Below are 72,089 nucleotides of genomic sequence, written 5' to 3'. Positions count from 1 at the left end.
ATCTACACCACCTCCCATACAAAGCCTCATATGGAGCCATCTAAATACTCGACAGGTAGTTGTTGTTATAAGCAAACTCTGCAAGCGGTAGAAACGCATCCCATGAACCTCCGAAGTCAATGACACAAGCATGCAACATGTCCTCTAATATCTGACTAGTGCGCTCGAACTGCCCATCCGTCTGAGGATGAAAAGTTGTGCTCAACTCCACCTGAGTACCCAACTCTCTCTGCATGGCCCTCCAAAACTGCAAAGTGAACTGAGTACCTCTGTCTGAAATGATGGAAACCAGAACATCATGCAAACGAACAATCTCTCGGATATAGATCCCTGCCAACTGCTCTGAAGAATAGGTAGTACACACAGGAATGAAGTGCGCATACTTGGTCAGCCGATCCACAATCACCCAATTAGCATCGAGCTTCTTCAAAGTCCGTGGAAGTCCAATAACAAAGTCCATAGTGATTCTCTACCACTTCCACTCAGGAATATCCATCTGCTGAAGCAAACCACCCGGTCTCTGATGCTCATATTTCACCTGCTGACAATTGAGACACCGAGCTAAAAATCCCACAATATCTTTCTTCATTCTTCTCCACAAATAGTGCTGCATCAAATCCTGATATATCTTCGTGTCACCCGGATGAATGGAATACTGCGAGCTATGGGCCTCCTCCAGAATCAACTCTCAAAGCCCATCCACATTGGCCATGAAAATTCAGCACTGCATCCTCAACACCCCATCATCATTGATGGTCACATCCCTGGCATCATCATGCTAAACTCTGTCCCTAAGGACAAGCAAATGCGGATCATCATACTGGCACTCTCTTATGCGCTCATATAAGGAAGACCGAGAAACCACACAAGCCAATACCTGACTGGGCTCTGAAATATCCAACTTCACGAACCGATTGGACAAGGCTTGAACATCAACTACAAGAGGTCTCTACCCAACTGGAATATATGCCGAACTCCCCATACTCACTGCCTTTCGGCTCAAAGCATCGGCCACAACATTGACCTTTCCCGGATGATACAATATAGTGATACCATAATCCTTAAGCAGCTCTAACCATCTACACTGTCTCAAATTAAGATTCTTTTGCTTGAACAAATGCTGAAGACTGCGATGATCAGTGAACACCTCACAAGATACGCCATACAAATAATGCCTCCAAATCTTCAATGCGTGAACTATGGCAGCCAACTCCAAATCATGAACGGGGTAGTTCTTCTCATGTGGCTTCAGCTAACGAGAAGCATAAGCAATAACTCTACCCTCCTGCATCAACACACAACTAATCCCAACTCTCGAAGCATCACAATACACGGTATATGAACCTAAAGCTGATGGCAAAACCAACACTGGAGCTGTGGTCAAAGCTGTCTTAAGCTCCTGAAAGCTCTCCTCACACTCGTCCGACCATACAAATGAAGCACCCTTCTAAGTCAACATGGTCAAGGGCGATGCGATAGATGAGAATCCCTGAACAAACCGGCGATAATAGCTTTCCAAACCAAGAAAGCTGCGAATCTCTGTGGCTGAGGACGGTCTGGGCCAACTCTGAACCACCTCTATCTTCTTTGGATCAACCTGAATACCCTCGCTAGACACCACATGCCCCAAGAAAGCCACTGAACTGAGCCAAAACTCACACTTGGAGAATTTTGCATAAAGCTTCTCCTCCCTCAATCTCTGCAACACAACTCTCAAATGCTCTGCGTGCTCCTCCTAACTACGCAAATACACCAGAATATCATCAATGAGTATGACAAACGAATCGAGATAAGGCTAGAACACATTGTTCATCAAATGCATGAACGCTGCTGGGGCATTGGTCAGCCCAAACGACATCACCAAGAACTCAAATGACCATATCGGGTCCTAAAAGCTGTCTTAAGAATATCTGAATCCTTGATCTTCAGCTGGTGATAACCTGAACGGAGATCAATCTTGGAGAATACCATCGCTCCCTGAAGCTGGTCAAATAAATTATCAATGCAAGGCAAAGGATACTTGTTCTTAATTGTTACCTTGTTCAACTGCCTATAATCAATGCACATTCTCATTGTTCCATCCTTCTTCTTCACAAACAAAACCGGCGCATCCCAAGGTGACACACTAGGCCGAATGAACCCTTTATCAAGGAGTTCCTGAAGTTGCTCTTTTAACTCCTTCAACTCCACTGATGCCATATGATACGGCAGAATAGAAATGGGATGAGTGTCCGGCACCAGGTCAATACCAAATTCGATATCCCTATTCGGTGGCATGCCCGGCAGGTCTGCAGGAAACACATCGGGAAAATCCCTCAGTACTGGAATAGAATCAATACTGGGAGTCTCAGCTCCGACATCCCTCACAAATGCTAGATATGAAAGACAACCCTTCCCAACCATGCGCTGGGCCTTCAAGAAAGAGATCGCTCTACTAGGAATATAATCAGTCACAGCTCGCCATTCGATCCGTGGAACACCCGGCATAGCCAATATGATTGTCTTAGCATGACAGTCCAGAATAGCACGACACAGAGATAACCAATCCATGCCCAAAATGACATCAAAATCCACCATGCTCAATAGCAATAGATCCACTCAGGTATCCACACCCCCAATAGTCACCACACACGATCGGTACACACGGTCTACAACAATAGTATCGTCCACCAGGGTAGATACATGAACAGGTAAAGCAAGAAACTCAGGGGGCATACCCAAATAACGTGCAAAACATGATGACACATAAGAAAAGGTGGAACCGGGATCAAATAATACAGAGGAATCTCTGTGGCAAACTAAAACAATACATGTAATGACAGCATCTAAAGCAATAGCATCGGGTCTTCCTGGGAGTACATAGAAACGGGCCTGATCACCCCCTGATCGATCTCCCCCTCTAGGGCAACCCCTAGCTGATTGGCCTCCACCCTTAGCTGGTTGTGCGGGTGGTAGTGAAGTAACTGGAGCTGAAGCCGATGACTGACCCCTCTGCTGAGATGAACTCGCAAGACGACGAGGGCACTGCCTCCACATATAACCCATATCACCACACTCATAACAACTCCCAGGTGCTGGAGAAGGGGATTGAAGGGAACTTCTTGCACTGGAGTGACTAGCAGATGCACTCGGCATAGAAGAGCCCTGAACTAATGGAGCACGAGATGAACTCTGAGCTGGAAGGGCACTAAGTGATGACTGGCCCTGCTGAGTACCGTGATAACCATGACCCGAAGATGCCCCACGATAACTTGGGCGAGCTGGCTGAGCAGACCTGAATTAACGGCCTCTGCCGTGCTGAAACTGGCCCCTCGAAGGAGCACCACTATAACTACCAGATCATCGAGGTCTCTTGGCCTCCCTCTCCTCTCGCTCCTGACGGCGAACCAACTCAATCTCATGGGCAGTATCCACAACCTCCTCTAAGGTAGCACCAGTCACTCTCTCCCTGGTTATGAGAATATGGAGTGATAAGTAAGACCATCAACAAACCTCCTAATCCTATCTCGATCTGTCGGAACCAACTAGATAGCATGACGAGCCAACTCAGAAAACCTTAACTCATACTATGACACAGTCATATCCCCTTGTCGCAACCACTCAAACTGCCTATACAGCTCCTCTCTGCGGGTCTGCGGCACATACTTCTCTAGGAAGAGAACGGAGAACTGCTGCCAGGAAAGGGGTGCTGCACCAACAGGCCTACGCCTCTCAAAATCCTCCCACCAAGTAAAAGCAGCTCCTAAAAACTGATAGGTGGTAAAAGCGACCCTGCTGGTCTCCAGAATACCTACAGTACGAAGCATCCTCTGACACTTATCCAAAAAGCCCTGGGCATCCTCACCCTCTGCGCCACTGAAGGTCGGAGGCTGCAATCTACCAAATCTCTCCAACCTACGCTGCTCATCCTCCAGCATGACAGGAACCACATAGTCCTGAGCAACTGCAACCGACTGGGCTGGATGTGCCCCTGGCATCTGAAGTCCCTGCACGACCTGCTTAGGTGTGCGAGTGGCGGGAGTCTGATTGCCTCCCCCGGCCTGAGAAGTAGCTGTGGTTGTAGTGGCAGAAACCGCCTGAGCTAGGCCAGTACAAACTGATAAGATCTGAGCCAAGGCCTCCTGAAGACCCGGAATCACAATGCGCACAGCTGGTGCCTGAGCTGGTGCTGCTGGAGCATCTATAGCTGGGACCTGGTCCTGAACTGGGGCAGATGGTGGATCTACAGGTGTCGCCCTCGCTGCTCTGCCTCTACCACGACCACGGTCACGTCCTCGACCTCTAGTGGCCACAGCTGGTGGTACTAGGGGTCGTCCGCCCTGTCCGATAGCTTGTGTCCTCAACTTCTGTGAGAGAATAAATTAACAGAAGTTTAGTACTCGGATCAACAAGTTCACACGACAAGAATTTCAGGAATATGAAGTTTTTCATAAAGGTTCTACAGCCTCTCAAGGATAAATACAGATGTCTCTGTACCGATCCGCGAGACTCTACTAAACCTGCTCATGACTCGTGAGACCTATGTAACCTAGGCAATGATATCAACTTGTCACGACCCTAACTCGGACCCGGTCGTGATGGTGCCTCTCGTGAAGACAAGGCCAGTCGACACTTCCCATTTTCCAATTATTAATAGTTAAGCATTCAAGAAATAGTCTAAATATGATAAAATAAATCTGAAAATAACAACGATAACATAAATACGCGGAAGAACACCCATACACAGCCCTAACCGGGGTGTCACAAGTCACGAGCATCTAACAGTACTGAGTCCTCAAATGTAACTACAGAGTTTTAAACACTAAACTAAGAACATAAGGGAAATAGATAGAGGGATCTCCAGGCTGCGAAACGCGAACAGCTACATAAAGACTCCTCGAAGATCCGCCTGAAGCTGGAATGAATTAGCACTAGGGAGCGGGACCATCTATGCCTGAATCTACACACAGGGTGCAGGGAGTAAAGTGAGTACTCCAACTCAGTTTGTAATAAATGTAAATAATGACTGAAGGTAAGAAACACGTAGGGCATAAGGCATTATATAATGAAGCAGTAAAATCATTTAAAACAGTAAACCAGTGAAAATCCAAGTAAAATCCTCTTTCAATAAGTAAACAAGTAATTGACAGGTAATTAATGTAAAGTAAACAAATAGAAGTTCGCCCCTCAAGCACAGTATCAACAAATCTGCCCCTCGGGCAACGTCTCAGAACAATACCAGCACCTCGAGCTTAATCTCACATCACAATGGGTACCCACGCTCACTGGGGGTGTGCAGACTCTTGGAGGAGCCCCTTACGGCCCAAGCACAATAACAAGCCATCTCGTAGCATCAAATCTAGGCCCTTGGCCTCATATTAATCAATCCACCTCGTGGCGTATATATCTCGGGCCCTCGGCCTCAAATCAGTATCAGTGTTTCCTCACAACTAAGCCCTCGGCCTTACTCAGTCAAAAATACTTACAAGCCCCTCGGGCAATAGTAAAACAGTGTCTCTCAGCCCAATCATCATTTAAAATATCATTTAAGTCTTAAAACTGAGTAAACATGGCTGAGTAGTAAAACAGTGGAAATTAATATGACTGAGTTCAAGTAATAAGTCAAAACAATGAGGAAATAGTAATGAAAATCCCCGAAGGGTTCAAATAGTTGGCACGAAGCCCAAATATGACATTCAGCCCAAATAATGGTGATAGCAAATAGTTTTCAGTCAAATACGCGGTAAAATCATTAACCGGGACGGACCAAGTCACAATCCCCAATAGTTCATGACCCCACGCCCGTCATCAAGCGTGTGTCTCACCTCAATATAGCACTACGATGTGCAAATCCGGGGTTTCAAACCCTCATAACATAATTTACAATCATTACTCACCTCGAACCGGCTATTTCTCTAGCTCGCGATGCCTTTGCCCCTCGAATGGGCCTCCACGCGCGTCGAATCTATCCAAAATCAGAACGAGGACGTCAAAATATGCTAAGGGAACAAAGCCCAAGCGAAAACAATCAATAAAGGGTACAAATCCCGAAATTACCAAAATCCGACCCCCGGGCCCATATCTCAAAATTTAGAAATTTTTATACCATTAGATTCCTTATCTTCCCACGAATCTATGCATATCAAGAATACCAAAATCGGAGTCCAAATGGCCCTTCAAATCCTCAATTTAAGGCCTCTTAAACTCAAGCCCTAATCCTCCATTTTTAGCCCTTTAATTCCTTTAACTTTAGCCTTAATCCATGAAATACTACCATAGAAATGTGTTTTAGGTCCAAAATCCTTACCTTAATGAAGTTCCCTTGAAATCCCTCTTCCAAATCGTCCAAAAGCTCTCAAGCTGAAGTCAAAAATGGTGAAATAATCCAAATATTCGCGAAGGTCTCTTTTAATTCATCTGCCTAGTTGTTCCGCATCTGCGGCACCTTTTGCTGCTTATGTGATACCGCATATGCGGTCTATCCACCACTTCTGCAGAAATCACTTAAAGGCCAATTCCGCATCTGCGGTCCACTCTCTACATCTGCGACTACGCAGGTGCGGTCCAAACTACTGCATCTGTGGTTCTAGACTTTCCTCTCGAATTCGCTTCTGTGACCTCTCTCATCACACCTGCGACGTCTCACCTACGATCCCCAAACCGCAGGTGTGAAAACACCAGAAGCAGAAAAATCTCAGCAGCTGAATAACCTTTCAACTTCTCTGATAACCACCCGAAATCATCCCGAGGCCCCCGGGACCTCAACCAAAAGCACACACATAACCCAATACTTTATACAAACTTGTTCCAATCATCACAACACCTCAAACAACAGCAAATCAACCAAAACACCTCGGATTCAAGTCTAAGTTTCTAAAATCTTCTAAATTCCGCTTTTGATCAAAAACCCAACCAAACCACATCCGAATGACCTGAAATTTTACACACACATCCCAAATGACACGACGGAGCTACTGGAACTATCAGAATTCCATTCCAACCCCTATATCAAAATCTCGCATATCAACCGAAAATCGCCAAAATATCAACTTCGCCAATTCAAGCCTAAAACTACTCCAACCCTCCAAAACCCATTCTGATCACACTCCTAAGCCATAAATCACCTCCCGAAGCTAACCGAACCATCGAAACTCGCATCTGATCCCTCTAACATATAAGTCAACATCTGGTTGACTTTTCCAACTTAAACTTCCTTAAAAGAGACTAAGTGTCTCAAACCTTACCAAAATCATTCTGGACTCGATCCGACCAAATCGATACCATAAAACACGGATAACGAAGCATAAAGAAGCAAAAATGGGGGAAACAGAGCGGTAACTCATGAGACGACTGGCCCGATCGTCACAATGGTAAGGTTGTGACTTATGCTTCTAGACAACTAAAAAAGCACGAGAATAACTACCCGACCCACGATTTAGAGTTAGCGGCGGTGATTCATGCACTAAAGATGTGGAGGCACTACTTGTATGGCATTCATGTTGACATCTATATGGATCATAAGAGCCTCCAATACATTTTCAAAAAAAAAAGAATTGAATCTACGTCAAAGGAGATGGTTGGGGCTACTTAAAGACTATGACGTTGATATTTCATACCATCCGAGGAAGGCGAACGTAGTAGTTGATGCCCTCAGCCGTAGATTTATGGGTAGCTTGTCATATTTACATCCAAAAAAGAGGGGAATAGCCCATGAGGTTCATCAGCTAGCTAGTCTTGGAGTTCGGTTACTGGACTCGAGTGACGTTGGGATTACTTTTCAGGATACGACAACATCCTCTTTAGTAACTAAAGTAAAGGAACGCCAGTACGAGGATCTTGTATTAGTTCATTATAGGGATACCACACTTTAGAAGGAGAATATGCCATTTGAAGTTACAGAAGATGGGGTCCTCAGATATCGAGGATGATTATGTGTGCCTAATGTTGCAGGGCTGTTTCGGTAGATTATGGGAGAAACTCACTATTCTCGTTATTCTATCTATCTAGGAGCAACAAAGATGTATCATGATATCAGGGAAGTGTATTGGTGGGATGAAATGAAAAAAGATATAGCAGAGTTTGTTGCTTAGTGTCCTAACTGTCAGCAGGTTAAAATTGAGCATCAGAAACCCGATGGGTTATTGCAAGCTATGGAAATTCCGACTTGGAAATGGGAAGTAATCAATATGGACTTCATCGTAGGTTTACCTCGTACTCAGCGTAAGTTCAATGCGATAGGGATGATTGTTGATAGGCTTACAAAGTCAGCCCATTCTCTGCCCGTTAGAACTACATATTCCTCAGAGGATTATGCGAGGCTTTATATCAAGGAGATAGTACGACTGCATGGTGTCCCTATATCTATTATCTCGGATAGAGGAGCTCAATTTACAGCTAACTTCTGAGGTCCTTCCAAAAAGGATTGGGGACTCAAGTAAGTCTTAGTACATCATTTCATCCCCAGGCAGACGGACAGGTTGAGCGTACTATTCAGACACTAGAGGATATGTTATGAGCTTGTGTAATAGACTTCAAAGGTAGCTGGGATGATCATCTTCCGCTTATTGAGTTCGCATATAATAAGTTGTCATTCCAGTATTCAGATGGCTCCATACGAAGCTCTTTACGGACGGAAGTGTAGGTCGCCTATAGGGTGGTTCGACGTTGGAGAATCTGAATTACGTAGTCCAGGCCTAGTTTAGAAAGTCATAAAAGTAAAGCTTATCTGGGATCGACTATTGACATCTCAGAGTCGTCAGAAGTCATATTCTAAATTGCGGCAATGAGATTTAGAGTTCGAGGTTAATGACTGGTATTCTTAATGGTATCACCTATGAAGGGTGTGATGAGGTTTGGCAAGAAAGGCAAACTTAGCCCACGATATATTGGGCCTTATAGGATCATTCAGAGAGTTGGCCAAGTAGCTTACGAGTTAGAATTACCCTCAAAATTAGGGTCTGTCCATCCAAATTTTCACATATCTATGTTACGGAAGTGCATTGGCGATCCTACCTGAGTGGTGCCCACGAATGATGTACAGATTACAGAAGACTTATCATACGAGTTAGTTCCGGTTGCCATCCTAGACCGACAAATTCGTAAGCTGCGGAATAAGGAGGTAGCCTTCGTGAAAGTAGTTTGGAGAAACAACAATGTGGAAGAAATGACTTGGGAGGCCGAGGAAAACATGAAGTCTAAATATTCCTACTTATTTCCTCCTCCAGAAAAAGGTCCGACTGAGACGTCATAATCATAAGGTACGTGTATAAATTCATGTGTTGGTTATTGTCATTGGTCATGTGAGGCCATTGTCGTTATTCATAATTATGGTCCTGTGTGGCATGGGATTATTAAGCTTCTACGGGAAGAGTTGGTAGTGGTGTTGTTACAGAGGTGACCCTTCCAAAGTTATATAGATCACAGGGAGTTGAACATTCGAGGACGAATGTTTCTAAGGGGGGAAGGATGTTACATCTCGCATTTTCGTACGTTAAAAGTTTCGTCTTCAGCTAATTGACGTAGACTCGGGGACGAGATCATCTTGACGTTAACGTATTTACGCTATTTATAACAAGCGATAAATAAGTGCTATGAAGGATAAAGGGATAAACAAATTAAAGGAAACGAGTTTCGTTGAAAGTGGCCAATTTGGGATAAAATACGGGTCGAGCGATAATACCCGATAATTATAAACTAGTACCATGCAAGGTACCATATGACCATGGTAGTATAATATATAAAGTATATAAAAAATAATAAGTAGAATTTTAAGCAATTTGGGGTAATTTTTAAATTATGCAGATAATTGGTTAATTATCGGGTAACAGGACATTATCCAGTTACCTAATAAATGGGTAAAGATTAATAATCTTCACCCCACTCCCCACGTGGCAGTAGGACACCTTTCAAGCATATGACTCATAGTCATATATGCTTAGTATTCCAAGTAACGTGTAAGTCATTAAATGAATCATAAGAAAGAGTCATTTTTAAAAGGCTTGACTAACTTAAAGATGTTTGGTTCCTTTTGGACAAAAAATTAGTAGTACGTCCAACTCCTGTACATAGGCCATTTTTATTTAAAACAATTGAAGCAGAAGCAAGATTTAGTTTAAAACGAAAGCTTCATAGATCAGAAGCAGTATTTCGTTCAAAAATTCAAAGAAGCAGAAGCTTCATTTCGTGCAAATAATTTAAGGAACAGGTATGTTAAGGCCATCCCTTCTTTCTTTTGGCATGGTCCAAATTATACAGAAGAAACGAGCAAACGCACAGTTTCTATAAATTACTCTATTCATAGAAATAGTAGGGGTGTCAATATTCTCGATTCCCCATGAGAATTATTATTATCTTTTGTTCATGGGTCTCAAAATAATACGCAGTTGAAAAAGTTTATCCGGAAGGAATGTTGAGATTATTACGTATTTTTCATGCATTTTACCCATTTATACATGTGCAATGACCCATGACCAGATGGCGTTATTTACATGTATATATGTAAATATATGTATATGGGATATGGGAAAAGGTTACGGCGTTATATACGCACCACCACCTGATCAACTGATATATGTTGATGATGTTGCCCACAATGGCCGAGACGATATGATGGGATGCCCTTAGTGGCTTAATGATATTATGTACACCCATACCTATACATGACACGACATTTATACGCATGTGCATGACATTATAAATGTTTTAGAATTTACAAAGTTATCCAGATTTAAAGATGTGTTTCTTTATTCCATGTTTCATCTACGTCTTTTACGTACTAATTTTCATGCCTTACATACTCAGTACATTTTTCGTATTGACGCCCTATTTCACGGGACCTGCATTTCATGCCCGCATGTGCAGGTAGGTAAGCTGACGGTCCCCCTTCTTAGGATCCCTGATCAACCAGAGTTGGCGCACTCCAATTGATCCGGAGCTGCTTTTGATTTTGGTATGATACGTTTGTATATATATATATAAATATATGGGTATGATGTGGCTCAGTCCCATCTTTGTACAGTTATGTTTCTATTAGAGGTCTGTAGATAGTATGTCTAGTTGGATAGTATGTGGCTTTGCCAGCTTCCAGTTTTGAAATGTATAGTTGTCTATAGCAGCCTTGTTGGCTCGCCCTATGTATGTTGTATGTATATGTATGTATGCCTTTTTGGGCAGACTTCCTTCATGTACATTATTCTCGTAATTCAGCAGATGTTATTCAGGTTTATATCTTAGATACATGCTTAGGGGTGTTTGAAAGGTAGGACTCGGGCACCCGTCGCGGCCCATCGCTTTAGATCGTGACACCCAGCAATAAGAAAATCTTCATTTTAACATCCAAAACTCATTCGGAACCTTCTAGACACAAACCATATATGCATTTCAATCATAAAACATGCTACGAACTTGCCTGCTTGTGCACTCAAAACACCGAAAAGAGGTTATCTTGATTCGATATTGACCATGGTCAAACTTCAAATTCTTAACTTAACTAGTTTCTCAACCAATGTTCCAAAATACACCCGAGACCCTCGGGATCTCATTCAATCATAAACAAGTAAAAATGCATCATACACACTTATCCAAAGCCTCAAAATACCCACGGGAACATCACAACAAAGAATTGAGGCTCAAACCGAATAGAATTTCTCCTAAGTTATTAAATATTCATTCTTTCAAAAGAGTGTCCGAATCATATTTAAACACTCTGGATTACTTTCAAACTTTGCATACAAGTTCAATTCAACTATAAAGACCTATCCAAAGTCTTGGAACATAAATTGGAGTCCAATAATATCAAAGTCAACTCTTGGCAATTTAAAGAACTCTTAAGTTCTTCAAATTGCCAACTTTCGACAAATAGTGTTGAATTCTTCTACGAACCTCCAAAATCAAATCCGAACATACGTACAAGTCCAAAATCATCATACGAACATTTCAGAACAATCAAACCCTGATTCCGAGTCCGTTTATCCAAAAGTCAAACCTTTGTCAACTCTTCCAACTTAAAGCTTCTAAAACGAGAATCATTCTTCCAAATCTATCTGAACCATTCGAAAATCAAAACCAACCATAGACACAAGTTATAATACATAATATGAAGCTACTCAAAGTCTCAAACCATCATATGGAAGTCTAAAGCTCAAAACGACCGGTCGGGTCGTTACATTCTCCCGCACTTAAACATATGTTCATCCTCGAATGTGCCAAGAGTCGTTCCAAAGCCATCAAATCGTCATCTAACCTCACCATAAACATAACCATGGGTGATCCCACTTCACCTCAATCCAATATAAGCTTGGAAACACCACCTAATAGAGGATCCTTACTTCAATCTTTGTCTATAAACTTTAAAACCAAAATCCCCAACACCCGGAACTTATTATATGACCTTATTCTTGCATCTACGCTCTATATAACTCTGAACAAGATGTATCAATCCATAATCATATCTCATACATAATCACATGATATACCACATAACTTAAATACTCACATCAATAACTTCCGACTGCAATAGTTGCTTGATAACCAATCTGACACCGGTAACAAACCTCATAGCAACTAAAACCTTGTTCTGAACCTTCGTACACGACCAATGACGAAAGAAAAGAAACTCATAACCACCCATCAAATCAAGAAGTCGTGGAGCTTTCTTTCCTGATAAGAACCATAGGCAGAATCTAACACGACTAGTGATACTATTCTTCCAAACATACCTTAATCAAATCTGATGACACTCATTTCAGGCCCAATAACCTCATCTTATCCAGTACAAGCTACTCAACCGGCCTATCACACAAATTCTACTTAGAGCCACATACCATACAATCCATGCACTAACAAACAATAACTCAGATATACCTATAATGGAAAGAGAATTGAAATGAAGAAACTGTCCCGTCTACTCAAAAGATACCACCACGAAGCGCAATGCTATCAATCCACCACACAAGGGGAAGCATAACAGATGAAATAATCATAAAGGATCATATCCTAATATAATGCTGTTGCGATGCATGGCCCAATCCGACACCGATCCACCTGGAATATGTCGATCCATGGTACTCACAATCAACAACCATAAGCATATCAACAACAAACATACGAAGCACGTGACCATAACCATAGAAATATGGATATCACTATATACCATAAACAAGAAGACCATAACCAAGGCACAATCAACCATTAAACACCCCAAGAGCAATCTCGCTCGTATTTTGCTACGAAGCCCAAACATAACCGCATCGTATGTAAATAGTCAACAGTCTCTAAATTGTCGTGGCGTAGAAGAGTAACACAGAGAATACATCAAAATACGAATAAGGTCAACTCTAACCGATGACACCACCTGCTACAATAACTCTGGTGAGTAAACAAGTCTGACCTGTTATAGAATATACATTCTTATTAGGCCTACCAACTACCTCGAAATCAATTCCAATCCTTTCGAAATAGGTGGATAGCCTCCGAAAAGCCCACAATATCATATCTATAGCACATATCATCAGTTGCCAACCTCTTAGCATACCTTTACCGTCCCAACCATGGAATAAGTTGCCTCTGAGAAACTTCTTAGTCTTTTGATCCTTAGAATGCTAGAATCTTCATATCCGATCCTAACTGCACTACTCAAATGACTGGAACCTTCCTCATACACAATAATCCCATGATAAATACTTCCATAATTCCTTTGTGCCATATAGTTAAACATCGGTGGTCAATCAATCAGGCGATTACTGTAATACTAGTAAGGCATCCGCAAGTCAAAGCACAGTGCACCTTCTGGAGTGGGAACCCTTCTCAGGTGGTACTAAATGATGCTAGCATTCTTCTAAACATCTGAAATTGTCCATGTTATCTAAATCTTGTGTCCCCATCTAAGCGAAAATCGTAACACGCAATATGTTCCTTATGTCGGTAGTAAACATTTAGTTCAAGCCTTGTCGACACTATAAAGAGCTCTTCGAGACCCTTCCGCTACCACCAAGCCATCAGAACTGAACTTCCCCAACTCAATCAAGTCACGCAAGCCGTCAAACCCAAGATTACTGCCACGAAAATGACGGTAAGGCATTACCATACCAAAAGAACCAATTACCTTTATTACCACACTAACCCAATGATAAGTGGGGTTTTGGACTGGTTATTTGCTCTCTCTTACTTGCGTTTTAGCTCAAAAATGTTTAAAGGTATTTCCAAGAACTAATGAAATGTGCTTTTGTACAGGAATATTGGGAAACGAGCCAAAGAAGTCAAAAATGAATAAGAATCAAAACAGGGCAAAAAGGCTTACAGTACGGACCAAATTATTATGCGGCCGCAGACAAGGAGATTCATAGAGTTGGGGTTTTGGAAGGCTGAAGGCATGCGGACCGCACCATAATTGTGCGGCCACCGAAGGACAAGTGCGGCCGCACTCAAAATTATACGGTCCGCAGAAGACAAAGATTTGAAATATGGAACTTTAAGTTCAAAGAAGAAATGTGGTTTGCACCATTGTTGTGCGGCCGCATAATTAAGAGCACAGCTGCACTTATTTTTGTGCAGTCTGCAAAAGTCCCACAAAAGCCAGAGCTCAAGTTCAAGGAGTGCGGACAGCACTAAAATTGTGCGGCCGCAGAAGCAAGAGTGTGGCCGCATTCAGAAATGTGCAGTCCACACAACCTCCGCATGGGAATTTTTGTCAGATATTTTCAGCCTAGTATAAAATAGAACTTTTTGTCATTTTTAGGTTAAGTTTTGGGATAGCACCTGAGCCGTTTTCCTTACGGTTTAGAGTAATTTTGTACTAGATTAACTTCTAAACACTAGATTTTCTTTCTCTAATCAATTATTATGCATTCTATCTTAATTTCTTCTTGTATTCTTCATTTTTCATGAGTAGCTAAATTTACAGCTAGGATCGTGGCCCAACCCTAGTGTGGATACTTAATCGGTATTTGATTTAGGGCTTATTTGTTATTGGGTTAGTGATATTTGGCCAAGTTCATGCTTGAATTCAAGGATTAATGGTTCCAAACATTGATTCATGCCTATTTGACTTAGTCTCTAGTTGAGAAAGAGAGACAAAGTCTAGAAAAACTAAGCTAACAAGAAATTGGGATGAACTTAAGTAATTAATAGCCCCAATTAAAGGGTCAAATCTAGAGATAGTAAAACCCAACTTGAGTATATATCACTTGTTTTGTGCAATACCCATTTGGTCTTGAGAAAGCCAAATTGGGCAAAATCACTCAAACTACCAAGAGGTATAAAGTGGGTAATTACGTGTAATTGCTATATTACAACCCCGACTAATCAAACTTGCCCTAGAGTTTACAACCCTTTAGGTAACCACCTAGGTGGTAGTCACGACCCTAGATCTTTTATCATTTGAAAAACAGCCGAAACCCAAATATATTAACTCCTAGTTTCATATTTGAAATCAATATCTTAAAGTAGAAGTAATAACAACAAACAAGAATGTGGAAGTGTAATTTGAGGCACATCATACAATTACACTAAATATATACCTAATCCCAATTCTAACTCCTTGAGGGTTCGACCCCGACTTGTGTTGGGTTTTTATTATTGCTTCGACCGCCTCACTACCTATATTTGTGGTGTGAGTTTGGGCGACATCAATTTTTGGCGTCATTGCCGGGGATTTAAATGAATATAGCTATATAACTAGGTTTTTGTGTGCTTTGTATTTTTTTCCTTCTGAGTCACTAACTTTATTTTTGAATTGCTTTTAGGTATGAAAATGGATCTCACAACGAGCCCATTGGTAATTTGCCAATAGGGGAGGATGTGGATGATGACCAAGTTAAGGAGGTTCCTCTTGAACCTCAAACAAATAGACGAGGCCGCCCGCCTCAAGATAATGTTCCCGTTCCTCCCCCACTTCCACCAAGAGCGGTAGCACACCGACAATTACCAGATGAGGGTTATGCAAGTGTTATAGTCTTGCCCCGCATTAGGGTGGGCAACTTCCAAATCACCAACATGATGCTTACACTACTTGAGCAACGGGGATTCTTCACCAGAGCTCCGAGTCAAAATGCCTACAAAGCATCTCAAAGGGTTCGTCAATACTTGTTGGGGGAGAAAGCAAACCAATGTCTCCGAAGATGCGTTGCAATTGAGGTTATTTCCCTTTTTCTCGATGGGGAAAGGCATTGGACTGGTTAGAGAGATTGCCCAATCATTCCATCCATACATGGGATGAGTTGGCAGAGAAATTCATTGCCAAATTCTTCTCTACGGGGCATATGGCGACAATAGGATATGAGATTCTTGCATTCAAGTAAGAGCCTAATGAGCCATTGCACGAGATTTGGAAAAGATATCGTACCATGGTTAAAGAGTGCCCGAATAATGATATGACCAAGGCCATGATCCAACAAACCTTCTACAAGTGGATCAACATGACAAATCAATACGTGGTAAACCAACTCGCCAGTGGGAACTTCATGAACACGCCATATGCCAAAGCTTGTGAAATTCTTGATGAGATGGCGGATACCTCATCAGCATGGCAAAGTAGAGCCAATGTTCCACAAGGTGTCCCTAATGTCATTCACCTGCATAAGGAACTGCATGATCATGGGCAAGCTATTATCGAGTTGACAACACAATGAACCAATTGGCCAACGCTCAGCTGCAACAACTTCAAGGGTCGAAACAAGTAAATACAATGGAAGGTGTAAATATGATGGTGAATAAAAAGAGTTAATTATCCTAAATACCAACGATATAGCTATAAGATAAACCCATTCAATGTCTAAATCAAACGACTAAATCACTTATAGGATATGGAGCAAAATCACACCGGAGAAGCCATGAACAGCCAAAACAGTAACCCTAGATACAAGTCAGCGTGGCCCAGGGCCCTTGAAAGCCTCAGAGATAATGAGCAAGGAGGCGGCAACAAGGTCAACAAATGCAAAGCCGTCCGAAACAATTCATGCAAGATGATAGTGGTTATGATCAAGGTGATTCGTTCAATGAGCAAGATGAAGAAGTTCAATAAGTCAACAATTATCAAGTCCAAAGAAACAATGCTCAAGAACAAAATCAACAACAATGGCGGTCGCAAGGAAATTGGAACAATCAAGGCCACCAAGGCAATTGAAGTGGTGGTAACAATAATCAAAGCAATTGGAGTAATCAAGGTAATCAGGAAATTGGGGAGGTAATCATCAAGGCAATTAGGGTGGAAACAACCAAAGCAATTGGGGAGGTAATAACCAAGGAGGGTGGAACAACAACAACAACAATAACCGGGGCTCGGGTTTTCAAAGTCCCCCGATGTTCCAACAACCGAGAAATCCACCTCTTTATCCTTCTCAAGGTCTGAGCTCTTCTACAAATGAGATGGGTAGAATTGAGAATATGTTTAAATCGATGATGGAGAAAAATATCGACTCCAATGCTCACCTAACCTCTCACAACACTTCTATTCGCAATTTGGAGGTTCAATTAGGCCAAATCTCGCAAGCTTTGAACACTCGTCCTAAGGGGGCACTACCTAGTGATATAGTGGAGAACTTGAAGGGTGGTAATAATATGAGACATGCTATGGTTGTGACTACTAGAAGTGGCAAAGGTGGAGATGCAACCATGTCAAATCAAAGAAGGATTTTGGATGAAGATGTTATGGTTCAAGAAGATGAAATCCCAAGAAATGTGGTTCAAGCTAATGAAGAAGTGATAATTGATATTGATGAAAGTGTGGAGGAGACACAAGAAGAAGTGAACCCGTCTAGGGAACACATGATTGACATGCCGGAACCGGTAGTGCCAAAGGCTAAGACACCAATGCCAAGGACTCCTCCTCTATACCCTCAAAGGCTTACAAAGAAAAATAGTGAGAACCAATTCAAAAAGTTTATTGACATGATGAAAAGTTTGTCTATCAACGTACCATTGGTTGAGGCTTTAGAGCAAATGTTGGGTTATGCAAAGCTCATGAAGGACTCAGTTACCAAGAAGAGATCGATGAATTGTGAAACGATCAAGATGACACATCAAGTGAGTGCTATTGTGCACTCAATGGCTCCAAAATTGGAAGATACGGGCGCTTTCACAATCCCTTGCATTATTGGGAGCACCGATTTTGCTAAAGCTTTATGTTATCTTGGGGAAATTATCAACTTGATGACCTACTCAGTGTTCAAAACTTTGGGGATTGGGAAACCAAGGCCCACGTCCATGAGGCTGCCAATGGTGGATCGTACTATGAAGAGGCTATTGAGTATTATTGATGATGTGTTAGTTCATGTTAACAAGTTCATCCTCCTGGTGGACTTTGTGATTATTGATTGTGAAGTAGACTATGAGGTCCCTATTATTTTGGGTATACCTTTCCTTGCTACGGGGAAGGCTCTTGTTGATGTGGAAGCCGGTGATCTCACTTTTCGGGTGGGTGATGAAAAGGTGGTCTTCCATGTGTGCAAATCTATGAGGTAACCGAATGGCAATGAAGTTTGTTCGTTCATGGATTTGGTGACGGATGTGATTGTTGATGATGCTAGTGCCACAATGAATGTTGAGGATAATTTGGAAGCCGTTTTGCTCAACCTTGATGATGATGAGGAGAAAGAAGGCTATGTGGAGTGTGTGAATGCATTGCAAGGAATGGGGTCATATACTTATGAACCCCGCAAGCTATCTTTAGATCTTGAAAATCGGAAGACTTCTCCAACAAAGCCCTCAATCGAGGAGTCTCCCACCTTGGAGTTAAATCCATTGCCTCCACATCTCAGTTATGAATTCCTTGGCCCTTCTTCTACATTACCGGTTATTCTTTCTTCGTGTTTGACTAACATGTAGGTAGAGTCCACATTGGAGGTGCTACAACGGAGAAAAAGAGCAATCGGATGGACTTTGGCGGATATCTGGGCATAAGCCTGCCTTTTGTATGTACAAGATTATTTTGTAGGAGGATGCCAAACCCTCCGTTGAACATCAAAGGAGGCTAAGCGAACCAATGCAAGAGGTGGTCAAGAAGGAGATAATAAAGTGGTTGGATGCCAGAGTTGTGTACCTCATTTCCGATAGTTCATGGACTTCACCGATGCAATGTGTCCCAAAGAAAGGGGTCATGATTGTGGTTACCAATGACAAAAATGAGTTGATTCCTACAAGAATGGTGACCGGTTGGAGGGTGTGTATGGACTATCGCAAGCTCAACAAAGTTACAAGAAAATATCATTTCCCACTTCCCTTCCTTGATCAAATGCTTGATAGGTTGGCCCGACGTGCTTTCTATTGTTTTCTCGATGGGTATTCCGGATACAATCAAATTCTCATTGCTCCGGAGGATCAAGAAAAGGCTACCTTCACTTGTCCCTATGGTACTTTTGCATTCTCACGGATGCCATTTGATTTGTGTAATAAACCGGCAACTTTTCAACGTGTATGATAGACATTTTTACCGACATAGTGGAGGATATTCTTGAGGTCTTCATGGATGATTTCTCTGTGGTTGGAAAATCTTTTGATGATTGCTTGAACAATTCGGATAGGGTCTTGGCTAGATGTGAGGAGACTAATTTGATGTTGAATTGGGAGAAGTGTCACTTCATGGTCGAGGGAGGCATTGTCCTCGACCACAAAATTTCTAAGCATGGTATTGAGGTCGACAAGGCCAAAATTGAGGTGATCTCCGAACTCCTTCCCCCTACATCCGTGAAGGGAGTGAGGAGCTTCTTGGATCATGCGGGTTTCTATCGCTGATTCATCAAGGACTTTTCCAAGGTGGTGAACCCTTTGTGTAAGCTTTTGGAGAAGGATGCCAAGTTCCATTTCAATGAAGATTGTATGAAGGCATTCGAATTGCTTAAGTTCAAGTTGACTACTACTCCTATTATTACCGCCCTGGATTGGAGCTTGCCTTTTGAGCTCATGTGTGATGCAAGTAATGTAGCGGTTGGAGCGGTGTTGGGGCAATGTATCAACAAAATCTTCCATCTGGTCAACTATGCAAGCTAGACCATGAATGATGCCCAAGTCAACTACACAGTGCCGAAAAGGAGCTACTTGCTATTGTCTTTGCTATGGAGAAGTTCCGCCCATACTTGATGGGTGCTGATCAGAGCCAACCCTGCACCACTACAAAGTAGCGAGAGTGGTCGAAGCAGCTTTTATCTGAGATGGTCAGGATCGAATCCATAGGGAGCTAGAAGTGGGAATTGGATTCCTATCTAAACTAGAGATGCGTATTGCTCTTAGTTACTCTTCCAATCATCTTTTGGTTGGTTTTTACTTCTAATATTTATGTTAATAGTATGCTAAATTAAACTACGAATGATTGTTTGTAGGGTGTTCTAAATAGTTAAAGAGGCACTAGGGAAGTGACTTTCTCCTAGGTGAATACTTGACGGGTTCTCAAATCTAAGGCAAGGTTGTCATGTTGGGGATTACGATATAACCAATTCACTTTTTCTCACTCTATACATCTCGGTAGTTTGAGTAATTTTACCCTAATTGACTTTTCCAAGACCAATTGGGTATGATAATTTGTGCAAGTAATTTAGGTTCAAGTCAGGTATTACTATCTCTAGGTTTAACCCTTTAATTGGAGCTATCAATCTCTTGAATACGCCCCAATTCCTTGTTGGACTAATTTTTCTAGACTCAAGTTGTCTTTCTCAAGAAGAGCCCAAGTCAAAAAGGCACAAATTAGTGTTTGCAACCACTAATTCAACATGGAAAATACAAATTAGTCCAAATATCAAACACCCATAGATATTCAAGCCTTAAAACTCAAGACCCATCAAATACTCACACTAGGATTGAGCCACAACCCTAGTTAATGGGACTAGCTACTCATAATAATGGAGGAAAACAAAGAAATAGATGAAGAAAACCCCATAAGATTTATTTAATAACTAATAATTGAAGATTCAATGATAAAACCACTATAAAATTACTCAAAATGGTTAAGAACAGTCGTTCATGTGCTCAGCCCAAAGTCAGATTACAACTGATGACCTAAAAAATGGGAAAAAATGTATTTATACTAGGCCAAATTTTATGGACAAAAATACCCTTGCAGGGATAGCGCGGTCTGCCTAAAATCGAGTGCAGCCGCGATGAGGCTTCTTGGCTTTAGATCTCTGCTCTTTGAACTTGGCCACCGCGGGCCGCACTAAATGCACCGCGGCCGCGGTGACTTCTTCTGTGGTCCACACAAAAAGGACCGCGGACAACATTGGTGATGTCCTCAAAACTCCCAACTCTCTGAACCCCATCATTACGGACTGCACAATCTCGATTGCGGTCGCGGTGAGGCCAGTGCGGTCCATACAATATGCTTTGTGGCCGCATTGCTTGAGTTTCCAAAATAAGGACCTCTCTGAATCTCTTCACTGCGGACCGTACTAAATGGAATGCGGCTGCAGTGGATCTGTTGCACTGTGCTTGGACTTGTTATTGGTACTTGTGCATGTTTCACTCCTTCTTGAGCTGGTTTTGACTAATTGTCACCTTTTTGACCAAACCCTGCAAACAAATACAACATGTAAGCCTTTGGGACTATTTTGTATGCATTTTTAATCAAAACTCAAGTAAGAAGGAGTGTAAAATGAACCATAATCCCTAGTTATCAGGTACAAAGGTAATTGTTCACACCTACCATGCGGCACTTCGGTATTTGATGAGCAAGAAAGATTCTAAGGCAAGGTTAATGCGTTGGGCACTTCTATTGCAAGAGTTTGATCTAGAGATTCAAGACTGAAAGGGTAGTGAAAATTAAGTGGCGAACCACTTATCCCAATTAGAGGAGGAGGGGAGGCCACATGATGGCCTTGAGATCAATGATTCATTTCCTGACGAGCAACTCTTAGTCGTTTCAATGACGGGGATGCCATGGTTTGCCGATTTAGCTAATTATCTTGTGAGTGGCATTGTATCAAATTAGTTATCTTCACACCAAAGGAAGAAGCTCAAACGGGATTGCTTGGACTATTATTGGGATGAGCCGTATCTTTTCCGGATATGTACCGATGGTGTGATCCGGCGATGTGTGCCGGAAGAAGAACAAATGGGAATTCTTGAGGCTTGACACTCTTCACCATATAGTGGTCACCATGGTGTAGCTAGAACGGCTACAAAAGTGTTGAGTTGTGGATTTTATTGGCCTACTCTCTACAAGGACGCTAGTGATCTTGTCAAGAATTGTGATGAATGCTAAAGGGCCGATGGGATTTCTAAGAAGAATGAGATTCCCCTTACCACCATCTTGGAAATTGATATCTTTGATGTTTGGGGTATTGATTTCATAGGACTGTTCGTGAGCTCTTGTGGAAACACTTACATTTTGGTAGTTGTGGACTATGTGTCAAAATGGGTTGAAGCCGTGGATTTACCCAACAACGAAGCTAGAAGTGTGGTAGCTTTTTTGAAGAAAAACATCTTTACAAGGTTTGGTACTCCAGGGCCATTATTAGTGATGGGGGTTTGCATTTTTGCAACCGAGCTTTTGATACCTTACTCACCATGTACGGTGTCACTCATAAAGTCTCGACCCCCTACCATCCTCAAGCAAGCGGACAAGTTGAAGTTTCCAACCGGGATATCAAAAGTATTCTGTCAAAGACTGTGAATGCCAACCGTACGGATTGGTCAAGAAAACTTGATGATGCTCTTTGGGCTTATAGGATGGCCTACAAGACACCGATTGGGATGTCTCCATATCAATTGGTGTTTGGTAAGGCATGTCATCTTCCGATAGAACTTGAGCATAAGGCCTGGGCTTTGAAAAAGTTGAACCTTGAGTGAGATGTCACCGCAAACCTTAGAGTGGTCCATTTGAATGAGCTTGATGAATTCTGGTATCATGCCGACACAAGTTCGTTCGTTTGCAAGGAGAAGATCAAGTACCTCCAAGACAAGTACATCCACAACAAGGAGTTTAAAGAAGGTGATCTTGTGCTATTGTTCAATTCCTGGTTACGGATGTTTTCGGACAAGTTGAAGTCAAAATGAAGTGGCCCTTTGAAGTGGTGAATGTAACCCCCTTTAGTGCGCTAGATTTGGAAAATAAGAAAGATGAGGTTTTTAGAGTCAATGGGCACCGGGTTAAGCATTCTCTTGGCAAGGTTGATGATGGCCACATTGTGGCAGTTCTTCATTTCAAGTAATTGGTAATCTGCATCGTGTTGCGGCATTAAATCAGGAACTTATTAGGAGGCAACCCATGTGTCTTTTTCTTTTTCTTGGTTTTCTTTTTTAGATAAAATAGGCTTTGTTTTGTGCTAACTAGTTTTGATGTATATGCAGGAATGGGTGTGCATTGTAGGGACTATGCATGAAAATTTTGGCTAAGTATCACAAAAAGTGCAGACCCCGCTAGAGTTATGCGGACCACACAATCACTTTGCATCCGCACAATTCTTTTTGCGGTCGTACAACTAGAAGATCAAAAATGCATGCTCCTTGAAGTTTGGCCTATCAAAATTCCTTAGCAAATTTCTCCGCACAAATTCTGCGGTCGCACTCATTTTTTATGTGGTCCGCAGAACGTCTTCAGAGAGGATCAGGTAACGAGTGCAGACCACACTCAAATTGTGCGGCCGCACTCACGTAGGTCTGGAACCGACGGGTCAACCTATAAATAGGGCTTTTCTTAACTTTTTACATTTTACATTCTCTGAACCTTCTAGCCATAAGCAAACACAGTGCATCCCCCACTAATTCTCAAAATTCAAGCATTTCATCTCAATAGATTCTCACCTACATCCTTCATTACTGGTATGTTCATTACATCGTTAGATTTTTCATCTTTTCTTAGTTTTGTTCTTTTGCCTAGGGTTAATTTCATGCCTAAAAAAGTTAATAGTTTGTCATTTTTGCTTAGAATCATGTAGGTAGCATCTTAAATGTTAATTGAGGCCTGGGTAAGTAGCTAATCATGCTTAATTGCTAGATCCATGCCTAATTTTTGAAAAACCTGTCTGAATCGTAAGGCAGTGCCCGTAAAATTCAAATTGTGCAGCCGCACTCACTTTTGTGCGGTTCGCACTTTGAGCTCTATTGGCGCAAACACTTTTGTACGGTCCGCAGCTCTCTAACTTAGTCCATGTGTGTGCATGAATTATGTGGCCGCACTCAAAATTGTGCGATCCGCAGTGGACTTGTGCAGACCGTACAAGCACTCACTTTTGTGCGGTCTGCACTAACGAAACATTAGAGACCCTAACAGTATGAACCTGGGGCATCTGGCCACACTCACTTTTGTGTAGTCCGCACTTGGTATTCTACGACCGCGCTCATTTTTGTGTAGTCTGCACTGCCTCTTCTGAGTCTGCTTTATTGCAACTATCAAGCATGCATCTGAGCTTCAATTCTAACTACTTTTTATTACTTATGTGTTGCAGACAATGGTTAGATCACGGGGTAGAGGAGACACATCTAAAAGGAGGGCAGAACCCTCCCTAGGTCGAGGTCGAGGCAAGAGTAACCTGCCATTTGCCATCTGAAGAGCAATAAGCAAGAAAGCTACAGCCAACAGAGCTCCTGAACCCTTCGAGACCAGTGAGTATCTCCCATCTGGGGAGGCTTCTGAGTGCAACTCCGTGCAAGCACAGCCGGAAGCCCAATCACAATAAGTCCCGGGTAGATTCCACTTGGTAGATGAATCATCGTTTTTTGCTAGTTCTTCTGAAGGTTCGTAAGAGGGTAGTCAAGCTTCTGAGCCCTCTTCCTCACATGCTCCAGCTGTTCCAATTAATTTGGACGATAATGATGATGTCCTAGACGATGGGAGAGGGGGTGATACTATAGTGGGAGGTTTAGAGATGTCAAGGAGGCCAGAGCTATGGGAAGACGGATTTGTCAGTGTCAGTGCCTTTGCAAAATTTAGAGAATGGTGGCCGCAAAGGTCGCTCACTCTTGAGCGACAATTCTTGATGAAGGATTTGAACAAGCATAGCCCCAATGTCCTTAAACAATTCCAGGAGTGAAAAGGATGGAAATGGTTCACCCACAGAGTCCTAGATGCAAATAAGCACCTGGTCAAGGAATTCTATGCAAATGTAGCTCACATCAAAAAGGGTACCAAGGTGACAAAAGTGCGAAATCCAAAAATCCGCTTTGACTCTTGTGCACTAAACTTATATGTGGGGTTTGAAGAAGTAGAAGCAGTGCAATACTTGGAAAAGCTAGCTAGGTGTGATGCAGCTCATCCGTGGCTAGCTAATATTCTGGCAATCCAAGGGTCAACACATCTGTGGCTCACAGTAGGGATTCCAATAGTCCGGGACACCCTAAATTTTGAAGCAAAAGGGTGGAAAACATTCGTGTGTAGCCGCATTGATCCATGGCTCAATGAAAACAACCTCCCACTTCCCCGTGCAGTCTTGGTGGCTTCGATTATGGCTGGGTATCCGATTAATGTTCCACCAACATCACTTTAGCTATCCAGAAGGGTGAAAGATCCTATCCATACCCGAACTTCCTCACAGAATACTTCAAGGATCAAAGGGTGTAGCCGAGGCATTATGATACTGAAGTAAAGGCAAAGAAGCCTTTCTTATGGTACCACCTTTAGGGAGCTGACAACCCGAAATTCAAGGGTAAGGCTACTACCTCCACTGGCTAGTCTGAGGAGCCAGCGGTAGTGGTTACTGATTCGGTTGCTAAGCCTTCATCATCTGCATTACCTCCCACAGCAGCCGGCCCTTCCACCGGGACAGCGGACATGCCACTATCTTCCTCTGCCAGACTATCAGTGCCAGCCTCATCTATATATCCTTAGATTGCGCTGTGAGTCTCCTAGACATTGGTGAGTCTCAACAACTGGATACAGGCAGCTACTACAAAGTTGGCTGACATATCTAATGTTGTTGCAGCACAGTACTCCGCCCCAACATCCCCAGCAGAGCCACAGGTACCTCCGTCAGTGGAGGAAACATTGAAAAAGATTCTGGACAACTAGAAAACCATTATGGAGACTCTAGTGACGCATGGGAAGGTCATTAAGGATTTGGGAAAACATGTCAAGAAGATGCTGAGGTCTCAAGCATCAAAGAAGTCGGTGGAGAAGCTGAGCAAAGAGATTGAAAAGATTACATCTGCTGGAGATCTACCACTGGACTTACTTATGGAGGGATCACCTTTAGCCCCAGGAGCATAGGTAGCACCAAAGGTACCAGAGGCATCACATATAGCAATCGGCTAGTCTGAGGAGCCGGTTGCGACTTCCTTACCGCTGAGGAGATGATCCAGATGCTCAGCAACCCTGTTGTCTATCAGCCAGGTGATGATGAGATACTGCTAGAGGAGCCCGATGGTGCTGTGGATTCCATGGAGACTGAGACCACATAGGGAGTTTTCTTCACTCTTTACCCTTCCCTGTTTTTATTTTTGTTAAGCATTAGGGACAATGCTTATTTTCATTTGGGGGTGGTCTATTTTGATTGATTGACATTGACATTTGGCATGTAATAACTATTACACTATTTTTCCTTTATCTTTATTTTCTCTTTGGTATGTATATATTCTCCCCAGTTGATGTATATATTCATTTCCCTTATGTATATATTCACTTTACTTCATTTTGTATATTCATTTTACTTTTGGTAGTTTACTTCATAACTTTTTTAGTTTGTTTTTCCTTAGTAGTATAACTTCTTATTTACTTTATTAGCTTCTTTTTACGTTTTGTGTGAACAATAAGCCTTTTGTTTTCTTAATGCCACGATTCTTTCCAAAGGTAGATTTTGTATGAACTGGATGGCTCTTCCCAACGATGGATAGCGTGACAACCTTCTTAAAGGATTGAGTCCGTTTTCTTTTATGTTTAAGCAAATATAGTAGTAATGAATAAAAGGGTCTCAAGCATGCTTCACTTGGTACCAACACATTTGCCTATGATCATATGGTTAAAAACAAGTTGTTGGCAGAAAATAGCTCTAGTTGTGACCTTTTGACTCTTGTGTTGACTTAAGCAGTCATCAAGTGGTTCAGTCGAGCCATTTGTGATTCTCAATCTTAACTAGGGTTGTTGTGGGCCTTCAACTCCATTCTCTTTAGCAATCCAACAGCGTGAGTGGTAAGGTATTGAATTGCAAGTCCAAGTACCCATGCTTATAATCTAGAACTTGCCCTGAATGTTTTTCTAGGCGAAATTCTAAGTGTAGCTTGGCTTGAGAAATGAATGTAGGCTCTCTTTGATACGATTTGATGTTTGAAATCATCCATAGCCTACCAATGTGATATCCCTAGTCAACCCATTAGAGCATAAGCTCTTTTTCTTTCAATAACCACGTTACAAGCCTTTATCCATTTTGTAATGACCCTCTCTTGGCACCCAATCTTTCCTTAGCATTCTTGAGAAACAATTGACAAAAACTTAAGTTTGGTGGAGAGAAGAGGAGTTTGAAAAGTGATAAAAGTTACAAAGAAGATAAAGAAATTAAGGAAAGGGAAGGCAAAGAAAAGAAAGAAAGAACAAAAAGAAAAAAATGCCAAAAAGAAAGTGAATAAGGTAGAAAGTTAAAGGGATTCAAAGAAAACAATGATGAAAGACACAGAGTAAAGAGAAAGGGAGAAAAATGAATGTATGACCAAGAAAAAATGACGTTACGTCTCTCTAGTTCCCCCTAGGAAAAAGAAATTAATTCAAAGAGTCATCAAAATATGAGCCAAAATGAGAAAATAAAGTGTTTAAGGAAAGATGAGCCCATTCTATTTCATCAAGACCTACCTTAATCTAAAAAGACTTCATTACATCCCGAAAAAGCCTTACATGATTTCAAGTTGAGTGAGCTTATATTAGTGGTGATTTACATAAGGGGCAAGCTTATGGTACTTAGAGCCGGACTTGTGACATTCTTGTGAGAGAGATGAGCGAACTTTTTACAATCTTTGATTCGGGTGTTGCATTCTAAAGTGAGATTTGCTAATGGAGAGTAGAGGAGGAGGAGAAATTTGGGATCCACAATGACCTGGAAAAGAGCGAGCTTCCTTAATGAATAGAGTCAACTCTTGATGTTATAGTGTCACATCAGAACTATTGTACTCAGATAGTCAAATCATTGTGTTGTTGATAATTTATATGTGTTGTGGGTAATTATTGGTCCCAATTGATATGTAATTGATTCACTTTAGGCTAGTTGAAATATCCCTTTTTATAGTGGATGTGGGAACTGCCTTAATTGCTTGAGGACAAGCAAAAGCTTAAGTTTGGGGGAGTTGATAAGTGGGGTTTTTTACTGCTTATTTGCTCTCTCTTACTTGCGTTTTAGCTCAAAAATGCTTAAAGATATTCCCAAGAACTAATGAAATGTGCTTTTGTACAAGAATATTGGGAAACAAGCCAAAGAAGTCAAAAATCAACTCATAAAGGAGTCAAAAGTGAACAAGAACCAAAACAGGGCAAAAAGGCCTACAGTGCGGACCGCACAATTATTGTGCGGCCGCAGACCAGGAGATTTAGAAAGTTGGGGTTTTTGAAGGCTGAAGGCATGCGGACTGCACCATAATTGTGCGGCCGCAGAAGTCCTTCTGCGGCCGCACTCAAAATTATACACTCCGCAGAAGACGAAGATCAGAGAGATGAAACTTTAGGTTTAAAGAAGAAATGCGGTCCGCACCATTTTTGTGCGGCTGCATAATCAAGAGCACGGCCACACTTATTTTTGTGTGGTCTGCAGAAGTCCCGCAAAATCCAGAGCTCAAGTTCGAGGAATGCGGACCACACTAAAATTGTGCGGCCGCACTCAGAAATGTGCGGTCCGCACAACCTCCGCAAGGGCATTTTTGTCAGATATTTTTAGCCTAGTATAAATAGAACTTTTTGTTATTTTTAGGTTAAGTTAAGTTTTGGGAAAGCACCTGAGCCATTTTCTTTACTGTTTTGAGTAATTTTGTACTAGATTAACTTCTAAACATTAGATTTTCTTTCTCTAATCAATTATTATGCATTATATCTTAATTTCTTCTTGCATTTCTTCATTTTTCATGAGTAGCTAAATTTTTAGCGAGGGTTGTGGCCCAACCCTAGTGTGGGTACTTAACGGGTGTTTGATTTAGGGCTTGTTTGTGATTGGGTTAGTGATATTTAGCCAAGTTCATGCTTGAATTCAAGGATTAATGATTGCAAACTTTGATTCATGCCTATTTGACTTAGTCTCTACTTGAGAAAGAGAGACAAAGTCTAGGAAAACTAGGCTAACAAGAAATTGGGGTGAACTTAAGAAATTGATAGCCCCAATTAAAGAGTCAAATAGTAAGACCCGACTTGAGCATATATCATTGTTTTGTGCAATACCCATTTGGTCTTGAAAAAGCCAAATTGGGAAAAACCACTCAAAATACCGAGAGGTATAGAGTGGGTAATTGCGTGTGATTGTTATATTATAACCCTGACTAATCAAATTTGCCCTAGAATTTACAACCTGTTAGATAACCACCTAGGTAGAAGTCACGACCCTAGATCTTTTATTATTTGAAAAACAACCAAAACCCAAAAATATTGTCTCCTAGTTTTATATTTGAAATCAATAGCTTAAAGTAGAAGTAAAAATAACAAACAAGAATGTGAAAGTGTAATTTGAGGCACATCATACAATTACACTAAATATATACCTAATCCCAATTCTAATTCCCTGAGGATTCGACCCCGACTTACGTTGGGTTTTTATTATTGCTTCGACCGCCTCACTACCTATATTTGTGGTGTGAGTTTGGGAGACATCACCCAACACCAACAATCTGACCCACTTCCTCGAATCCTCCTCGACTTGTCTTCAAATTAACATTTCTCCTAGTCGCACAATGATTCCAAATCAAAACTCGCTCTAGGAGATCCTAGCACGAATCACGTCATCCAAAGGCCCATAAATTGTTGTATTTTCTCTTAAGCACCCAACAATACTGCAATCGAGATACCCACTCTAAATAGACCTTCTGTGAATCTGAAGATGCTTCTCTAACCTCTCTGATACTGAAAGTAGATTTAGCAACAATGCAGATATACGCATATATACCTCAGACCCAAAGCTGATATATCACTTGCCCATGCAATCTGATCGTCAATAGTAAAATCCCTCACTTAACTTGCCCATGTAATCTGATCATCAATAGTAAACTCTCCCACTTGGTGCAAAGTCATAGGACACAACATCCGATGTTCCACAATACCGGTCTTCATAAGCTCGTACAGCATCAATCAGATACAAAAACTCGTTGCATCCCACACCTGAACAACTGAAGATCTATCAACATATTCGCATCCTCAGTTTGGACAACACCTCGAGACAATGATCGAGCATCCACGGCCCCCTTTGTAGCCTATCCGCAGCATTCCAAATCGTCGAAGCATAGCTGATACCGAGTGCATATCATCATATATGAGTGGATTTAAAGGAATATAAGATGTATGTTTCAAGCTGAATCAGTGTCGCATCATAAGGAATAAAAGGAGTGGAATTTCCTAATAGTTTCGTAGCCTCTCAAAGATAAGTACAGATGTCTCTATACCGATCTGCAAGACTCTATTAAACCTACTTATGACTCGTAGCACCTATGAACCTAGAGCTCTAATATCAACTTGTCGTGCAAGTCATAATACATAATATGAAGCTACTCAAGGTCTCAAACTACTGTATTGAACTCTAAAGCTCAAAATGGCTGGTTGGTTCATTACATATCAATAACACTTGTTGGAGCTCGGTCATTATCTGGTCCTGCCTTGAGAGATGGTTCATAATTTTGTTTTGATATGCTCTCAAAACTTTTACAGTATCAGCAACGGGCTCATCATCCAATTCATCAGGAGTTGGACTCCTCGGATATGGAGTATTTCTTTCTACCCGATTAGGAGTTGACCCATTCCGATTGAGACCGGTTTCACTGGTTAAACCATCCTATTGATTTTTATCATGGAGATTGTCCACTGGCTCGTCGTTGTTGTTTGTTCCAACACTAAGCGAGTCGTTGACGTTATTGGGTAACATAGTTATTTTATGCTTACAATAGAAAAGCTTCAAAGTACGTTAGTAAAAGTTGAACAAATCAAAATAATACCAGGACTATCTAAGCCCCACGATGGGCGCCAAATTGTTTACAGGTAAAATGGTATAGTTAAATTTGTAACATGGTCTCAAGAGTTGAGTAAATTAGGAAGCGACACGTGTCAAGAATGATCAGTCAACAGTGACTCAATCATGGTGACACCGGATACTAGAGGTGGGCATAAAATTTGAAAAATCGAATACCGAACCAGACCGAATTAATTCGGTATTTTGGTTTCGGTTTTTTCAGTATTTCGATTCAATTCGGTACTAAATTTTTGGTATTTTGATATAACGGTACGGTCCTCGGTATTAGGATCTTGACAATTCGGTATACCGAAATACCAAATTTTTAAAGATCACCTATACACTGCCCAGTCCAAGTGCCCGACCCAAAATTTTAATTCTAGGAGCCCAACCCAATAAAACTACCCAGACCCCAGTTAGGCAGTTACCCTAGTTTCACACTTTCAGTCTTTCACTTTCACTTGGAATTGGTAATTAGAAACTTATACTGACTAAAGACTGAAGAGATCGGCTGACGGCTGTGAGTCTGTGAACTGTGAGAGAACTCAGAGAAGTGAGAACTGAGAAACAATCTTCAATCTTCAACTCTTCAAGGCTTTAACAGGTTCATACTTCATAACTTTTACCCACATGTTGAATGATTCTTGGAATTTTGAAACTCTTACTCTATGTTTTCTACTCATTCTCAGTTCATTCATTTCAAGATTTATCCTCTGGTTTCTTTATTAGTCCCTTTTGGGGTGTGGATTACGGTGGTTGATAGAAAAGCAAAACATAATGTGAATCTGATGCTTTAATTCCTACTATCTTATCCAAGAATTACAAATAAAATTTGGGAGAATAACTTTAGTAACGTTCAATTTTGATAATGAAAATAGATGAGGAGAAATAGAGTATTCTGCTAGTGTTAATGTTGTTGTTGTTGCATATATTTTCTGCTAAAAGATTACATTAAACTTGGCCATTTTCAAAGAAAAAAATTGCAGCCAAAAATACGTTTGTAGACTGATCAGCTGTAGATTGTCCCATTCAGTTTTTCTGTGGGAATTATCGTGTGGGTGAAGAGCCATTTATATGATAGATAACAAAAGAAATAAAGCAATGCCTATGACATTATACAAACAAAATCAATGCAGCATTTCAATTCTAGCAAATACAATTTGTTATTCAGTGGCTTGAACGATCAATTAAACCTCATAGTACTCGCAATCTAACAATTCACTGTGGTAAAGTTGAGTGATTATTGCCACTCGTTAGTGTTGCTTATTTAGCGAATATTAAACTGAAACCGTACCGAAACCGTATCGAACCAAAATAAGAAATACCGAACCATACTGAAATACTTTGGTACGGTATTTGCTATACACAATTGATAAACCGAATACCGAAATACCGAACCGAAATACTGAATATCCACCCCTACCGAATACAAACTTGTGGCTGGATAAGAGGCAATTCAAGATACGACCGTTATAGAAACGTTACAGAAAACCCTAAGATTCATCCGGCCTTTATTAGCCTTTATTAGACTTTATTATCCTTTTTTATTCTTTATCATCTTTTAATTACATTTTATTATAGCATTAATATTGGTAATTAAGGGGGCATAATCTATAATCATAGAAAGACTAGTATTAAAAAAATTATGCCCCCTTAGTTACCAATATTAATGCTATAATAAAAGGCAATTAAGAGGTGATAAAGAATAATAAAAGGTAATAAAGCCTAATAAAGGCCGGAGGAATCTTAGGGTCTTTGTAACGTTTCTATAACGGTCATATCTTGAATTGTCTCTTATCCGGCTACAGGTTTGTATCCGGTGTTATCATGGTTGAGTCACTGTTAACTGGTCATCCTTGACACGTGTCGCTTCCTAGTTTACCCAACTCTTGAGACCGGTTTTTACCGTATACATAATATAACCCACAAAGACCACCCTAAAAGTCAGGTATTAAGGTGAGAGAGCTTAAGGCTATATAAATCTCACATCTGCACATTGCAATACTGATGTAGTCAGATCCCATAGTTTGCAATGGATCGTAACAATATGTATATATAGTATAATTGTATATAATTAATATAATTTATGTATAATGGGTAGGACTTGTAAATATTTTTGGACGGGGTGGTGAAGGGAGAGTCCAATTGGTAGGAAAACCCCAATCCCCTTTCGCGAATTACTACATTTTGTCTGAGTGACCCACAAATGATGAAAATCTCTCTTTTTCCTATCTAGGGCATCTTCGGGATTAGATATTGTTCCCCCAGTAATCTAGTACCAAGTACTTCCTGGCATAGCGAAATTCCTTATCGGGGTAAATTTCAACCCGCGCGAAAGGCTTTTATGAATGTTATAACTCTTAATACTTTTGTAGTGGACCTCTTTGATAGTTCGACCATTATTCCCGATCTAATTACTCAACTTCTCTTAATAGACCTATTCTTGTTCCTCAATCTTTAGAGAAAACGGCATTGTATTTTATGGTTATGATTCTACTATATATGTCTTTTTTTCATTCCGTCGAGTTACTTTTGAAGTAACAGAAAGAAAAGCAACGACTGAAATGAGAAAGTCGTAGCAATCGGCAAAATGCTTCAAAAAAATGAAAATAAACATAAATCCGGAGACTACCAGATAAGGAATGGCCAACTGTGTAACTTCCCAAAGATAATTCATATGTACAAAATTTCTAGATTTCATAGATTCACACATTAATTCCTTGGACTCCAGCTACCACTCCCCAACTTGTGTACATAGATAGACTATGCTACGGCCACGCATCAACCGTGTTGTCCAGCACAATTTTGGACTTATCCCGTTCACTCTAACCTCTGACTTCTGACTCTTCAAGTACTCAATTTTGAATTGCTTTCTATAAAATAAATTGTTTTGACAAATCAAAAGATAATCATATTGAAATTTCATACTGCCATTTGAACATAAGAAAAAAACAGTATTCTGAAAGAGGATAACTTTCCCCAATATTTAAAATAATACAACAATTTGCAGTTACGTACTGTAGCTGAGTATTTTGTTCTCTTGAATTTTCTATCGAGTTATTCCACCGTCAAATATCAATGGTCTTCGTCTTCTTTTGATTTTTCTTGGTCTCGACCAAATTAAAGAGTACTGTTTACTTATTTGGGTAAGTCTCTTAACTTTCCTTAACTGTTAATAGAGTATTCAAACTCGTAACACTATAATTCTTTATGTTTATTTTGATGACAAACATTCATTTTCAGAATTTCTAGCCAATAGATACTAAAGATAAAACTTACATATATAAAGATAGGAATAATATTATGTACTATGGCTCTGAAAATTTCAGTTATGTTGTTGAAAAATTGCAATCCAACAAATATTGAACTGATTTTTTTCTTTTTTTATATAGGATGTGCCCGAAGGAACAACAAATATCATTTGATCTAAAATTAAACTAAACATTATCGCCAAGGCTTATAGTTTAGTGGCATTAACGGAAGTTTTGCCTACAATAAGTGTTAGTTCAATTCTCGTCATTTCGTTTTCCCTTTCCCATCTTTATCCCCTAATATAATGGAAATTTATTTAAAGACAGGAACATTTATTGATATTGTCTAAAAGTTCTGTTGGAAAACAAATATAAAATAAAAAAAATTAAATATAACATACCGTGATCCAATGACAGTAACATGTATCTCAAAAAAAACAAAAGAAAACTTTAAAAGTCCAAGTCAACTTGCATACACACAAAGAAAGTACGTAACAAATGGCAAAAGCCATGTGGGAGGAAAAAACGGTAAACAAAAGGAGGAAAGAAGTGGGAAACAAGAACAAATATTTTAATTTTAAAATTAATTTATTAGAGAAGCATCAAAGAATTTTCCAAATGACCCCTCAGTCTTTTTATCAAAACATTTATTCAACGTTTACTCCTATGCATATTTGTTCAACACCAAAAAAATCTTTGAAATGTAAACGATATAATCTTAGTCTTTATATTTATCCACTCATCTTTGAGTTATTGTACTTTTTTCTATAAATACTCTTCACATCCTTTCTTCTTTTTCACCTCACTTCTCTCTCTTTATTTAACACAAAAAATAAAGGATTTAGAGAACATATATTTCAGTTCTAAAAGGAGAGATGGAGTTTTTAAGAAACTCTTCTCTTTGGTCTTTGCAAATTCTTTTGTTGGGTGTCTTTGTTTTTGTTTCAAACAATGGTGGTGTCGATGCTTCTCACAAAGTCTATATGCATTTGCAATCTACTAGCTCTAATGTCAAGAATGTTCACAGAACTGGTTACCATTTTCAACCACCTAAAAACTGGATTAACGGTAAGTTTTTGTCTCTGTCTTGATTTATGATTTAGACGTTGTGAGTTTTGAATTGAACTAGTGTCAAATCTATGGCTTCTTCTTGGCTTTGAAAGTGTCTACATATGTAAAATTATGGGATCATTTGGTGATGTGTATTGAATAGTACTGAATATCGTATATAATAATGCGGAGATTAGTAGGTATCATTTTCATGTTGGTATTAGTCTAAGATTATTTCTTATGACTGTTTGATATGGTATAAGTATTATAAATGACAAGCATTTTATAATTTCTTTAAAAAAACATTTATTTACAAAAATACCCTCCGCATTCTTTAGCTTTGAGGGACTTCAAGGGTAATTTTGTCTTTAACTATACTTATGCATATACTAATAGTCTTGGTATTGCTAATATAATGGTTTGCTATGTATTAGCGATACATAGGATAATACCAAATAGGTTGAAAAAGTGTACCAAACAAGAATTATAAAATCAAAACTAATATACTCCTTATATTATTTTCTCTAATACATTCTACCAAACGACCCGTATGTGTTTAATTTGTGATGTTTTTATGAATTGTTGTTGCTTTCCTGCAATTTTGGGCAATGGTGTAATAATTTCTAATTAATGGGATGAGACTTTAGAAAAAAAAAGTAAATTTGTTTTCGGCAAAGAGAAGTAATGTTTTTTTCTCTTTCAGCTAAATTTTAGGTTTTCACATCTCTGAATAACTTGCAGATTTTGTTTATTCAATAATTATTGCCTGATTGGTTGTCGTGTTGTTGACTGGAAATGTTGAGTTATTTTAATTTGTTATAATACTCTGACAGCTTTTCAGTTAATGAAACTACATGTTGCCCATGACGAGTAGAGTCACTTACTAATAACTAGTACGTAATTAATAAATGTTGCCGTTCTATAGATGCATTCAAGAAGTGAAGATAAGAAAATATTTATTTTATCTTACTCACATCAACTCATGAGTCAAACTTAGAACCAGCCTGTCTTTTTCAACTTATATAAATCATTGTTCTTTGTTTGAAATTTAACTCTGCTATAATGAGCAGCGAATCCAGAATTTTATAGTCACAGGTGCTCAAATATCTTTCTGTTAAAATGGTTACCAACGAGAAAAGGGCAGTCAGCTAGCTATTTAAACTTGACCGTAAAACTATCATTTCATTGTTGCATTTATCTACGTTTAGGCAGCGCCGAAGCTAGGTGGACGGAAGAGGACTATATATATATAAGGTCAATTATTTTTGTGTGCATATATTAGATGTTGAGTTTCTTAGCTTCTTCGCATGTTTACTTTTTTTATTTATTGAATCCCTAGGTGAAAATCTATCTGAACTATTTTTAGGATGATTATCCAGGAAAACCAAATAACGATGTATGAATTGTAATTTGTGGATAAAATTACATCTCGTACTTGACTTCTTGAAAAGCAAAGAAAAGTGATATGTGCATTGAATACACAAGATGTAATCTATGCCTTTTTCTCCCAAATCACCAATAGATTAATTCCTTCATTTAATATTTTGAACACTATATGGTTTCACATGTGATCTTAGTCTCAAAGTCGGAGAGATTTAACCTTGAACCTGTTACAATAAATGGCAAACCTATCCCTTTCTCGGATTTTTGGCCAAGATAAAGTACGAGGAAATGACTACGATAAATGATTGTATCTAAAACATTATCCTATTATTTTGTTTACATTGAGCACTAACATATGTAGATTCAGAGCCGGTTTGGATCGGCTTATTTTAATTGTTTTTAAGCCAAAATAATTTTTTAGTTATTTTTTGGTGGTTGGATAAAGTAGAAAGTACTTTTAAACACTTGTTTTTAAGCTAAATGACAAAAATAAGCCAAAATTTAAAAACTAAAATTTCTAACTTATGACTTATACTTAAAAGTCATTTAAATAAGCTCATCCTAACGAGCTCTTACTATATAGATTGTATAATAAATACAGTAGATAATATATATATATATATATATATATATATATATATATATATAGCAAATGATTTAGATTTAGTCAACTTCGACTTCCCGCAACCCCAGGGGGGCAATGGGTGGGTTGGAGGGGGGGAGTTGGTGGCCAATGAATCTGACCCAAAAGACAAATGGATCATATACATAATATAAATATAATACAAGACATGTGAATGTGAAGTGATATAGAAGCCAAAATGCCCTAAAGTACGTGAACATAGAGCCAAAAAATATGTATGACGTAAAGCTAAAAGGAAGTTTTAACTATAAATGTTTAAAGTTCAGATTTTGTTTGTTCTCTAGATAATTCATGTATCTAAGCTGTAACACGTAAAAATATCATTCTTTTAGATTCGAATTAAGCCTTCGTAATTCGGAATTTTTTTTGAATTTAGGGTTTATTCATTTTTTATTTGAGGTAAATTCGAAATTGTTCGAATTATCGAAACCCTGGCTATATTTCCAAGATTGGATTTCATATTCGAATAAACCGTAAAAATAGCACGGTATAGCCAGTTTTCGGACTGGTCATTCAAAAATAGCCAACGTTTACCAAGTCAATAAAAAATAGCTACTATTTTGCTGCAACAGAGACCGGTCCAGCATAATATACTGGAGTTCGGTGCACCTGTGCATGAACTTCAATATATTATGCTGGACCGGTATACTTTGTTGGCTCCACTATAATATACTGGAGACTGGAGCACCGGTGCTCCAAACTCCAGTATATTATGTTTGACCGGTATACTTGCTGGAACTCCAGTATATTATGCTGGAGTTCTAGTGTACTTATGCTGGAATACTTATCCTGGAACTCCAGTATAATATGATGGAGTTCAAGTATACTTATGCTGGAACGCCAGCATAATATACTGGCGTATTTTTCGGGTTTTGAACAGTGTTTTCGCTCAGATTTATCTTTACATAAAAAGTGGCTAAATTTCGATTACTTTTGAAACTAAGCTATTTTTGAACGACCAGTTGTAAATCTGGCTATTTTTTAATTTCACCCGAATAAACCTTGTAATCGTAAGAAAGTGGGCTTTTTAGTTATGGGCCTAGCAAAATCGCAAATCCCAAGTTTGTCTATGAAGAGCGGATCTAATTGTATTAGTCTATAATTGATTTCTTCTGTGTAATACTAATCGAAATAAGATTTTCCTTTTCTTAAAACAGAAGGGAAAAAAAATCCCCTTCTTTCTTACCGAGAATTTTTGAAAAATACTAATTTATATTTTCATTTTTATGCAGCATTTGAGTTGATGAACTAAACCAGATAGTTATATGAGTGAAAGAAAACGGCTTCTAATTCTCTATCCTTTTTTTTCTTTTGCTGCGTAAAATTCCACATAAATAAAATAAAAGATGATAATAATAATAATAATAATAATAATAATAATAATAATAATAATAATAATAATTGTTGTTACCATAGAAAGAGAGAAATTAAAGAACCAGAAAACGACTCTCATTTAATTTTTTTAATCTTTGAGGAATAAAGAAAAATCCAAATGACTTTGGGCAACAATGGCAACTTATAAGGAAGTCTTCGGTTATCAAACTTCTGGTCATCTTTTGTCTTCATTTAATTTTTTTTCTTTGATTGCTGTATCTTTGACTTCTTTTTTACTACATATCTAAACAAGTTGCTTTATTATAATTCAGTTACTTCAAAACATTAATACCTCATCATTTCTTGGATCCCGCTGTAAGTTTTTGCAATTTAAACTTGTGGGGCTTGCATGAGTTGGTTCCCTTCAGAAACTCACAAATAAATAGTGTAGAGTTGGTTCTATGTTGAACCAAAAAAGACCACTAATCTTTTTGCATTTCCTAGATTTCTGTATTTTCACATTTCATTTACTCCATTAATTAGTTCTTGGGGTTTGCATTTGCTCAGTGACAGTGAAAGCTCCTCCATCAAAACTTCAAAATATGTGCATTCTTCATCTGGATATTTATTTAGCTCGATAATCATTTCCCTATTTAGGTATTTATGCAACGGTAAAGTTGTCTTCATATGGAACTGTCACTAATGCTTGCATTAGAATAGTTGTCTGCATCACACCCTTTGAGTGTGACCCTTACTTGGGCCCTGCGTAAACGCGGAATGTTGTGTACCGGGCTACCCTTGCCCTTTTTTTAGGTTTCCCATTTAATTGTAATATTATGGAATTAAGCTTTTATTTTTGCTATAGATGCGTATATCAATTGCATTTAATTTTAATTTTCTAATTAATCTAGACTTTTTCCTTTTTTTCATGGTTTCTTGGATGCTTCAAACAAACAACAGATCCAAATGGTGAGTCAGAAACTTTCTTTTGTGCTATAGTTTTTTCCCTAATACTAGCCATAATGAAATTTCATTTACTTATTACCTTTTCCTCTGTCTCAATAGGCCCAATGTATTACAATGGAGTCTACCATCTATTCTACCAATACAACCCAAAAGGAGCAGTATGGGGCAACATTGTTTGGGCCCATTCAGTCTCAACAGATTTGATTAATTGGATACCACTTGAGCCTGCTATTTACCCTTCCAAAATATTTGACAAGTTTGGAACATGGTCAGGTTCAGCTACAATTTTGCCAGGCAACAAGCCCATTATCCTCTACACTGGAATTATAGATGCTAACAGGACACAAGTCCAAAACTACGCGATCCCGGCTAACTTGTCCGATCCATATCTCCGTAAATGGATCAAGCCCGATAACAATCCGTTAATCGTTGCTGACATGAGCATCAACAAGACTCAATTTCGCGACCCAACGACAGCTTGGATGGGCCGAGATGGTCATTGGAGAATCTTGGTTGGGAGTGTGAAGAATCATAGAGGAAAGGTAATATTGTATAGAAGTAAGGACTTCATGAAATGGACTAAAGCCAAACATCCACTTCATACAGCTACCAATACTGGAAATTGGGAATGTCCTGATTTTTTCCCAGTGTCACTAAAGCATACAAATGGTTTGGACACCTCATATCGTGGCGAATACACTAAGCATGTTCTTAAGGTTAGCCTTGATGTTACGAGGTTTGAGTACTACACAGTCGGTACCTATGACACTAGAAAAGATAGGTACATTCCGGATAACACTTCTGTTGATGGTTGGAAGGGATTGAGACTTGACTATGGTAATTATTATGCGTCCAAGTCATTCTTTGACCCTAGCAAGAACCGGAGAATTATGTTGGGTTGGGCTAATGAATCAGATACTGTTGATGACGATGTCAGGAAAGGATGGGCCGGAGTCCACCCTATCCCGCGTAAACTATGGCTTGATCCAAGTGGAAAGCAATTGGTTCAATGGCCTGTTGAAGAATTAGAAACTCTAAGAAAGAAAAAGGTCCAACTAAGTAATCACAAGTTGTACAAGGGAGAAATGATTGAAGTCAAAGGAATCACAGTTGCACAGGTTTGGACTTCATCTTTTTCATTTTTTTTTATACTTATAGACAAGAAAGACAACTTAAGTCTGACTTAGAGCATTCATGAAAATTGCAGGCTGATGTTGAAGTGACTTTCTCGTTCGCAAGTTTGGACAAGGCAGAACCATTTGATCCTAGTTGGGCTGATCTTTACGCGCAAGATGTATGCGCCATTAAGGGTTCAACAGTCCAAGGTGGACTCGGGCCATTTGGACTCATAACTTTGGCTTCTAAAAACTTGGAAGAATACACACTTGTTTTCTTCAGAGTTTTTAAAGCTCAAGATAAATATAAGGTTCTTATGTGCTCTGATGCATCAAGGTTTGTTCTTTACATTCTTAACACCCTGAATCCACACAAAAAAATCTACTTCATTAACAAATAAGAACATCTTTTTGTTTTCTTGTTCTCACACCTTTTCTGAGCTGAAAGTCTATTGAAGACAGTCTTTCTACCTTCACTAGGTAGGGTTAAGGTTTGCCTACACACTACCCTCCTTAAACTCTACATGTGGGAATATAATGAGTTTGTTGTTGTTATTCATTGTAGTCCCACCAGGGCCGGCTCTAATGCACAAGCCACTAAGGCAAGTGCTTTAGGCCCCCAATTTTTGAGGGCCTCATATTTCAATAATAGTTACTAATTGAAGGACTTTTTCTAGCCGATATACATAGATTATACATTGATTATACAATTATACATATATTAATATATGAATCATGTGTGTGTGTGTGTATATATATATATATCTGCCGGCTATTTTTAGTTTAAGGTATTAGGTGAGCGACTATTTGGGTTAAATCTTTTTTTTTTTCTTTAAAAAAAATATTGAATTAAGATAGAAATTATAAATAAATAAAAAGGCCTCATATTTTTATTTGGCTTTAGGCCACAAAATAAGTTGAGCCACCCCTGAGTCCCACTATAAACTAAGTTGCAACTTTTAATATAATTCTCTATAAACTAAGTTGCAACTTTTAATATAATTCTCTGTTAACACTTGTTTTTACATCTCTAGCAATTGGCTAAATGGCTATTTAACTTCAATTGATTGATTTGTTTGTTAAATTATATTTGTTGGTGTCACCAGGTCAACCCTTAAGAATGAAACAACTATGTACAAACCATCATTTGGTGGATATGTGGATGTGGATTTAGCAGACAAGAAGTTGTCTCTAAGGAGTTTGGTAAGCTCTCTTTCTTTCTTCAAAAGAATCTTGAATTCTCTCTTATTCTTTGTTAATTTTACATGGTTATATATTTTATGTGTATTGACAATTTAGTTATTTTTGCAGATTGATAACTCAGTAGTGGAAAGTTTTGGTGCCGGAGGAAAAACATGTATTACATCAAGAGTTTATCCAACATTAGCAATATTTGATAAGGCACATTTATTTGCCTTCAACAATGGCACAGAAGCAATCACAATTGAAACTCTAAATGCCTGGAGTATGGCCGATGCTAAGCTGCACTAAAACGTTGGGAGAACAGAACCAAAGGAAAAAAGAATATAGTTATGATTTTACATTTATGTTCTGTCTCAAAGACAACCTATAGATTTTTAACTTGGAGTTATTCATGAATGATGCAAATTTTTTTTAATATTAACATCGTGCCAAAGTCTGTTATTTTTCTAAATCCGATCCCAAATATATTGATCAAATGCACAGTGTCTTGAAAGTGAGGTGTTGTTCACGGGTTCAATTCCCTGTCTAAATACTTGGCCATTTCATTTGCCAAAACTAAACGGAAATTCCTGACTACGGTACTGAGGGCAATCTTGTACATCAAGAAAGATTAACTACAAGCGATCCACGTAACAACCTTATACTGGGTGGGTATTCATGGTAAACTCTAAAGCTTATTGAAGATAAGCTTTTACTTGAGTTAGGGGTAAGGACAATAATACAACAATTAATTCAACAATCCTCTTTGGTTACTTGCGAGCCTAAGAATGTTTCTTGTTGAATTTCAACAAACAGAACAAAACTAGTTCAACACTTTGGTTTCCAAGCTTGGTAACTTTAACAAGCTTTTAATATCTTTTTGCAACAACAACAATAACAAACCCTGTGATTTTTCACAAGTGGGGTCCAAAGAGAGTAAGATGTATGCAGTCTTACTCCTACCCTGGAGGCTGTTTCAATATCTTTTTGCATCTACTTTAATCTGATGTTGAAGAATCTTTTTCACTTATGTTATGTTTTAAAAAGAAAAGACCTCTCCTCTTGTTTCAGCAATGATTGAATCCCTGTTTGTCCCAAGTATTTCAAAACCTTGTGGTTATTGTCAACACATTGTTATAACGCCAACATAACATTGGAAGCCATAACGATAATAAAACAGTACATCACCACGATTCTCTGATAAATTAAATGTGGTAGCTTTGCCTACTTAAGAAGGCAGAATACAACTATACTGATTCTTTCAACTTAAGCAATTCTTATTTCTTATGCTAGCTCTTGTCCATTGTTCTGGCTAACCTCAAGTATTTTTGGTAATGCTGGAAAGCTAAACAAAGATATATTAGGGAGAGAAGAAATTTAAGCAGCAAAATATACTTTGAAGAACACCTGCGAATGGCTAGGTCTATTGTTTGGATTGCAGAGGCTTCTGTCAATGTCCATCACACTATCATCGACAAATAAGGTTGTTTCTTCGAGATATGCATATCCAACTGTAATAAAAACTAATGCAATGGGGTTATAGTTCTGCCCGACATCTATTGTTGACACTGGTTTCATGTTTTTTTTTTAAATCAGAAGTTAGGCCTATACCAATATAAACTACGTATGTATTTTGTTAAAAGAATAAATATCCATAGCTGTAAACCACAGTTTTTGAAACAACTATTACCATTGTTACATCGTACATCACCATAACTATAAATGAGCTACTGACTTCTTTGCTGTAACGCATCTAAAACTATTAAGCTACTTTCACAGCCAATGTTATTTGTCCTACTCATTTGGCAAGTCTTCATATTTGCCCTCAGTTCATAAAGAAAAGTTACTCGGTTTGATCAGTTAAACTGAAAGCTAATAGTTCAAACAGCCATCAAAGTCCAGAGGACATTGATTTAAATATAGTGGTATTAGATTATTCCCACTCAGTTTCAGTACTTTTTACGTCTTAGTACTAACTCATCCACTTGTTTTGGATTGCTGTTGCTATAATGTTGTTAGAGATGTGTCTCTATAAAACACAATATTAATAAGGAAGCAGCAACAAAAATTCACTCATGAACTAGCAAAACAAAGACAACTTACTAATCCAACTCAACGAAATACTTGCTACCTCAAAAGCTTGCAAAACTCAAACTGATCACAAGTCAAAATGACCTTGTACTGAGTCTACAAAATGTTTAAATCTAAGATGTAAAAAGACAATCAAAGATGCAACCCTTAACCAAAATATTCTGCCATGCAGCAAGTACGTTGCAGAGAAGAATTCACAGCCTCCTTCCCCTTCTACCACCCTTTCTGCGAGTGCTGTCTGTGGGAATAGGAGTAACATCCTCTGACAAAATAAAGTAAAACATACTTTCAGCAGGGTTTCAAATTGATGATGCTAAACCAAAGATTATAAATGATTAGAGCAGGTTATCAATACAATAGAATTCCGAAGCAATTAGACCAGGCAGATGATACTGAACTACTCAACAATTACAGAAGTTATTTACCTATGCGTCCAATTTTCATTCCAGATCGAGCAAGGGCTCGAAGAGCGGACTGGGCACCAGGACCAGGAGTCTTAGTTTTGTTCCCTCCTGTAGCCCGAAGCTTAATGTGAAGAGCATTAATTCCAAGCTCCTGTTAATTAACAAAAGTGAGTTGCAAATCAGCTTGACTTTCAAGCTATTAATACACAAGAAAAACCCTGATCAATGAAACTACAGCACCAGATTATTTATCAACCTCAAGGAACATCAAAAGGCAGCAAGAAATGACATTAAAACCTTCATGCGCAATTAAATGTGAAATATTTTTTAATCAAACAATTAGACTTTCACTCAACTTCCAGATTCAACTTGGAATTACTTCGGTTATTCAGACAACTGATTCATGCTTGGGCATGGTCAACACACAACAGTATTAATAAAAAGGAGTAAAGGTAGAAGAATCTTCAAATAGGCGTCAGACAATGTTACATGGTTTGACAGATGTTACATGAATCAAGCCAAGTACAACCTTCTAATCAGCAAATACTACATTTTTTTTATCAGCAAGAGATGTTTAAAGAAAAGATAAAACATAAAGGAACAGAGTACAGGTAAGCTAAGCATCTTTGGACAAAGGTACTGAACATTCATTATTAGATTAAATAGAACCCGTCAAAAACCTGAAAGCTTGGACACACTATGCCGACAAGTAAACACAGATTTGATCAAGTAAACAATCTTACAAAGCCTAAGCTAAAGCTTAAACTCTTTAACAGTAAACTGACACCTCCTGAAACAACTTCAATCTGTTGTAATCCTCACAAAGTAATTGGATTCAAAACATGGTTCTTTTTATATCTTCTAGTGGCAAGAGATGTTTAAAGAAAAGATAAAACATAAAGGAACAGAGTACAGGTAAGCTAAGCATCTTTGGACAAAGGTACTGAACATTCATTATTAGATTAAATAGAACCCGTCAAAAACCTGAAAGCTTGGACACACTATGCCGACAAGTAAACACAGATTTGATCAAGTACACAATCTTACAAAGCCTAAGCTAAAGCTTAAACTCTTTAACAGTAAACTGACACCTCCTGAAACAACTTCAATCTGTTGTAATCCTCACAAAGTAATTGGATTCAAAACATGGTTCTTTTTATATCTTCTAGTGGCTTAAAAAGAGGCACATATTGCTTGAATTAATATATCATAAAAATGATGAAGGAGATAAACTGTGAAACCAAGCTGATCAATATTATCTTACCTTGCATCGTTGAGAAACATCTTGTGCTGCAAGCATAGCAGCATAAGGAGAAGATTCATCTCTGTCAGCCTTCACCTTCATACCACCTGTAAAGTAGAACAAGTCTTAAGTGAAAAAGACAGATACCCCAAACTGGTTTCCCAATTAAGGAAGATAAATAATACCAAATAACCTTATAAGATGTGATACAATGAGTTTACCAATTTTATTCAGAAAGTTAAAAAAAGTCACGCATTTTATACATTAAACTCAAAATAGGTTTTAGTTATGTTAACACTTACACTTTATGTCCTATGCTATACTAGGAGTTGTTTAGCCTTTTAGAGATTTATATGTCAATAGAAAATATAACAAATCATTTTGTATAATATTGGCATGAGATGATGCCACGTGAGAAGGAGGGAGGGGGACCTTAGCGTAACTGGTAAAGTTGTTGGCATGTGACCAAGAGGTCACGGGTTCGAGCCGTGTAAACAGTCTCTTGAAGAAATGCAGGGTAAGGTTGCGTACAATAGACCCTTTCGGTCCGGCCCTTCCCCACACACTGTGCATAGCCAAAAGGCCCACATAGCAGGAGCTTAGTGTACCGGGCTGCCCTTTTTTTGGCATGAGATGAGTTTAAACGGAGAAACATGGTCAATGAGGATGCATGTAGCTGACTCAACTTATTTAGGACTGAGACGTAGCAGCTGTTGTAGACTTGTAGTACAAAGTCCTACATTTTCTACATGAAATTTTAAAAATACGAACCATAACGATGGGGTTGTTAAATTCTTTGATGGCTAGTGAATTAAGTTTTTCATTAACCCACTAGTGATGAAACCCAGAACAAAAGATACTACACAAATGCAAGTACTCCCACATTACAGAGTACATACCAGTAATGCGGACCATTGTTTCCCGTCCAGACAAATCAGTCACATGCTGCAATTAACATACAAGCTCAAATTCAATCCTTTAGCTTCTTTTACAAACCACAACAAGTACCATGGAAGAAAAAAAATCAAGAACTTACAATGAAAGTGTCGTTGAAAGAGGCGAAAATGTGGGCAACACCAAAGACCAATTCACCCTCCCTGGTAGCTGGTCCTAAGGTAACAGTCTCTTCCTTGGGCTCCCTGGTCCTTCTCTTAGACTATAAATCCAATACAATCCATCAACGTAAACTTGACTGAATTACTTTAAAAAGGGGAAAAATAATAAAACAGCCTCAAATCTATAAAATGTTTAAGAACCATCCATTATCAAACTTAAAACCATCAGCATATGTTTACTTTGCTAAAAAATTATTACATTTTCGGATACAAATCTAACTGAATAATTATAACATTTCCAGTACATTTGCATAAGTACTAACAAATTATCCATATTAATTAACATCGTACGAATTTAATTCGGTGAGTTACACAGTAATTAAATAGAAATTAAGAGTATACCATGGCTTCGGTTGAATTGCTGATGAGACGGCTGAGCTGCTACTGAAGCTTGAAAAACCCTAGCTGTGGAGGTGGTGCGAGTAGACGAGGAAAGAGTGTTTATACATCTGCCTTTGTTTATATAGCTAGGGTTTTGATGAAGTTTGATAATATCATAAAGGTCCCTCTTCTTTATTTTGGATTGTAAATGCCCTTAATTCTTTTGATGGAATGCTGGATGGACCCCATCTTGTTAATTACTCTTATGTCACAGTTGGTAAAAATATTCTTTTTGTCCTATTTTATTTTGATGTTTTATAAACTAATACACATATTTCGGCTTCTGCCAGCTCAGATGCCATGGAAGCACACACCTAAGCCTATTCACGTGTTTGTTGTTGATTGTTTTTAAATTTCAGTTGGCGGGAAAGTTAGTTAAGCACTAATTTTCAGCTTATGCATTTCTTTTTCATCTTCATAGATAAATAGGACACTAGTAATAGAGAAACACATGTTTTAAATGATAATTGAATTCTGATCTCCTTCTTTCTCTATTCTCAACTCTTCTCCTTCCTTCCTTTTTCTCATCCTCTTCTTCGTAATTACTGTTACACTGCTTCTCGATACCAGAATTTGGTATCAATTAGTATCAGAGCTCGTAAACGATGGGACCACGCAAAGTTGTCGATGTTGTGACGGAAAATCAATCCATGAATTTGCAGGAGCAATATGAAGATCTAGCAGCTCAACAGCTAGATCTACGGGAAGAAATGAATCAGAAACAGCAGAAATTGAGAGAAGGACAAACATCACTCGGAGCTGCTATAGATGGTAAGTACCCTCAAAAAATCATTCGATGGTTTTCAATTGAGTCAGCAATCGAAGGAAAATGCTTCTACTTCGACTGCTATGGATAAGGGGCCACAATTTGGACAAGGCATCCTTGGCTCAAATCCTTATGGTCCTCCTATAAATCGAGGTCATAATCTGATTTTTCCTCATTTTAACAGAGAAAATTTGAAAAGCTGGCTGTATAGAATTGAATAGTACTATTCTGTTGATAACACTCCTCTTAATCAAAGAGTGAGTTTAGTTGCAATGATTTTGGATGATGAGCCATTAGAATGGCATCAGTCTTACATGAAGTGTCGTGACTCAGTTGAGCTGCCTAAGTGGGATGAATACTTGGCTGTTTTGGTGGAGATTTTTAGTAAGGTATTCTCTGATCCAATATTAGAATTAAAGCAGTTGAGACAGACTGGGTAAGTTACGGAATTCCAATTTGCTTTTGCTCGACTCTTATCTCAGTGTGATTTATCTGTAAGTCAAGCTATCTCTTGTTTCATAGGTGGACTTAAGGATGAGTTAGTTCACCCTGTGAATATGCATGAGCCTCAGACCTTATCTAAAACATATAGATTAGCTAGATTAGCAGAAGCAACATTGGCTGCTAATGCTAGGGCACAAAGGTCCAACTCTGGAGGTCATTCCTCTTTTGCTATAAAGAGGCCTAGTTACGACTCTACATAGTCCAAACTACCCCTTAACAATGTTGCTTCAGTACCTAAATTAGCCTTACCTACTCCTAGGAACAGAAGAACCATCTCCCATGTTGCAATGCAGGCTAAGAGAACACAAGGATTATGTTACTTTTGCGATAACAAGTACACTCCTGGGCATAAGTGCACACTTCCTAAGCAATTATTTTTGTTGGACTTTGAGTATGGAGATAAGGAAAGTTCATAAGAAACAGTACCAAAGACAAATGGTGACGCTACTAATGAAGAGTGGTCTGCTACTGAAGGAGATCCTCCTATGATCTCTTTGTGTGCACTGAGCGGTATACAAGGAGCACAAACTATTCATGTGACTGGTTATAGCAATAAGAGGCCATTGCAAAAAAAAAATTGGATGGAGGAAGTACTTACAATTTCATAGATTGTGAGTCCGCTAAAAGGTTAGGTTGTCAAGTTGCTCCTACTAAGGTTGGCTATGTCAGGCTTGGTAACAACTCTATGGAGGCCACTTCTGGGGTGGTGAGAGACTTCCAATGGATGTTGCAAGGCACAACCTACACTTCTGATCTCATTGTTTTTCCAGTAGACAAATATGATCTGATTTTGAGAGCATTATGGATGAAAACATTGGGGCCAGTTACACTGGATTATACAACCTTAACTATTTCATTCACTTATCAGGGCAAATTTCATCTACTTAAAGGAGTATCTGAGGAGTGTAAGTTTTCAAGCACCAAGGATGTTAAATAAATTAATGGAGATGTTGTCCAACTCTACATGTTATAAGTATTATTTACTAAGCCTGCTTTACAGTCAACCAATCAGTTTAATGCATTGCACCTTCCTCGGGAGTTCCAAACTCTTGTTGTCACTAAAGAACTCCTATCTCAGTACCATCAGGTGTTTGCAGAACCCACCACCTTACCTCCTCAAAGAGGTGCTTTCGATCACAACATTCAATTGCAACCTGGTGTGAGTACATAATTTTTGCCCGACCAAAATACTCCTACAAGATCAAAATAGATTTTTCTAGTTTATGTTAATTTTTATAGAATTGTTAGGAATTTCTTGGTAATTGTTGGTTGCATTTAGTTCATATTATTTAAAATCATGAAAAATACAAAAATATATCATACATTGTATTTTTAGGTTGATATTTGCTTTTTAGGTTTAAGTTGTTAATTAATTGCGTGAATAGACAAAAAATCAAAATATATAGATTGTTCCATATTTTAGCGTAAATATTTAGTTTAGGTCTAATATCGCTATTTTAACTAGCTTTGACTCTTTTACTTTATTTTATCACAAAAATAAAAATATCAAAAATAGTTTTGTTTTAATGGTTAGTTTTATTTTTAATAATCATTTCTGCTTAAGTAGGATTAATTAGTAAATGGTGTAGTATTTTTAGTCTTGTTTTAGAAGAAAGAGTCTGAAATTTGAGGCTAATTTTGTTTGGTCTTAATTGAAGAGGTCCAAAGAGTTGGCCCAATTTTAAAGCCCAAACACTAAGACTCACTCCCCCTTCTTCTTATACACCCTAACACACAAACCCTAGAGGACTGAGATACAACCTAAAAAACCCTAGACAGACAAAGTAGCCGTTTCCATCAAAAAAGCTAAGCTTTTTCTTCTTCATTAAGAGAAAAAAACCAACGACCCTTGAACTTCATCTTCTTCAACCTTCATCATAGCCATCAACTTCTTTTTCTTCAAAAGAACCTAGACCCTAACCGAGCACCCTCCTCACAAAAGCAGCCGCAGCTGCTGACCTCGACCCCTCTGCCATCTCCTTCGCTCAAGCTGATGCCTCGCCGAAATTGATAACCGGCGAGTCATGCCGCCGCCAGCAGTAGGTCCAAAACGGCCAACCCTAGCGAGCCACCAGCCACCGAAAATCCGGTCATCACCATAACAGCATCCCCTCCCCTCATCTGCCGCTTCTTCGCCTCACCCCAAACGACCCTTCAACCCCTCTTTTCTCTAACCAAGAACACAAAAACTCCATCATCTTCACACCCCACTTCATCTCCTTCACTCGCCGGAACTAATACCGGCATTTAACGAATTCGGTAGCTCCTTCTCATTTCTGGTTGGTCGTTCCCCACTTTTGTCAAGCTTTCATCATTCTATCTTGATTTTTATTGGTAAAGGGTAGTCACACAGTCATGCACACAAATAGAGTAAGGGAACGAGCATAAGTTAGGTTTTGATTTCAGAAAAATCGAAAAAACAATACAAAATACTTTGTCTTCTTCATACTGGATTTGATTCTTAGTTTCCGAAACATGGAGTTTAATTGATGTTTGGAGACATTTTTGAGTTTGAGTCGTGTAGAGGTTGCCGTTGAAAGTTTAAGTCCAAAATTCCGGTTCGATTTGTGTTGATTCCATTGAGGTCGTCGAGCCCCTCTTTACTGTTCCGGTTAGTCATTTTCTGGTTTGGTTTTCTGAGTTGTAGTTTGAATTCATCAATAAAAGATCTATCTCTATCTGATAATGCTTGTCTTTTTTCCCAGTGAGTTTCGCTTAAGTGAATGTCTGTTCATTATTGTTTGCTTGCTTTGATTGAAATGATTTAGTTTGTCTCTGTTAAGTTAATTTCTTGAATTCAATTTCATATGCCTTATTGAACCAAAATGGAATTAGTTCAGTAATGATTTTGTGAAATTCAGTGAACATAAATGAGAAGAAAATGAAGGGACGATCGGACTATACATGGGGTTGTAGGCCGGGAATCTAGTTAATTGGGTTTAAACGGATTTGAATTTTGGTCGTAATCTACACATGTGAATTAGATTTAATGTCAATTTTACTTTTATATCATCATTTTGTCATCGCTAGTAGCATGTTTTAGGCCATTAATATTCATAAACATCGTAGCTTGCTTTAGGCACGATTAATAAATTATCGTGGCTATGGGTACGATTTTCGTGGCATAGTCATGATACGTTACCCCAATATTCGAGTGTATACTGACGAGACTCGACCCACAACTTTAAATAATAATAAAATAAATATGTTGTAGATTGTGGGTACGGTTCTCGTGGCGTGATTCGCAATATGTACAAAAACAACGAGTGCACTACATCGTGACTCGTTAGTAATTTTCATAAATCCTAAAAAAGCGGTTAAATAATTAAAAGTGGCTAGAAAGTTAAAATGCACAATAGTTTTAAACATGTATTAAATCAAATAATTAGGCCAATATTAATAGTTGAGCGACCGTGCTAAAACCACGGAACCCAAAAATGTCTAACACCTTCTCCCGGGTTAATAGAATTCCTTACCCGGATTTCTGTGTTCGCAGATTATAAATAGAGTCAATTTTCCTCGATTCGGGATTTTAACCCGGTGACTTGCGATACCATAAATTATTCCAAGTGGTGACTCTAAATTTGATATAAATAATCCCATTTCGATTATTGTCACTTTAGTTGGAAAAACTCCATTATACCCTTACGGATAGAAAAAAGGAGGTGTGATAGCTCTGGCAACTCTATTGGGGATCGAACCCAGAATCTCTGGTTCAGGGTTCAAGAATTCGAGCTTAGAATAACTGTTATATTTGACTTTTATTTTTTATCTGATTTTTATTACATGTTTGGGCCTAATGTGCTAAATGCCACTTTTTACTGCTTTGATATTACTTGAACTGTATATAAACTGTGAAACCCTTCTCTTCTAAATCTTCTAGGAAGTGCACGCTAGCGTGACTTCTTTTCTGTTAGTGTCATACCCTAATTTATAACGAGGATCGGATTAGTTACAAAGTCGGATGGCCTTTTGGTTACCGGTACATTGCCCCCTTCGACTCGAGTTGTCCGCTCGGATAAGTCTGGTCTAGAACAATACACCCAGTATTTAAACCTAGAATAACATAGCCTCATGTCGAATCCCTAGTAGGAGCGCTTGTTTGTATCACGTGTATTTGACCTTGGGACTCAATACAGGGATTGAGTCCGTCTAGGGCAGGTGTACCTGAAATAAAAAGACCAACGTGATGCATTTTTATGTGTTACTTGTGCATTTGTTTGTTTCGGCTTGCATGTTGACTGACTTCTAGATTAGGGAAGAAGAATAAAAAAAACCAAGATTGAGGTAGGAGAGAGAAAATCATCTGTTTCCAAAAACCCTGGTGCTCAAAATATTTTGAAACTCTGTCGAAATTTTGAAAAAACAAAGAGAGAAAAGGTCATTTCAAAATGAGTCATGCTTTCTTGTTGCATCAAAACTGATCGAATTACGCGGGTTTGATTCTTACCGGATGTGGGATATGTAGGCAACTCTCATCGAGTCCAGCCCCGCTTTTGCAAAAACTAAGGTCGTCATTTTTGTCGTAAATGAAGTGGGTGATGCCGTTTTTGCCTAAATGGCCATAAATGTCCCAATGGGGCGCCGAAAGGCCGTTTTTGCAAAAATAGCCACCGACGGTTTCTTTGTCAATTTTTGGTCACCTGACTAACACAATCCTAAAATCTTCCCTTTTGAATTGTTGAAGGGCCGTATTTGCAAAAGTAGCCATGATTTATTTGAATTTTGCAAAAATAAACCTTTTTATCAGTTTTTAAATAAAACTCACTTTGTCTTAAACCAATCACCCTAATCTAAATGTGTAGAATGAGCGCGATTCAAAATTTACCGGTGAAGGTTATGACTAAAATTTCGTTGGCACTTCACATGTGGTGGGAATATTTGGGTGAACAAGGACGAGACACGGTCAACCATTACCTAGGGGCACTCACCAAATTGTTGAAGATTAAGCCTAGGGGTGATATAATAAAAGCATTGGTGACATTCTAGGACCCGGCTTATAACGTTCTGCATTTCTCAGACTTCGAGCTTACACCTACCTTGGAAGAGATAGCGGGTTATGCCGGGAGTACAGAGGGTTTAAGACACAAATACCTGGTAGCTCCAAGGGCCGTCACTCCCTACAAGTTTCTGGACTTACGAAAAATAAGAAGGCAGGTCCAGTATGCAGATTTGGCAGGTGGATTTTCCACTCTATACTTTATATACCAGCGGTATGGGTATGTAAGAGGATTTGAAGACCCGGAAAGTGGAATCTGTAGTAAAGGAGATCAAAGTGGAAAGAGCATAGATGTCGCTTTCATGGTGGCATTCTTAGGTCTTCTAGTATTTCCCAGGAAGGACGGGAATATTGATTTATGGGTATTTGGAGTCGTCAATGTTTTGACTACCAATGCCAAGAGCACTCTCGCACCTATGATCGTATCAGATATATTCCGAGCTCTCACAACCTGTAAGGCCGTAGTAGATTTTTTCGAAGGGTGCAATCTGTTACTACAAATGTGGATGATAGAACACCTTTGTCACCGTCCCCGATACATGAACAACGGGTCTACAGGGAAAAGCTGCATTGAGGAGTTTAGTACAAGGGTCACTAGGTTCGAAATGCTAGAAGGGGTCAAAGATTAGATATCTCACCTTCGTTCCATAACTGCAAGTCAGATAGAGTGGACACTGGGTTGGCTTCTCGTTGATGAGGTTGTGTACATGCCTGCCACTGGTCCCTACTTCCTCCTAATGGGTCTTCAAAGCATCCAACCCTATGCCCCGTACCGGGTTTTGAGACAATTGGGAAGATGCCAGGTAGTTCCAAAAAATGAAGACCTTAGTGTTCGTGCAGTTGAGGTCCGCTCTTATGGCAAATTTCATGAAGCAATGGTTCGCCAAATCTGGAGTGAGTGCCAATATTTGACGGCGAACACCCGAGTACGTGACTTGTCTAGGGGCGAGGTCTCGCCTGGTTATCTTGCTTGGTATAGAAAGAGAGTCGCGACAAGTGTTGAACTTGAAAGGCCAACCAAAAGGCCCCACATCTAAGAATTTGTAGAATCATCGCAAGAACAATATGCCTGGTTGACCAAAGAGAATGAATATAGGGCCACCATAAGCAAATTAGAAGGGCAAGTCATAAACCTTAAATTTGATAGTGGTTTGCAAGCCACTGCAGATGAAGGTGAAAAGAGAAGGTTGGCCCAAGCAAATGAAGCCCTCTGGACCCAGATCCAGAAGATGAAACCCGGCTAGAAGTGGAAAAGATGAAAAACTCATCCACTACCTTAGACAAAAAGTGTGTGATTATGGGGTTGACTTGGAAAAGACCGAGGGTGAATTAGCAAAGGCTCGGGAAAAGTTGGCCAGGAATGCAGAAGAATGAGCAAGGTTCGTTCAGCGGTTGAAGGAAAAGTACGACAAAGGAGTCACGGGTTTAAAGAAAAAGTTAACCACTATTGAGAATGAAATGGCTCAGCAAACGAAGACCTTTAAAGTGGAAAGAGAGCATTGTTATGCATTGATGTCTCAATTGGAAGAAAACATGTAGCAGTTAAAAGAGCAAAACCATACGGCCACCCAGGTTCTAGAGGCCAGGTCTCAATAGATTGGACGCTTACTCCAAGAAAAGGGCATCATTAGAGAAAGAATTAGAGGGATTGCTGATTATGTCATCACGAAATGCCATGAGAGCGAGGATATGACCAGATCCATATTCTTCGCCACTGTGATGATTTTTGTCCGTCAGATAATGGATGACCTATATCGCCTCTTAGAAGATATGACACGTAGGCCCGTGGTGAGACCGACTGATGTCCCGCGGGCCCTAGGAGTAGTGTTGGAGGCACTTATGTATTTCTGATTTTCTTTTCCAGTCTGTATTTCAGTTTTTATAGAGTCTGTTCTGTCTTTCTGTCTTTCTAAGTCTGTATGTCAGAGTCCTTGTAATAGAAAACCCAAAAAAGATTTTATTTAATGAAATGTTGAAAACCCCAAAAAAATTCTTGCTTTTATTTCGCATTTATTCCTGAACTACGTAATGATCTGATTCGTGCGGCATTATGATACATAGGTAATCCCAATAAGATTCGATCATAACCATAAAATGAAAAGAAAAAAAAAAAGAAAAACTGAGTGAAAAAGAGTGGCAAAACAAGAGAACAAAAGAGAGTGCAAAAATAAAAGAGGAGCGACAAGAACCAAGTGGGAAAATCAACGGTGACTAAAGAAAGGCAGGAGTGAAAAAGAAAAGAAAAAGAGAGAAGAGAAATAGCAAAGTGAAAAGAGTTAGTTAAGGCCGGGATGAAGCATGCAACCGTTCAAATACATAATTGTGACGATCCGACCGATCGTCTTAAGAATTAATGTCTCGATCCCCTATTAACTACTTTTCCCAAGTTTATTTCTGCTATTTTGATTTGTCGGGATGTTCGAATTTGAGTTTCGGAGAGTTTTGGGATACTTAGTCCCTAAATGAGAGCTTAAGTGTTGGAAAGTTGACCGTAGTCGGAATAGTGTTAAGACGATCTCGGAATGGAAATCTGATGGTTCCGTTAGCTCCGTTGGGTAATTTCGGGCTTAGGAGCGTGTCCGGATTGTGTTTTGGAGGTCCATAGCTAATTAGGCTTGAAATACCGAAAGGTCGAATTTTGAAGTTTCCGATTCGATAGTGAGATTTTGATCCGAGGGTCAGAACATAATTCCGGAAGTTGGAGTAGCTCCATAATGTTGAATGTGACGTGTGTGCAAAATTTTAGGTCATTCGGACGAGGTTTGATAGACTTTTTGATCGAAAGCATATTTTTAGAGTTTTTGGAATTCTTAGGCTTGAATCCGATGAAAAATAGGTGTTTTGATGTTTTTTTGAGTGTTACTGATCGCAGCGGACTCAACCTGAGGAAGAGTGGGCGCTAATACTTTTACCCAATAGCGGTATCGGGGTAAATTTTCCACAGGGAACTTCAATTTGGAGTTGCGTGTTTGTATAGTCTAGGACTATGTTTTAGCTCCTAATTGATCTTCTAACATTTTTGGTTTTCTTTTGATTAATAGCTACAATTTATCAACTACAATTGTAAAACTAAGTTATGCTAAAATTATGATTCTAAGTTGTATGCAATATAGAGAAAGGCACTAGGGTCATGGCAAGTACCTAGGTGGTCAACTAACGGGTAGAGATTCCTAATGCAAGAATGATGACTATGGGACTTATGCTATAACCGTTGCACTTTTGCACTCACTCTCACACCTCTCGGTAGAGAGAGTGATTTTGCCCAATTGTCTCTATCGAGACCAATTGGGTAGGCCAATTTGCCCAAGCAACTTATGGTTCAAGTTGGGTAATTACTCTCTCGAGGTTTAACCCGTTAATTGGGACTACCATTCTCATGGGTCCATCCCAATTCCTTGTTGGAATTAATCTTGGGGTCATAGACTCTCTTTCTCAAGAAGAGTCAAGACTCACTAAGCTAGACTTAGTGTTTGCAACCACCAAATCTTAATAAAAACATAAGATTAATTCAAATAACAAATACCCAACATCATTCATGCACTAAACAATCACACCCATTAATTACCCACACTAGGGTTGAGCCACAACCCTAGCTAATGGGTTTAGCTAGCCATAATAGAAATAAAAATTGAAGAAATAATAGATAAAATTGACATAACAATTAACTACAATGTTAATCTACTCAAATCCACGTTAATACTAGAAGAAATTGCCCAAAATAGGCTAAAATCATGAAATCCCGAGTTCAGCTGCTCTATGATCTCAAAACAGATCTGAAAAAAAACTACTGCTAAAAAGTAAAATATTCTATTTATACTACACAGGAAAAACCGGACAAGAATACCCCTGAGGGTCTGGCGCGGACCGCGCACAAATGACGCGCGGCCGCGTAGGGTTTTGGGACTTCATATCTTGCTTCTGGCACTGGGGGGCGCGGACCGCACAAAAGTGACGCGCGGTCGCGTGAACTTTATCCACGCGGACCGCACTGATTAGGTGCGCGGCTGCGTGGGCTTTTGCCTTGAATGATTGAGTCTCTGATACTCTTAGGCGCGGACCGCGTGAAAACGGGGCGCGGACCGCGCGAAAAGAGGCGCGGACCGCGCAGTTTGACTTGAAGATATCATGGCTTCTGAACTTTCCTGCGCGGCTGCGTGGCAGAACAATACGGACCACGCAGGTTGAACTTGAAGATGTCCAGCTTCTGAACTCTCATGCGCGACCGCGTGACAAAACAGTGCGGACCGCGCAGGTCCTTTTGATCCCCCCTTTCAGTTGTCTTTTGACACTTGGCAGATTTCACTCCTTTTTGAGCCGATCTTTAGTATTTGTCATCTTGTCGCTCAAACCTGCAATCAAGCGCAACTTGTAAGCATTTTGGGACTAATTTCTGGCAGTTAATGCACAAAGCTTAGGTAAGAATGGGTATAAAACATGTAGGAATCACAGTTATCAACTCCCCCAAACTTAAACCTTTGCTTGTCCTCAAGCAAATTAAATGAGACCTACCCTTTAATGGATAACACTCGAGTAATTCCTGTTTATCCTAAAATAACCTCAACAAGCATCACTTTGGACTAACAATTGCCCTCAATGCGAATGCATCATTAACACATTTAAACTTTGAAAACTTGTGGATCAAGTGCGACACAAGAGCATCAAGAGTTGACACATTTCATCAAGGAACCTTTCTCAATTTCTTTGGTCATTGTGGAACCCAAACTCACACATCCTCGACTTTCCCTGAGTGAACCTCACCTTTTAGAGTATTTGCACACAAATCGAGGTGAATGGACTTCTCTCTCATCTCTCACAAAGAAAAGGCCCTAAGTCCGGCTCTAAGTACCATATGTTTGCCCCTTATGTAAGTATCCACTAATGTAGGCTTCCCTCAACTCAAGATCATATAGGGTTTTTGAGGAGTCATTGTGAAGGCTTTGGGTAAAGGTAGGACGTGTTTTTGTTCAAATGGGTTCAATCTTCCCTCAAGCACTTTTTTGATTTATTTTGGCACACTTTCTTGACTCAATTGAGTAATTCACTTCTCTCAAGGGGTTAGAGAGACGCATTGTCACTCTTTCTTTTGCAATTCAAATCTTTTCTCCTTTTTATCCCTTTTCTACACCTTTTTCACTTTTTTGTTGTCCTTGGATTCCCTTTTTGGTTCTTATTTATTTTTGTCTTTCTTTTTGTCTTTTTCTCTTTTTCATTGCCTTCCTTTTCTTTTGCTTTTGCGCCTTTTTACCACATTGATGCCTTTCTTGTCTCCCCCCAAACTTAGACATTTGCCATTTACTCAAGGGAAAATTTGGGTGCCAAGAGAGGGTTTCGTTAAGAACGGGTATAGGCTTGTAGCTTGGTTCATGAACGAAAAAGGTTTAAGGCTCAAAAGGGTTGAACTAGGGATTATTTCATTGGTAGGTCATGGAAATTGTTCAAATTTTGTATTTTGGATCAAGGAGAGCCTATAATCACGTCTCAAGTCAAGTTCCACCTATGATTTCGCTTCAACAAATATTCAGGGCAAGTTCTAGACCATCGGCTCAGTACTTGGGCTCACGATTCAAATTCTCACTACACACACTCAAGGATTGCCTAAGACGGAATCGAGGGCCCACAACGACCTTAGATATGATTCAAGCGCACAATGGCCCAAAATTACCACATGATGATTGTTTGGTCAACACAAGAGTCTCAAGGCCACAACTTTCACCATCTTAAACACAACATAATGTCTTTGACCATAGGATCAAAGGCAAATGTGCTAGGTCAAAGTGAGGCTTTGCTTGAGGTACCCTTAACTATAAAAACTTGAAAATCAAAAAAAAAGAAAAATAAAAAACGGACTCAAACCCTTAAGAAGGTTGTCACGCCATCTATCATTGGGAAGAGCCACCCGGTTCGCACAACATCTACCCTTGGAAAGAACCGTGACATTAAGAAAACCAAGGGCTTATTGCAAATGCCAAAACAAGACAAAAAGGCTACGAGCCTAACTTTGCAACTAAGACGAAGAATTTTAACGAGAAATAGAAAAACATGCAACTAAAACAAAAAATTTTATCGAAAAATAGAAAAACAAAATGAAAACTGAATGAATATGTACAAAAGGGGAGTAGAATATACAACCAGGGGGAATGAATATATACATAGAATCTGAAGAGCATCTGGGATGAACAGTTATATACAAACCATCTACCAATTACTAATGACAACAAGCTAAATGTAAAGATAATATGTACAGTAATCCAACAGTTAATCAAAATAGTAGAGCCACACCCCCACGAATAAAAGCTAGCATTGTCCCCAATGCTAACTACCAAATAAAACATCAAAAATCAGCAAAGGATATAGAGCGGCCCCTCAAGCCTCATCAAACTGGTCCCTAGCCTGCTGCTGCTGTGCTGCTGGGACAAGTGTCTGCTCCTGATCCGGCTCATCAACTGGTGGAACTGAAGAGGGCTCAACATCTGCAGTACTAGAAGGGCCCACCTGAACTGGAGCCACCTCGATCACTATTCTCTCTGTGCTAGGGAGCTTTCTCTTCTTCCTTGGCCTATCCTCCTTTGCATGTGGCTGCATTGTTGTTGTCTCCCCAGCTGGATCTCCAAATAGTAAGTCAAGTGGCATCTGATCCGCTAGCAGCTTGTCCACATCCACTCTCAACTGTGCAACTGACTCCTTGGAAGCTTTTTGCTTCCTTAGCTTCTTGTGCTCCCGAGCCAACTTTTCCAATGCCTTTCTATGTGCCCCAACCGCCTTAGTCAAGGCATCCTGCATCGCCATCATCTTTTCCTGGTTGGCCAGGATCTTCTTCAATGCATCCTCAATGGAGGAGGGAATCTCAACAGTAGCTGGTGCTCCCTGTGCCTGCACAACAGTGGTCAAAGTAGACAACTTGGATGTCGCAACTGACATCCAGTTGTTCAAATTGGCAAGGGAGTGAGTGAGCTGGTTGGCAGTGAACCGGTGAGTCTTTGATGAAGAAATCACCGGATCAGCTGCGACAGATGGACCAGCTGTGGAGGAAGGGCCTGGGGGCAGTGCCTCATTAGTAGTAGGCTCAGGGGGCTGCTTAGTAGCAACTGACTCTTCAGACTGGCCAGGTGCGGAGGAGGTAGAAGCTTGAGTCTTTTTGCCTCTCTTTGGGTTGTCCGGACCCAACTGATCATACCACGAGTAGGGGGCCACTGGAGGTACCGTAACATCATATCTTTTCTTCTTCACTTTCAACTCTCTGAAGTAAAGGGAGAGTGTGTTCGGAAAGGGGTAGTTTGTTTTTGTCTCATTACCGACAGTAGAAATCACTCTCGACATTATATTACCTACATTCAAAGGGAAACCCGCCATGATAGATGCTACCAAGACAGCATGAGGAAGGGGAACGAAATGATCGTATGTATACAGGTCAAGTCGACTACACACGAAGGTCAACCACCCTTTTGCTTCAAAGTTGAGGGTGTTCCGAAAAATCTTTTCCGGTGCCTTCAACCACACAGGGACTGTACCTGGAGCTGATAAATGCTCGGCCAACCACGGACGAACCTCCTCTTTCATTGCCAGCTTCTCAAGATACTGAGACTCATCCTCTTCTTCAAACCCCAAGAAGTCATTCAGTGACTTCCCATCAAATATCACGATCTTGTCCCTCACTTTTGTTGATTTGGAGTCCCGAACTGTGTGGTGGACATTGCAATAAAACTCCTTCACCATGTGCTCGTTTGCAATTTCAACTCGCTCTTTGAAGAATCCCCAACCCTCTCTAGTGTGGAATTGTGCTTGCACATGAGGGTTGAGTGGGACAAAATCGGCATCTATGAACCGCCTTTCCGGAATCAATTTTCTCTTGGCCCACCATTCCCTGAATTTGTGGAAAGCGACCTCACTGACAAACCTATCTTTCCATGCCTCCGGTCTCCTGGTCCTCTCTATACCTCCAACCTGTGGTGCACCTCCTTCGGCATATCCTTCACTTTCCCCTGATAGTGAAGCTGTGGGAGAAGTGGAGTAAGTGTTCTCATTTGCTTTTTCTGCTCCGTACTCATCAGACGAGTCCGAGATGACATTTACCGGCTTTTTGGAAGTGGCTACATCAGCACGACTAGGAGATGGGGAATCTCGTAGCTGAAAAGATGTGGACATGTGTGTGGGGGCAGACTCTGAAGTGACACTCCTCGAAGGTGCATACGCACTCCCCGTGGAGTGAGATGCAGCTCTATCAGCTTCCCGGATTATCTTCCGATTTTTCTTTATCGCTTCCCTGGTTTGAGGATTAAACTTTACAATTCTTTTTCCTTTCCCCCCACTGGAGGAACCACATCTCCTTGGTTGTATTTGTTTGCCTGCTCGTTTTTTAGCCACTTGCTTTTGAACCATTGTCTGCAAGGAATACGTGTCTTACATTGTTAGTAGAAGCACATAATATGAAATAAACAGTTCAGTTGAATGCAACAGTTGCAGACACAGTTACACAGACAGAGGGGCGCGAACCGCAACAAAAGGCACACGGTCCGCGCAGTATACTGATACCCACACATGTTTCTCTGAATAAGCCGACGTGGTCCGCACTGTTTTGGACCGTGGCCGCGTGGCTTCAGCGCGGACCACATAGAATTGGCACGCGGACTGTGCTGAGAAGGTTCGTCATTGCACACAAGGGGCCACACGGACCGCGCAAGAATGCTACGCGGCCGCGTAGGGCAAATATAACTGAGCCGGGATATTTTTCCATTAAGTCCCATTTTTGTTCATAATTTGAGTCCTAAGTGTCCCTACTCAATTAATTAACATGCATTTATGCCCCATGATTCAACCAAAACAATAAAAATCTAAACTAACAGTTAACTAAGAAGAAAAAGGACAAAAATAAGAAGTTATACTAGTAGGGAGTCATTAAAAGAAACAAAAATTAGGCTATGAATGAAATAAACAAGAGTTGTTACCAAGGATTAATGAGAAATCAACTAACTGAGCAAGAGATGCGGATGTATAGTGAAAATTAAAGCTCCAGATGAAAATTTGCGAAAAGGTTCAAATGAGGCCCAAGGCTTCTATTTATAGAAAAACCCTGGGGACTCACAACTTACCTACCGGCGCGGCCGCATGAAAATGGCCGCGGTCCGCGCTGGTTTTCATTCCTTCACATTTGACTGCTCAGCCCACGCGGATCGCACTGTTTTGGTGCGCGGCCGCGTGGAAGTTATCAGAGACTTGGTGATTTCAGCTTTTCCCACGCGGACCGCACTGCTTTGGACCGCGGCCGCGTAGGAATTTTATCAGAGAGCATGCCATTTTAAGTTTTCACACGTGGACTGCATTGCAAGGGACGCAAACCGCATTGAATCTTCTGAGAATGAACTCTCAGTTGCTCAAGCCCACGCGGACCGCACTGCTTTGGTGCGCGGCCGCGTAGGCCATTATCAGGGACTGACCATTTTTTGCACTTTTGCCCTGCACTGGTTCAACATTATTCCCTGCAACACTTTACAAATTATCAGCTCAAAAATCCTACTCTACAACAGAAAAATAAAGAAAAGAAAAAAGAAAAAAAAAGATATGGGTTGCCTCCCAAGAAGCGCCTGATTTAACGTCGTGACACGACGCATGTTACCATCACAATCATTTCAAATGAATGCGTGCCACCATGTGGATGTCATCAATCTTTCCCAAATAGTGCTTGACACGATGCCCATTGACTCGGAAAACTTCACCATTTTTATTTTTGAGATTAATGGCACCAAAGGGAGTTACACCAACTACTTCAAAAGGGCCGCTCCACTTAGACTTCAGCTTGCCCGGAAATAACCTCAACCGGGAATTGAAAAGAAGAACCATGTCACCAACTTTGAATTCCTTCCCTCGGGCATACTTGTCATGAAGGTACTTCATCTTGTCCTTATACAAGGACGAGCTAGAGTAAGCATGAAACCTAAACTCATCAAGTTCATTCAATTGCTCAACCCGGAGATTTACAGCTACATCCCATTCTAAGTTCAACTTTTTCAGAGCCCACATAGCCTTATGTTCCAATTCTACCGGAAGATGACAAGCCTTCCCAAACACCAAACGATACGGCGACATACCAATCGGAGTTTTGAAAGCTGTACGATAAGCCCAAAGAGCATCATCCAATTTCTTCGACCAGTCGGTCCTATTTGCATTGACAGTCTTGGACAAAATACTCTTGATCTCACGGTTGGACACCTCAACTTGACCACTCGCTTGAGGATGATAAGGAGTGGTCACCTTGTGATTTACCCCATACTTGGCTAGCAAAGAGTCAAAAGCCCGGTTGCAAAAATGAGAACCCCCGTCACTGATGATAGCACGTGGAGTGCCAAATCTCGTGAAAATACTCTTTTTCAAGAACGCCACCACACTTCGAGCTTCATTATTTGGCAAAGCTATGGCCTCGACCCATTTCGACACATAATCAACCGCTACCAAGATGTAAGTGTTGCCATAAGAACATACGAATGGTCCCATAAAGTCTATCCCCCAAACATAAAAAATGTCAACCTCTAGAATCGTGTTAAGGGGCATCTCATCTTTCTTCGAAATCCCTCCGGCACGTTGGCATTCATCACATCTTTTCACAAAGTCACTGGCATCCTTGAACAAATAAGGCCAATAGAAACCACAACTCAACACTTTAGACGCCGTCCTCGCCCCGCCATGATGGCCACCATAGGGCGAAGAATGACAAGCTTCCACATACTCAATTGCTCTTCTTCAGGAACACACCGGCGAATTACACCATCGGTGCAAATTTTGAAAAGATATGGCTTATCCCAATAGTAGTCCAAGCAATCCCGCTTGAGCTTCTTCCTTTGGTTAGAAGAGAGCTCACACGGAACCACACCGGTAACAAGATAATTGGCAATGTCGGCAAACTATGGCATGTCTAGCATTGAAACCGAGAGGAGTTGTTCATCCGAAAAAGCATCATTTATCTCAAGGCCGTCCAAAGGCCTCCCTTCCTCCTCCAATCGAGACAAGTGGTCCGCCACTTGATTTCACTACCCTTTCTATCAACAATCTCTAAATCAAATTCTTGAAGAAGAAGCACCCATCTCATTAACTTAGCTTTAGAATCTTTCTTCGTCATCAAATACCTAAGGGCGGCGTGATCAGTATGAATAATCACTTTGGCCCCATAAGGTATGGTCGAAACTTCTCCATGGCAAAAATAATGGCAAGCAATTCCTTCTCGGTGACCGTGTAGTTCCTTTGAGCTTCATTCATTGTCTTACTTGCGTAGTACACCGGATGAAACATTTTGTTGATTCTTTGGCCCAAGACCGCCCCACCACAACATCACTAGCATCGCACATGAGCTCAAAGGGCAAGCTCCAATTTGGTGCAGTAATGATGGGGGTAGTCGTCAACTTTTGCTTTAGAAGCTCGAAAGCCTCCATACATGTTACACCCCATATTTTCGTACATGAAAATATGCCATAAATAAATAAATGAGAGTCCGAAAGTGAGATGTCACATCCCACAGTATTACATTACTGTGATGTTATGCTTCGTAGTAATAAGTTACGACAGTGTTGCATCGAGCAGTATTTTACATTAAATTTGTCGTAAGGTAATTGACATCAGTCCAAGAAAAATATTATTTGGGGATTATAAGGATTATGCTATTTCACAAGTGATTAGTAAATTCATGAAAGTGAAAGGGGAGCAAGTCTAAGAAAACGAATTTTGTCAAAGTTTGCCATTTTGGGATAAAATACGGCCCGAGCTAAAATACCCGGTATTTATGGACTAGTGCCACACAAGATACTACATGGCCATGATAGTAAATTGTACAAGGTATGTTAAAAGAGAGTAGTACTTAATTAAGTTGAGACAATTTTTAAATTATGCGGGTAATTGATTAATTACCGGATAACCGAACATTACCCAGTTAACTAATAAGTGGACAAAACTTAATTAATTATGCCCAAAAGACATGTGGCACAAGGCCACTAACTAGGAAAGATGATTCATTAAAATGTGATAGGTGTCTATGTCTAATGTAACCTAAAGACAAGTCTTAACAAGACTTGTAATAATCTGATCCAAAAAAAGACAATAAGTTTTTAAGTTCAATTCATACTTTTGACTTAAGATTATGTCTTATAAAGCAACTTCAACGTTTTATTCAATTCCAATTCCGGAAGCTAGAAACAGAAAGTAACTTCAACGTTCTGTCCTTGATATTCAATCTCATTTCAAAAGCTAGAAACAGAAAGCAACTTCAACAATGTTGGAATAAAATTTGACATTTAAATTGAATCCATATTGGGTTCACAAAGCGTTAAAACAAGAAGCAAAATTCTGTCCAAGCAAATTTCAAGCTTCTAAAAAGAATATGGTGCAATCTTTGCCGGGAATATTATACGGAGTTTTCCTACTCCAGGTATGTTAAGGCCCTTCCTTCTTTCTTTTGACATGGTCCAGATTATACGAAAGAAACGAGCAAATACACGGTTTCTATAAATTATTCTATTCATAGAAATAGTAGGGGTGTCTATATTCTTGATTCCCCATGAGAATTATTATTATCTTCTATTCATGGGTCTCAGAATAATATGCAGCTGGAAAAGTTTATCCATAAGGAATATCGAGATTATTATGTATTTTCATGCATTTTACTCGTTTATACATGTGCATTGACCCATGACCAAATGGCGTTATATACGCGTATATATGTAAATATATGTATATGGGATATGGGAAAAGGTTACGGTGTTATATACGCACCACCACCTGATCAGCTAGTATATGATGATGATGTTGCCCACAGTGGTTGAAATATGATTCAAACGGTGTTATATACGCATATATGGGTATGTATTCAGATGGCTTTATATACACATACATATGTATGTATTCAAACGGCGTTATATACGCATATATATGTATGTATATATATGTATATGGGATACAGGAATGGTTATGGCGTTATATACGCATCACCACCTGATCAGCTGGTATACGATTATGACTTTGCCCACAGTGGCCGATATGATATGATGGGCTGCCCTCATAGGCTGATGATATTGTGTAAATCCATACCTATGCATGGCTTGACATTTACACGCACGTGCATGACGTTATAAACGTTTCAAAATATACAAAGTTATTCAGATTTAAAGATGTGTTTCAGTATTCCATGTTTCATCTATGTCTATTACGTACTAATTTCCATGCCTTATATACTCAGTACATTTTTCGTACTGACGCCCTATTCCACGGGGCATGCGTTTCATGCCCGCAGGTGCAGGTAGGCAAGCTGACGGTCCTCCTTCTTAGGATCCCTGATCAGCGAGAGTTGGCGTGCTCCATTTGATCCGGAGCTGCTCTTGATATGGGTACGATACGTTTGTACATATATATGTATATGAGTATGACGTGGCTTAGTCCTGTCTTTGTACAATTATGTTTCTGTTAGAGGTCTGTAGATAGTATGTCTAGTTGGGTTATATGTGGCCTTGTCGGCTTTCAGGTTTTGATGTATAGTTGTCTATAGTAGCCTTGCCGGCTCGCCTACGGTATTTTGCCTGTATACGTACATATGCCTTGATGGCAGGCTTCTTTCACGTATGTTAATTTTGTAATGCAGTAGATGTTATTCAGATTCATATTTTAGACGCTTGCTTAAGGGTGTTTGATAAGTAAGACTAAGGCGCCCATCGCGGCCCATCGGTTTGGGTCGTGACAAAAGTGGTATCAGAGCAGTTCTATCCTAGGGTTGTCTACAGACCGTGTCCAGTAGAGTCTTGTTTATGGGTGTATCGTGCACCACACTTATAGACAGGAGACTACAGGACATATAGGATGTTATCCTCTCTTCTTATCTTAGATCGTGCAATACAAGCATTCGTGTTCCTAATGATGTGTTACATTTTTAGCGATGCCTCCGAAGACTACAGCCGCTAGCACGGGTCAGAAGGCTACGAAGGTGCCAGAAAGAGAGATAAGTTATACTATGGATTCAAACCCATCAGAGATTATGGGTTCTATTGAGGAGGATCCATCCGAGGATCCATATGAGCCATCCGTTCGAGTTGTTTCGACCACTCTGGCAGTAGATGGGGTGAGAGGAGTTCTGACCTCACCAAGGCCCTTAGTTTCACAGCCCGTTGATCAGGGTATGAGGGGAGTAGTGCATGGATTGGCACAGCCGGGATTCCCTCAGGCTCAAAACTATGTTAAGGTATTTGAGGACACCAGCTCTTCTGAGGTTTCGGATAGTCCACAATCTTGGGAGTCCGTCAATCAAGGTTCTTCAATGTATGTTATGGGATACGCAGAAGAAGAAGATAGTGGTCGGGCCAAGATAAGGAAGGTAACTGATAAGGACATGAAGATTCTGCTTCAAAGTTTTTCTGATCGAGGTTCTTATATAGGTCGAGGCAAGGACTCTCTACTGTAGACTTCCTACAAGTGTCAGTTTTTGGTTGGTGAGTTCCACCTCTTCTTAGAATATTACCAAGTCAGGGTTTTAAAGGTGTTTGGTTGTTTTATGAGGATGTAAAGAGCCCCGTCCCGACTTGTATATATATTGGCTATGCCTACTTAGAGGCTTTGCAGACAATATCATGTATATAGTTTTGGGTATGATATGTCTACGGTCTAGTCGACCCCTATGTATATAAACCCTTTTCTAAATTAGTTATGCGAGTTAAGTCTTAATGTTGTTACTTATATATATGGATGTTGCTGTAATGCCCCGTGATAGATTTGAGAACAAACAAGGATAAGGTACGTGTCGCTCGGTTAGGTAGGACTTGATATTATAATTGATATGGATTGATTGGCCTTTTGTTATGCTAACATCAAGTATAGACCAAAGGTGGGTTGATTTTAGTTTCCAAGAAAGCCTGTTTTAGAATAAGTTGATTTCAACTCGAACAGCCACTGGATGGAGCAGAGGAAAGCTAAAAGCGAAAGAATGTCGTATTGAAGTTTTCACAAAATAAGGGATATGTAAAAATATTAGCAGAGTAATGAGAAGAGAGATAAGGAAGCATTATGAATAAGGTGTGATACATGGATGAAAATGGTAGAGTGTTACATAACCTATAGTCAAATGAAAGAAGAGGCGAAAGGTGATGGGACTTAAGACAACAAAAGAATATAGGCCATAAGGTTATATCCTTATTTCGAGAAATAAGTTCGTGACTCCAACGCGACTACAAGAGGGGAAAGTTAATCCCCAGAGTAACAGAAATCAGTATGGACTGGTAACCAAGATAAACTAAATATGAATTAAGGATTGAATGATTGGAAAGCACTCGGCATCATGGGAATTTCAAATTTTGTTCCGGCGGTAATAGAATGGACCACAGGAGAAGATCCATGATGAATTCAGAGAATGGTTTTTAGGGAGACGCATCCATAGAGCAAGCAATGTGAGCAAAGTTAAGCTTAAAAGACTGTATGCGCTAGTTACGCTAAGTGTCACCCTAGCGAGTAACGAAATTTGTCATCCGTGGTACAGAAGGACTGCTGCAAGGCGAGTAAGGATCATTGATGTTGAGAAACGACGCCAAAGATGAAGAGGTAAAATATCTATAGGTGGATCCTCGTGGCTTCAACTTTTAGTACACCCCTAAAGGGGGGAATATAGAGTGATGTGGCATTAAGTCAAAAATTAAGTAATTCTAATGACTATGGAATGGTAAAGGAAGATTGTGATAAATGAAAGAGGAATAAGATGGCACTTATCCAAAATCTTACAGATACGCTACGATTCAAGAATATTGTGCAAGACCGACATTAAGGAGAGGAAGTAAAGGTTCCTGCCCGAGCTGTTATTAATAAATAAGAAGCCAGTGTGAGATGTAAGTTAAGACAAAGGAAGTAAACCAAGAAAGATTACGAGGAATATTGATATGAGAATGGGCCAACGAGAAGTTAGTAATTGGTCAGGAAGATCCCAATTATGGCTAAACAGAAAGTTACAAATGAGTCATCAGATCGTGTAAAATAAACATAGTAGAACCCAACATGGAGAATTCAGTCTCAAAGAATATCATTATAATACTTGAGATATATTCAAACAAGAGTCGGGATAGTTAAAGGTACCGTATGAGAGTTATGGGGATAAAAGAATGTGCCACTGGCAAAGCAATCAAGATATCAGTTCAGAAGCAACCATGCAAGCTTAGGGGCATGGAAGTAAGCAAGTACGAAAGATTATAGGCAAGTAAGGACATAAAAAAAGGTCCATAATAAGCTCACAGCTTTACGAAAGTCAAGGGTTCTCCCTAAGTACTACAACGAAAGACTAGCTAAGGAAATCAGAAAGGAGGCTTCAACCTAAGCACAATGACCTAAAGAGGAAATGGTCATATAACAACAATCTCGCAACAATATGGTAAGCATTCCAAAGGAAAGTGGCACCTACCGTGGCTAATCAATGGGAAGTAAGAGTTAAAAGTAATATTCGAGATCATATGAGTTATATAAAAACTCTGGCAAGTATGGCACTAAGATAAGCTAAGTATGTACGCAACGAGGATGGGCAAAAAGACCAGGAAAAGTAATAGCTTACATTGAAAAAAAGCTAAGATGAAAAAAAAAATGATCAATGATCGAGAGTTAGTACGTTATGGATACACTCAAGATTTTGGAGCATTATCCAGGCAGCATATTGTTGACAATCATACAGCCACAGAAGGCTCCGGTATAATTTGAAAGAAAAAAATTAAGCCTAGGGCATAGACAAAGGATTGAATTGTTAGAAGATCGTATCATGGATATTCCATAACGCCTATGAAAGGCTAAGGAAATAACTGATACCATGAGCCACAGATCGAAAGACAGCTTAATCCTACGTAAAGGTTGATCAGAGGGAAGAGGAAACTAAAGAACTACATCACCCAAGTAAATCAAAAGTTCGATTATTAGACCTAGGAAAAAATTATAGAAGTTATGCCTGAGAACATGACAAAATCACTCTTAATATCAGATGTTCAAGAGAAATAACACAACAACCATAATCTGTAATGGCTCTACAAGGAAGCCAGTTAGAAGAAGTACCAGCCTCATAAGAAGTCAGTACGAAGCTCCCACCAGATTGTGTATGTACCAGAGGTACGAGTATTATAATAAATATGCAAGTTATGGACGTGAATTACACCTAGATGGAAGGGAGGTCACAAAAGAGATAGAAGATACGATGCGAGATTTTAAGGTAAGAAGGTAAAGGTAAATAGCGTACGAGATATCAAGGGCAGAATATGTGAATAATCCATATTCCGGATAAAAGGCCAGAAGTGCTGGGATTCAATATCCAATAACTGGGAATGATAGCCGCATCATCGGTGGCATACCTTCCAACCTAAGGTTTCTAGGTACCGAAAGGTCTAATTAGAGAGTGAAAGGAGAGTTAGAGATGATGTGATATCTAGATGTTCCAGAAAAGCATAAGGAAATCGGTCCCAAGCTATAGTATGATCGAACAACAAGGTTTTAGAAAGACAGGAGTAAGGATAAGAAAAGGGCAAGCGAGAAGATGATGAAAATGGATAAGTCCTCGGGATTAAGCCCGTAAAAACAAGGGAGCTGATGGGTTCTCTAAATTATATAAAGCTCAGTATAGTGTGAATGAGCTCAAAGGAGTCTATGACTAGTAGCATTTAGAAGAAATGGAATGCTGACCTGGTAATAAAATGAGGATGTAATTATGACAGATAAAAGATGACGTTGGATCCGTTGATTGAATAATGATTTGAAGGGAAAAAAAAGAGAAAAAAGGGGGAGGAAGAGAAAAGATCTTGCAGATGGCATAGGATTAGAATACCCCCATAAGATGAATCACATTGAGATACTATGAAATACGATTATGGGAATCACTTCATGTATTTCTCGATGCAACGTAAGCCCTAGTATCAAGATATTATGTAAGAGGTTTCAGTTATCAGTGGTGGATTGTAGATCGATATAGAGGTGAATCAACAATGGATGGATAAAAGTTACAAAGTATGAAATAAGGTTTGGTCGTCACTCTTAAGATGAACAGTAATGAGGAAGCATTAAAGGACTTAAGACTTATACATATGGGATAAGCAATGAGAGTAAGCTGGGATTTGGCAACAGACCTCAGTAATGATAAATTAAAGTAAGAGTTATGGCAGTAAATTCATACTGATGGCTAAACGGACCTATGCTATAAGATATAGCAATATTCGTAAATCCAACAAAGTATCGAGCGAAGAACTTCAGTATACTCATAGATGCCCAAAGGGACATTATCAAGCTCTATATATGAAGCCTTGAGATTGGGCACACTGACAATGTCAAAATTGTACAAGCTGCATGATGAAAAGTAGTAATAGTTACGAGATTGGAAGGATTCCGACTACAAGTTGTGGTGTGAGAAGGAGGCCTAAGGGGGGAATACCTTGGACTTTGGACTTATTCACAAAACAGTTGCCTAGATGGCAAGAGGACGACTAAAGTATTCGTAAGAGCTATGGGATATGAGAACGATAAGCGCATCAGTCAACATTCGAGGACGAATGTTCCAAAGAGGGGAATGATGTTACACCCCATATTTTCGTACATGAAAATACGCCATAAATAAATAAATGAGAGTCCGAAAGTGAGATGTCACATCCCACAATATTACATTATTGTGATGTTATGCTTCGTAGTAATAAGTTACGACAA

At 39.6% G+C, this 72,089-nt stretch overlaps 3 protein-coding genes across 3 annotated transcripts; 2 read left to right on the top strand and 1 right to left on the bottom strand.

The window, feature by feature from the left end:
* The first annotated feature begins 17,340 nt into the window (after positions 1-17,340).
* LOC138883634 (uncharacterized) lies at positions 17,341-18,435 on the top strand. The gene has a single exon (XM_070164330.1). It carries the CDS (start codon positions 17,341-17,343, stop codon positions 18,433-18,435), a length of 1,095 nt encoding a protein of 364 aa, XP_070020431.1.
* A 20,313-nt stretch (positions 18,436-38,748) lies between these two features.
* LOC104249284 (beta-fructofuranosidase, insoluble isoenzyme 1-like) lies at positions 38,749-42,359 on the top strand. The gene is made up of 5 exons (XM_009805677.2): positions 38,749-39,623; positions 39,720-40,738; positions 40,828-41,072; positions 41,842-41,938; positions 42,047-42,359. Exons 2-5 carry the CDS (start codon positions 39,725-39,727, stop codon positions 42,224-42,226), a joined length of 1,536 nt encoding a protein of 511 aa, XP_009803979.2. The 5' UTR covers positions 38,749-39,623; positions 39,720-39,724; the 3' UTR covers positions 42,227-42,359.
* Positions 42,360-43,961: 1,602 nt separating this feature from the next.
* Positions 43,962-47,231, bottom strand: LOC104249285 (small ribosomal subunit protein uS11y). The gene is made up of 6 exons (XM_009805678.2): positions 47,113-47,231; positions 46,692-46,811; positions 46,555-46,600; positions 45,677-45,762; positions 44,434-44,563; positions 43,962-44,270 (listed from the first exon to the last, which is right to left on the bottom strand). The coding sequence occupies exons 1-6, from the start codon at positions 47,113-47,115 to the stop codon at positions 44,203-44,205; spliced, it is 453 nt and encodes a 150-aa protein (XP_009803980.1). The 5' UTR covers positions 47,116-47,231; the 3' UTR covers positions 43,962-44,202.
* Between the last annotated feature and the right edge of the window lie 24,858 nt (positions 47,232-72,089).

Source organism: Nicotiana sylvestris, chromosome 12, assembly GCF_000393655.2.
Source record: "Nicotiana sylvestris chromosome 12, ASM39365v2, whole genome shotgun sequence".
NCBI classification, from domain to species: domain Eukaryota; kingdom Viridiplantae; phylum Streptophyta; class Magnoliopsida; order Solanales; family Solanaceae; genus Nicotiana; species Nicotiana sylvestris.
The sequence above is the reverse complement of the archived record's forward strand: the minus strand, read 5'-3'. Positions and strand labels throughout refer to the sequence as shown.

Bases quoted from the DNA above. Each gene is read 5' to 3' on its own strand.
- LOC104249285 (XM_009805678.2), bottom strand. The intron at 46,601-46,691 runs GTAAGTTCTTGA...TGTTAATTGCAG, and splicing joins CTTTCAACGACACTTTCATT to CATGTGACTGATTTGTCTGG. The intron at 44,564-45,676 runs GTAAGATAATAT...GTTAATTAACAG, and splicing joins ATGTTTCTCAACGATGCAAG to GAGCTTGGAATTAATGCTCT.
- LOC138883634 (XM_070164330.1), top strand. From the start codon at position 17,341: ATGGGTAGAATTGAGAATATGTTTAAATCGATGATGGAGAAAAATATC.
- LOC104249284 (XM_009805677.2), top strand. From the start codon at position 39,725: ATGTATTACAATGGAGTCTACCATCTATTCTACCAATACAACCCAAAA. The intron at 41,073-41,841 runs GTTTGTTCTTTA...TGGTGTCACCAG, and splicing joins ATGTGCTCTGATGCATCAAG to GTCAACCCTTAAGAATGAAA. The intron at 41,939-42,046 runs GTAAGCTCTCTT...TTATTTTTGCAG, and splicing joins AGTTGTCTCTAAGGAGTTTG to ATTGATAACTCAGTAGTGGA.